General features: G+C 43.0%; 2 protein-coding genes across 8 annotated transcripts in view; both read left to right on the top strand.

The window, feature by feature from the left end:
• LOC115163325 (T-box transcription factor TBX2b) overlaps nucleotides 1-4,867 on the top strand; it is a 10,121-nt gene extending 5,254 nt beyond the window's left edge. For 3 of the 5 annotated variants that reach the window (XM_029715115.1, XM_029715116.1, XM_029715113.1), the window contains 4 exons: nucleotides 192-268; nucleotides 556-743; nucleotides 1,575-2,173; nucleotides 3,130-4,867. In XM_029715115.1, the coding sequence (XP_029570975.1) occupies nucleotides 192-268; nucleotides 556-743; nucleotides 1,575-2,173; nucleotides 3,130-3,564 (1,299 nt within the window). In that variant the 3' untranslated portion in view covers nucleotides 3,565-4,867. The remainder of the gene's footprint in view (nucleotides 1-191; nucleotides 269-555; nucleotides 744-1,574; nucleotides 2,174-3,129) is intronic. The other 2 variants (XM_029715117.1, XM_029715118.1) reach the window with 2 other exon arrangements.
• Nucleotides 4,868-20,440: 15,573 nt separating this feature from the next.
• Nucleotides 20,441-51,727, top strand: LOC115163324 (T-box transcription factor TBX4). Of its 3 annotated transcripts, none has more exons than XM_029715110.1 (9): nucleotides 20,441-20,665; nucleotides 27,669-27,814; nucleotides 28,178-28,272; nucleotides 40,399-40,518; nucleotides 44,626-44,773; nucleotides 47,910-48,062; nucleotides 48,320-48,408; nucleotides 49,186-49,424; nucleotides 49,673-51,727. In XM_029715110.1, exons 2-9 carry the CDS (start codon nucleotides 27,671-27,673, stop codon nucleotides 50,350-50,352), a joined length of 1,668 nt encoding a protein of 555 aa, XP_029570970.1. In that variant the 5' UTR covers nucleotides 20,441-20,665; nucleotides 27,669-27,670; the 3' UTR covers nucleotides 50,353-51,727. The 3 variants fall into 3 exon arrangements, with proteins under 3 accessions (XP_029570970.1, XP_029570971.1, XP_029570972.1); XM_029715111.1 differs by lacking the exon at nucleotides 20,441-20,665 and adding an exon at nucleotides 22,506-23,094; XM_029715112.1 differs by lacking the exon at nucleotides 20,441-20,665 and having other exon boundaries at nucleotides 27,638-27,814.
• Nucleotides 51,728-72,089: the final 20,362 nt, after the last annotated feature.

The raw sequence follows: 72,089 nt of genomic DNA, 5'->3' as shown, positions 1-72,089 counted from the left end.
ATAGGCCTAACTGGACCTATATGCCCATAGGCCGAGTTATGGGCCTAATACTACTACTAGTACGACTAATACTACTAATAACAATAATTAATTGTAACGTCTATGGTTAGGCCTATTTGTCATTGTTTTTATCGTGTATCTTGTGTACACCCTGCACTGTGTAATATATTTTCTCTCTCTCCTGTCTACAGATCACACAGCTGAAGATTGATAATAACCCTTTTGCCAAAGGATTCAGAGACACCGGAAATGGAAGGAGAGAGAAAAGGTAAGCATAGGTTATATCCATTCACCCATCACACTGTGCAGTCTAGCCTAGTTCTATAGACATTATATGATCATAATATGATCATATGCATTGGTCCTATGTTACGCATGTTTTAACTATGCCCCAACGTTATTCCTTCATCTGTTTATAAGTTAACAAAATGCATGCTATTCTCAACTCTGATGTAGGCTTATCATTGAATGTAGGTCGGCCTAATGCTGGCATCATGTCATGTTAATGGTGTATGGATGCCTTACTTGAATACATGTACCCACTATTATTAAAAGGGAACCGTTCAACTCTAGGAAACAGTTGACTCTTCCGTCCCTGCGGATGTATGAAGACCAATGCAAAGCAGACCGAGACGGGGGCGACTCTGATGCCTCCTCTAGCGAACCAACAACTGGCCGAGAAAGTGCGCACTCCCCAGTCGGACCTGGATCCAGCCCGCTTAGGTTCAGTCGAATCAGCCGAGGTAAAATACATTATATTAAACCTAAATCTCAGTTCGTTTGATAAGCTTAAACATAATAATGCAATTGTGGCCAATGGCATTTAGACCTATGGTGGCTGAACTATGTAGGCTATAGGCCAAATCCTCTAGTAATTTAGCCTGTTTGAGAGAATAGGCTTTAGGCCTATAACCAATAGTGTACGGTTTGTGATAACTTCATTTCATTTATTATGTCAAAGTATTAGATTTACATAATAAAATTCATGTGCAACAAAAAATGCAATTTACCAAGAAAACACAGAGTAATTGTACATTTTCTAATTACAAAATGTACTTTGATCGTTTTCAGCAGCTCATGTTCTTTAGATTTCCAATGTTCTTTCGTGACAGGCTATTTGTTCAACTCACTTATTATTGAAATATGAAATAACTGTTTCCTGCTGTAATGCATAGACTTAATCAGGCTATTTGACCATCGAAAAACACTAACTTTTGACTGCTCAACTTTCGATTCATAACTGAAGTCTATTTAGTCTTGGGTAAAAATACAACACAAAGCCACATGTTAATGGTCGGAGTAAGTCTCTTGGGCTGACATGTAGGAAGGAAACGGTTAGACAAGGCATGTTAACACTAAATCATGACTGTACACTTAAAATAATCACTTACACAGTGCGTGTGTGTGTGTGAACGTTGTAACCACTGCCGTTTCAACTGCTATTTTACTTTCCATTATTAATGATATATTTGTATTTATTTAAGTCTGAGCATGGCATGGAATTTTGTCAGTTATTTTACATTTAGGCCCACCAACATACAGCTAATTCTGACTACAACTTTTTTTTATAACAGATGATAAAACCTGTACTGACAGTGAACAAGAACTTGATCATCTGGATGAGCGTTGTACCGCATCGAACAGCCCTGGACCGGAGCCGCCCTCTCCCTTCAGCCCGTGGTGCGAGGACCGGGTGAAGGATAAGCCGAGTCTGGACAAGAAAGACGACTATCCGGGCTCAAGGAAGCCGAGCAACTCCATATTCAGGAACCTTGAGAAAGGAGACAAAACGGAGAACAGGCACAGGAAAGACAATACAGATTCGTCAAAAAAGAACACCACAGACAGCGGCGGGATAAGCGCGAGCAAGGAAAGTTTCTCCCCGCTCATGGTTCAAACAGAGAGCCCGTCACACTTTAGCGCGAGCCACCTGCAGAGTCTGGCCCTGTCTGGTTTGCACAGCCAGCAGTTTTTTAATCCCATGAACGCCGGACAAATGCTATTTCACCCTGGACAGTTCGCTATGGGCCCAGGAGCGTTTTCTGCTATGAGCATGGGACATCTATTGGCGTCAGTATCTGGAGCAAGTGGTATGGAAAACGGCAGCCTCTCCGCCCAGGGCACCGGAAACCCTTTCCCCTTCCATCTGTCGCAGCACATGCTCGCCTCTCAGGTAAGGGAGACTTTCATTCTACACAGCAACAAATTGTTTGTTTGAACTCGGAGATCACTTATAGGCCATTATATTCGTTTGACTTTAGGCCTAGAATAGGCTTTGACCAATAAAATAAAATAAAATCGTATTGATCACATACACATGGTTAGCAGATGTTATTGCCAGTGTAGCGAAATGATTGTGCTTCTAGTTCCGACAGTGCAGTAATATCTAACAAGTAATCTAACAATTCCACAACAACTACCTAATACACACCTAATATACACTAAGTTGAGGCACGAGTCATACAAGTATGTCCAAACGTAGTGCCAAAAGTCCACTGTAGACGCTATGCTTTGTACCATTTAACTGGCTAGATTCAGCAGGCCCTATTCTGGGCAGAACTCAATGTGTCAGTATGTTGTTGGGTTATCAGGTCACTGCCACTAGGCCTAGGGAAGCTTGGGTCTCTTGCACGCTTACCATAGTGAGGACGCATGCTGGCAGAATAGCGACAAAAAAGGTATAGGCCTATATATATTATTATTACCATTATTTTGAACAACAGTTTTGTTAATTGTGTTTCAAAGCAGTCTGATATTTGTTTCAAATGACATGCTTTAGAAGAGCACCCATAAATCAACCACTCAGGAAATGTGTGGGCGCAAAAACGCAAGGCCTTGCTTTTATTTACCCCCCTTTGGATTGGCAATAAGCGTTCTCCTTTTTAGCATCCAATGCGTATTGCCTTCATTATTCTAAGAGTTTCTTTAACATCGGAGAAGACGACTTCCTTGTAGGTTTAATTATTGAAGTGAACTAGCTATTCAGGCCGTGCATAATTTGGTCGTTGAGCGGGTTCCCCAAGGTTCAGTAGGCCTAGTCATTTGAGTAGGCTACATCATGGTCTGAATATATCACTATCACCAACACGGTCCCAGCACTAACTGCCATTTTCTCCTGTCTGATTTCAGGGCATTCCCATGCCGACGTTTGGAGGCCTGTTCCCATACCCATACAACTACATGGCTGCTGCTGCAGCCGCGGCCTCCGCCATGCCCGCCAGCACTACAGCCAGCTCGCTCTCGAGGAATCCCTTTCTCACCAGCTCCCGCCCTCGGCTCCGGTTTAATCCTTACCAGATCCCGGTGTCTATGGCCCAGAGCACAAGCCTACTCACCACCGGCCTGCCAGGCGGCCTAAACCCCGGCTCCGAATCCTCCAAATCGGGCAGCAGGGAGACGAGTCCCGTGCCTGATATCCACAACAACAAAGCGGGGTCGAGTCATAGGACCAGCTCTCCCAAATCGATGAAGGACTCTATCAATGAGCTCCAAAACATCCAGAGACTAGTGAGCGGCCTGGAGAGCCAGAGAGAGACGTATCCCCCCAGAGACTCCCCTAAGTGATCTCACTAATGGAATAATATATTCCACCACGACTTGGCTTGAAAATCAGAGGACTTTATTAAACATTTTGTACAGCACATTACGCGAGGAAATGGCAATACCGGCCTACCTTTTCTCGCGCCTGGACTGAGCAAGGAAGCAGGGAATGAAGGAGACAGAACCAGCGTCTACGCCTACTGTTACTGTGTGGGGTACGCTTTCAATGTTGTAGGAAACTGAAGCATCGAAATAATATGAAAACCAAAAGTGGGCACTGAATTTTTAGGCTGCTGGCTAAAACTTGAGTACACAGAGAGGATACCATACCACAAGGAGGAAAACCTACTAAGAACATTCTTCATGTTGAACATATTGATGTTAAAAGGACAGTGGAAACGTCGTGGCATTGTTTTTAGGGACTGAAGAAAGAAAGAACTTTATCGAACTATAATCAATAGACGTGCTTTTGATTTATGATGAGAGCACTGCAACAGCATAAGTACTGAATGAACATGGGTGTGCAACATGGGTGTGCAACATGGGTGTGCAACATGGGTGTGCAACCTGTAGAATGACAGGAAAACAAGCTACATCCAAAAGGTTTTCAAAACATAGGCTATTTCAAAAGGGATGGATAAAATAAACATTTCGTTAAAAATAATTGATAGAAGAAAGCTTAGGCCTATCATTTTTGCCAGAAAAAATGTTTGAACTATTTATGTAATTAAAAATTAATTATGTAAATAAGCTATAAAGGAATCCAAGAATATGCAATTGGTATTAATTTATTCAAAACTGTACATTGGCGTGTATATAATATTTAGAGTTTAACTCATTGCTTTTTATAATTTTTTATTTTACATGAACGTATGGGCCTTCTGTAAATGAAAGCTATTTAGCGCTTGTTGGTTTGAACCAGAACGTCTTTAAATGTAATGCATAGGCATAGCTGATTATCTGCTTGTGACACGTGAAGGAAACAGACATGTGTGCCATGTTTATCTGCAATCTATGTCTGCAAAAACTGATATCAGAAAAGAGAGAGAGAGAACGAGAGAGGGAGAGATAGAGGGTGAGAAAGCTGCCTATTTGTCACATTACCTGACTATTATCTGCAGGAGAGGCAGAGATATAGAAAAACCTCAGGTCATTTCACTCCACAGGAGAGGATGATAACATGTATCTTTAAATGGGGCACAATGCATATCTATATATACATATATTTAACTTGAAAGCGTATCTCGTTCATGCTGGTTGTCCGGGTAAATTCATTTTTTTGTTGAATTATCTCAAAATTTCAATAAAAAAAACAATGTGTTAAAAAGTTTTGTTCACTCATATTTTGTATCTACTGGATACAGTTAAAATACGTTTGAAATTCTTAATATTAATAATAATATTTTTAATGAATGATTAATAAAGCTGCTTACTTGGCTACCTATTACTAGTATTATTATGTTACAATTATAGCCGAATTATTATCTCCCAACATCAGATGAATGATGCCTCTAAATTAATGATAATACCGCCTTACAAAATAGAACTTAAAATGGTCAAAGACCTGAAAACACACACACACACACACACACACACACACACAGACACACAGACACACACACACACACACACACACACACACACACACACACACACACGGTTTTGTGAAACATGACCTCAGTAGTTCACTGAGTGTATGGCGCCCTCTGTTGGCAGTATATTTGAGGATAAAGTGTAAGTTCTTTATCAGTGATGATTGTTTAACAAATTCAAACGAAATATTATGTTACATTATACCATTTTGAAAAAGGCAAATCAATATATTGTAGGTTTCTGTTCATAAGAGCAATGTAGCATGTATAACTGTCATTAGTTACAAGTCAATTTATTCTTATAATAATTAGTCCTATAGGCCCATAATTGTCATATTTTCATTGCGTTGCAGTTGAATAGAGGCACGTGAGTGATGACATGCAAGGCATTTATTTTTAAACTGAGCTACTGTTAGTGTTTCTATCAGTGTTTCCTGTAGTATTGTCTGTATTCTACTATGAATAGAACCGACTAGTAATATAGGAGTATTTATAGGAGGGCGAGACACGGAAGTTCCGTCTCTCCGCTCCAACCGCACATATCCTCTGCACTTTCAATGGCACTTGGCCTATATACGCAGTTTACCGTTTGAGTGAATGAGAAAAACGGATCACCATTTGTATGACATACAAACACAGTAGCCTACCGTAGTCTATAGGTCTATTGAAATCAACAATAATTGACATATAAGGAGGGTTAAATGAAATATACTTTCCCTTAAGTAATTAGACACAAATTAAATTGAACAGCAGCGCTCAACATGCCGTAGACCTTATAAGCATTTTGTTGAAGCATTACAGAAACCGAAGGCATAACTTTCCAAAAAGTACACAAATATTGTCTTCACACGGGCTAGTAGAGATGAAAACTTCATTATTGTTTGGAAATATTTTACTCGTGAGAGAGATGCCTTGCTCGGGGAGAACTTGTCCCATATCACCGTGAAAGGGTTTTAAGCGCCACAGCACAGGCTGGGAAGTTGGGGAGGATGGGCGCTTGGACGCCTAGCCACTTTGGCAGCAGACAGCCCTTTGTCCAGCAACCGGCGCCTGTCGCCTGCCTGCCGGCCACACAGCCTCCCCACACCCGCACACAAAGGCAAGGGGAGCAGGGGGAGCGGGGGGAGCAGGGGGAGCAGGGGGAGATCCCACCAGCCACGGTTCTTCTAATTAGAGCACCCGTTCTTGTTTCTTTTCATTCTGCAGCCATAATCACAAAACTCTCATTCTATTATAGGGCCATTGTTGCCCACTCTGTTATCTTCAATTAACAGAGTGGGCTACTCGACCTCGCACTCTCGGATAACAAACTATTTGTCTAAAGCAATCAGTCAATGACTGATCAATAGGCTCGTTTAGTGGACTCATGGATGCGACTAATGATTGGTGACGGTTCGGGGTAAAAAGGCCAAGACTATTCACAACTTTGTTCAGTGATCAGTGTAGGCCGCTATTTTTCTATTGTTTCTACAACAGACATGAATAGAATCTCTACCAGGCCTGGTGGAACGAAATGAAATCAAATGTGCGCACGAGTTAATTAAAAGTGTGTGCATGACTCAAAAGAGCACGAGATAAGCCTGAACCGAGATAACTCCAATTCTCTTGCTCATCATTAACTTATATAATTAGGCTACAATTATTTATATTATTATTCAGCCACAGCAATTGAATATTCCGTTTTGACCACATTTTCACATGCATTCCCATGGGCATGAGAAAATGTCATTCTTCCTGATCTCAACCAACCAACCAACCAACCAACCCAGCATGACTCATGATGAGTGAGTAGGCTACAGACTCCTTTCACTACAATCAGGGCCAGACAATGACATGATGATGCTAATCTATTTGTCCATTACAGTTGCCTTGTGTTCTGTGTGCTTATGGAGATGATGTTTACACTTACCTGAATCTCCAAACATCTCTCAGCAAAGTGATCATAGAGGCAGGTGTTGCCTGACTGTGGCCCAATCACAACGGCACATTTTCCCGTAAAAAGCCGATATTTGAGCTCAAATTAGATAGCCTGTAAAATAGCTTTATCAGTGCAGCAAAGAGGAAATGCATTGGTCGCGTTCCCCTGCTTAGACATTGCATGCATCAACCAATGGCTGCGTGAGATTGCTATAACAAAACGATGTGGTTAGCTGATACTTAACATACCTATCCAGGCGTTGTAGATCTGGTATGTGTCAGCAACGGCTGGGCAAAGGAAAGCGTTCATTAGCTGTTGTCTGTTCCACTGAATAGCAGATCATTAGGGGAGACCGAACACAAAGTAACACTTTCAGTCTTTTGCTGATTTATGAAACTATTATTTGAGTTAGATTAATAATATGTTTATACAAACAAAATACACATATACCATTAAACACTGTAACTACGTTTCTCCCTAGGACATGGCAGAAGCAAAATATTGTCTGTTATATTGACAAGACAGTCAAGTGAACACTATAACAATGGAAATACATGCTCTTAAAGATCGAAGGCAACAGTAGCCAATAAGAGGGAAGATGCATGCATGACCAACAGGCCATGGAGTGGCGCAGCGATCTAAGGCACTGCATCCCAGTGCTAGAGGTGTCACTACAGACCCTGGTTCGATTCCAGGCTGTATCATAGCCGGCCGTGATTGGGAGTCGCATGGGGCGGCGCACAATTGGCCCAGCGTCGTCCAGATTAGGGTTTGGCCAGGGTAGGCCGTCATTGTAAATAGGAAATTGTTCTTAACTGACTTGCCTAGTTAAATAAAGTATAAATAATAAAACATTAGCGGTCTGTCACACAGACAACAGAAAAGTTATTGATTAACTTGAAGAACATTTAAAAACTTTATTTTAACAAAAACTATCGAGATTCCTGGCATGTGACAATCTGTGTAAGTTAGTTAACGAGCTGATCTTGGGGGCAGGAGTCTATCCTGCATCCTATATCACGCCCCATGCCTTCGCTATCTCAGAACGTGAGCTGGGTGAGAACACGGACAACCCACCACTGGAGGAGTAGAGACAGATCTCTTGGCGGACTAGAGACAGATCTCTTGGCGGAGATAACCAGCAAGGAAGCAGATATCAGCCCAGAATAGACCGGCAAGGAGGGTGGCGCGCGCACGGGCTGCTGTAACCTTCTAAATAAACATTTCCTTGTAAGCTCTCACCTGCTCTGCGGTCCGAAAAGACACTTGCCATGACCTGGATTTCAACATTCTTGGCAGTAGTTCATGCCTGCCTCACGGTCATTAAAGTTTGTAGAGAGGAAGAATAATTGTTTGTTGTCTCTACTAGTCAATGTTTGACAGGCACTGTTTCACAATGGAAAGGTGCCTGTCTGTGTCATTAAGTTACAGCTGTTTTATTTCTGCTTCTAGGGCTTCACAGTTGAAAAGAAAGCTATTAGGGCCCCATGGATATTGCATTTGGTTTGCATAAGGTTCATGAAATTAACCGAACCCCACAACAACGTCAAAATGGAATTGCCTATATTTTTGTCCTTTGTAGGCCCCTGTAATTCTTACACCATTACCACTATGTTTATTGACATCAAATATAATCACATCTTAATATAACCATACATATCCTATACACTTCATTATTATCACCTGCATACACATAATGTGGTCTGGAACTGCCTCTGGCTTTCTGCTTGTTCTTGCCCATCTTAGTGGACCTGCTCTAAACAGTTTTGAAGTACCAGCATTTACCACTAGATGTCACAACTACTTACTTTTGAAAAACACGATTTTGGGGGAAATATCAGTATGAGATCAACTATTTATCTCCTAGTGAAGCGTTCTTTCGTGATATGTCACAAAAGCTGAAAAAAAGGCAACAAAAGAAAGCAAAAATAAGTTAGCTATATGTTCTAAATATGAAGCAACATTTAGGAAAATAATACTTGAGTAAAAGTGTAAAAGTATCTGGTTTTAAATGTACTTAAGTACAAGGGTGGAAAAAGTACTAAATGTTTTAACTTGAGTAAAAGTACAAAGTAAAACTAAATGCTATACATAAAAATCCTTATATTAAGCAAACCAGACCCCATGATTTAAATGTATTTACAGACGGGCACACTCCAACAATCAGACATTACATTTACATTTACCTAATTTAGCAGACGCTCTTATCCAGAGCGACTTACAAATTGGTGCATTCACCTTAAGACATCATTTACAAACGCAGTACACAGACCAGAAGCAGTAAGGATGATAACGCATTATATTGATTGGTGCGTGAATTGGTCCATAATTTTGTCCTGCCTCAGCATTCAAAATGTAATGAGTACTTTTTGGTGTCAGGGAAAATGTATGGGAGTAAAAAAGTACATATTTTCTTTAGGAATGTAGTGGAGTAAAAGTAAAAGGAGTAAAAGTTGTAAAAAAATATAGAAATTGTAAACTAAAGTACAGATACCCCAAAAAACTACTTAAGTAGTACTTTAATGTACTACTGGAAAAGGATGTGTATAAACTTAAATATTACAATACGAAAACCAGTAAATCAATGATAAACCAAACAATATTATAAATGAGCTCTTGAACCCAAGATTGTGTCCCAAATGGCACCCTATTCCCTACATTGTGACTATGGGCCATGGTCAAAAGAAGTGCACTATATAGGAAATATGGTGCCATTTGGGATGCAAACAACTCTCAGAAACATGCTCCATGCATCCTGTAGGACCTGTAGAGTATATAGAGTAGATGTCCAAAGTGTCTTTTGATCTCCGGGGTCCTTGAGGACATGTTTAAGAAGACATAAAACACTGCAGAAGAGCGGTGAGGGATTTTCAGATCTGACCCGGGAGAAATCATTTGCTCCTAGCACGCAGCACCCCTGGTCCTGACACAGAGATTAACATAGCAGATTAATTTAGACTAACAGAGTTTGTCATGATGGACGGAGTGCAGGACCTAGCTGGGGCCTGAGACTAAACCAGCCAGCTCTTCTAAAAACATACAATCCTCTCACACAACCCCGGGTTAAGCACAGCGAGAAACAGTCGCAACGGCTGACAGGGAGATAGTGCACATAAAGACATAGGGCTTGATTCAGAGATAGGGCTTGGTTCAATCATATTCAAGCTAGCCGACACCTGCATAGCTGGTGTTTTGATGTGTTAGAGGTGGAACTGCGTTCGAACTGTCATAGCTATCGCGGACATTGGCTGCACGGTCACATTAATACACTCTTGTGCTATCTAGTACCTAAAAGGATTCTTTGGCTGTCCCTGTTTGAGAACCCTTTGAAGAACCCTTTTTGGTTCCAGGATAAAAACCCTTTTGGATTCCATGTAGAACACTCTGGGGAAAGGGTTCTACATGGAAACAAGTTATACCTGGAACCAAAAATAGTTATCCTATGGGGACAGCCAAATAACTCTTTTGGAAGCCTTTTTCAGTGATGGAAAAAGTACCCAATTGTCATACTTAACTACAAGTAAACATACCTTAATACAAAATTACTTAAGTAAAAGTGAAAATCAACCAGGAAAATACTGCTTGAGTAAAAGTCTAAAAGTATTTGGTTTTAAATATACTTAAGTATAAAAAATAAAATGTAATTGTTAAAATATACTTAAGTATCAAAAGTATAAATCATTTCTAATTCCTTATATTAAGCAAATGTATGGACAGCCAGGGGCACACTCCAACACTCATTTACAAACTAAGCTTTTGTGTTTAGTGAGTCCTCCAGATCAGAGGCAGTTGGGATGACCCAGGATGTTCTCTTGATAAGTGTGTGAATTGGACCATTTTCCTGTCCTTGTCACGGTTGTCGTAAGGATTGGACCAAAACGCAGCGGGAATATGTATACTCATCTTCATTTTGAAGAAGGAGAAACAACTAAATACGTATACAAAAAAAGAACAAAACGAAAACAGTCCTGTCAGGTGCAACAAACACTAAACAAGGAACAACTACCCACAAAATCCCATAGAAAAACACCCCTCTTAAATAGGACCTTCAATTAGAAGCAACGAGGAGCAGCTGCTTCCAATTGAAGGTCCACCCAATAAACATGACATAGAAATAGACACACTAGAACTAACATAGAAATAGACTAACAAAGAACATAGCCCAACAAACCCCGAAACACTCTAAACAAACACCCCTCTTAAATATGAACATAGCCCAACAAACCCCGAAACACTCTAAACAAACACCCCTCTTAAAACAGAACATAGCCCAACAAACCCCGAAACACTCTAAACAAACACCCCTTGCCACGTCCTGACCAAACTACAATAACAAATAACCCCTTATACTGGTCAGGACGTGACAGTCCTGCTAAGCATTCAACATGTAACGAGTACTTTTGGGTGTCAGGGAGTAAAAAGTACATAATTTTCTTTAGAAATGTAGTAAAGTAAAAATAAATAGTTAAGTACAGATACCTCAAAAAACGACTTAAGAAGTACTTTAAAGTATTTTTACTAAAGTACTTTACACCATTGCCTTTTTTCCAAAAGTGTTGAAATCCTTTGCAGCTGTGTTTACAATTTCAAACACTGGAATGTGTGATGTAATCTAGGCCTACACCTTGATTAGGCTGATAGAAATCCTCAATATTTTGTTTAATGATTTTCAATTTCAGTGCCATTATTTCTATATTGCCTAAGCCTACACTTTCTCGTTCTGAACTTCCAACGCGAGTGGGACGGGTGTGGCTTCGTGACAATCACAAGAGCAGCTGCTCATCGTTGTGACAGCTCCAACTCCGTTACACCTCCGACACCGCCCAAAACATCAGCTATGTGGTGTCAGATACCACCGGTTGATGCTTGATCTGATTGAATCTAGGCCATAGACAGACAGACAGATGTTTAAAACATATTTGTTCACTGGGTCATACATACACATATGCACACATTTCTATTCAAAAGCTTGCATTCAGTCATGCACTTACATGTGCCCTCACAACACATCATCCCTGCACACTGATGGGGAACTGATGTCATCAGTAGGCTTAAGTCCCATGTTGCTTCCTAATTGTCTAGTTTCTGTCTCCAATAGTCCTGGTGTTTCTGTGTTTCTACTTCTCTCAATGCTTCTCTTTCCTCGAGAACAAAGGCTGAGTACTAGGGAAGTCTTTTGAAATACATTTTAGATGACCACTTACAAGTCAATCGCTACCAATAAAAATGGAGGGAAAAACTAAGTGTTGCATGATAAATGACCTCCGTTATTCCATATATAGAGAGCAACACAAAGACGAGAGGGTTTAGGAAAGTAGTCCCATCATCCAAAGCCTCACCAGAACCAACCCATATTCAATTACTATTCTTTAAAGAAGCGCAGGGTGTGTCCCAAATCACACCCTATTCCCTATATAGCCCCCATAGGATGATATTGCCCCTATCCGCAGGACACGAGTGGTAACTGAATGGTTTTTGAGCATGAAAACGATGTAAACCATGTGCCATGGCCGTCTCAGTCACCAGATCTCAACCCAATTGAACACTGGAGCGACGCCTGACACAGCGTTTTCCACCTCCATCAACTAAACACCAAATGATGGAATTTATCTTGGAAGAATGGTGTCGCATCCCTCCAATAGAATTCCAGACACTAGTAGAGTCTATGCCAAGGCGTATTGAATCTGTTCTGGCTCGTGTTGGCCCAACTCTAGCAAGGAAGATGACAAGAAGACAAGGAAGATGTGTGTTTTAAAAAGAGACACAGGAAGGGGCCATCAAGTTAAAGGGGGATTCTGGGATGCTGGAGTCTCCCTGGGAGGTCCAAGCAGCACTACACACACACACAGCGTGTGGAGCAGGACTAGCCCCACGGCTTCTGTAATGTCAGACGGCCAAACTAGGTCCCATGTCTCCCCTTTGGGGATCAAAGAGTGGTGGACAGGAAGAGGTGACTGTGTTTGTGTGTCACAGTGTGTGTCACAGTGTGTGTGTTGTGTAAGTAAGTGTGTGTGTGTGTGTGTTGTGTTAGTGAGACTATGGGGCTTGCTTGACCGTATCCTGAACCACACAGCACATGATGCCTGCATACCGAGCGAGAGAGGAGAGAGCTACTAAACTGGACTAAACACACCAATTAACCCTGACACTAATGTTTCGTAGCACTGCTATGAACTGAACGCTAACAGTCCAAACCCCATCTCACTTCAAAGCTTGAAGGGCTTACCTCAGAAGAACAGAGTGCGTTACTTTTCTAATCATTTACGCCAGCTAAGGATTTTACGATGGTTATGGTGATGTAATGGAGTACTGATGGCAATACCACCAAATAAACATGAGAATGGGTTTACAGAGAACAGAGACATGTGAAGTAGTGCTTGTTTGTATTGTGGATGAAGAAAAGACAATTATATGAGTGGTTCTGTGGTTAAATTGAGACCCCTGACCCCTTACTGTTTTATCTCGCAGCATAGACGTAGGCCTCTTTACACCTCCCAGTGTAACTAAAATCAGCTTCAACAGTTACATGATCAGTCTGCTCACTGGGTTCACGATCAACACTGAGCATCTACAAATAGAACAAGCAAGGGATTGCAAGTAACAGGCTACCAATATATCCAATATTCTGTCTCCCTACACAGATCGGCCATGATCAGAGCCATATATTTATTATTATAAACCGGGTGGTTCGAGCCCTGAATGATGATTGGCTGAAAGCTGTGGTTTATCAAACCGTTTACTATGGGTATGAGTACGACCAAACATTTATTTTTTTCTGTTCTAATTATGTAGGTAACCAGTTTGTAATAGCAATAAGGCAGCTCTGGGGTTTGTGGTATATGGCCAATATACCAAGGCTGTCGGCTGTATCCAGGCACTCCGCGTGCGTTGTGGGTGAGAACAGTCCTTAGCCGTGGTATATTGGCCATATACCACACCCCCTCGTGCCTTAAATATATATTGAATGAAATACATGGCTCTGGTAGAGACGTAACATGGTCATTTTTACCAGTCCAGGACCTCCACACTCAGATAGGAATGTGAACCTTGCCTCTCCACTGCCTCTGCCTGAGTCTGAACCTAAACAACCTAGTGGGTCTCAACTGAGATTTGTAGCATGACACCCTCGGCTAGCTGACAGCCAGGGCTCAGTGTTTCATTCGCTTCGGACAGCTCTGAACCATGTGTATAAACTGTCCATTTTCCTTGACAGAAAGCCAGAAGATGTCAACCGCACTTGAGTTACTTTTCCCCATGTGGGGTAAGCCTCGGTTTGGGTGAGCCCCAATTTCTGCTCTTTTCCAATGTTTTCCCATGCCTTAGGGGTTAACTGGTCATCAATGGCTCTGTTTTGGTTTATAGATTTGCATGTAAGCAGGGCTATTCAGCGCCTGTGCAAACTTCAAGGCAGTAGTTTCATCATTAAATATTGTCAATGGGAATGACAACTTCTGAGAAGTATATGAAAACACAGCATATACAGTATATGATGATATATTTTACAGCAGGGATCATCAACTAGATTCAGCCGTGTGCCGTTTTTTTCTTGACTGGATGGTCGGGGGGCTGGAACACAATTACAAATCATCTGTAGACTGCAAATTGACCGCAAGAAGCTCAAACAGATCTAATATTTGACTAACACATCATCATTTCAAACCTTGCTTACATTTCTATACGATCACGTGTCTCTCTATTATGCGTGGGAATACTTGGGAACAAATTTCCAAAATTAAAATCAGTTGGAGCAGATTTTTGGGGGTTTTCAAAGTATCTGAAATGACTTCCCCTCACTAGTTGGGGAACCCTGTTATACAGTATAATCATCTGCACTGGAGACAATACTGGAGGATGTCATTTGTCACTTGACCAAATATCTATAAATGCAATCTAAGTGTATAGAATTGTCAGAAATTGGGTGAAAAGAGAAAGCCAACTTCTTATACTTGTCAACCTCATTATCTGTGATAACCTTTGACTGCATTCAAAATGTTTTTCAACAAACCACATCTTCTACATTAATTGGCCTTTGGGGATTTATACTCGATCTAATCCAACCACAGCTATTTGGACTCAACTTTACCTCCCAAATTAAGGATACTTCATTTTTGACATCATTCAAAACAACGTTATAGTGTGTGTCACTTAAAATGGAAATAAACAAAGACTTGTTTGAAAAACATAATTGGGTTAAAGCTTCTTTTGAGGCTGTTGTTTCAGAGTAGACCAGCCCACTTGTGGTTGGACTGAAACCAGAGGAGGCTGGTGGGAGGAACTATAGGAGGACGGGCTCATTGTAAAGACCGTAATGGAATAAATGGACTTGTATCAAACATATGGAAGCCACATGTTTGACTCCGTTCCATTTATACCATTCGAGCCATTACGAGGAGCCTGTCCTCCTATAGCTCCTCCCACCAGCCTCCTCTGATTGAACTACCCCAAGAGCTCCAAGAAGGATCTGAAATCCCATCCTGCCAAGAAGCCATTTAACACAAGTTCTACTGTAGGCTTGCCCTATGAATATTCATAACTAAAATCATGAGATAAGTTTTACAACGTTATCAAGGTCATTGCTCTATAGATACATTCAGATCGGGGTGGATAACTTTGATAAATATATAAGTTGTGCCTGCTTTAGAAATAAAAATGAAGGAAAAAAAAAATCTTAAATCAGAAGATTCTCCTAATATTGATTAGATGAATAATACCATTTCATACTAGTTAGTACATTACCTATCACAACTGCACACACCATTCATTATTGAAGGTCTACCAAACTGAACAGTCAACGGACACTTGAGCTGTGACAATTGGGACATGGTGTGTGTGTGCCTCTGTAACATCATTAACATTTAACAATTAACATTTCAAGTTAACCTGATGTAACACGGTCGTAATATTAGCCCCATGTACAGTTAATCTGCCCTGATGTTTGGTCAGTGTGCTGGGCCACTTCCTGTTTCCCATGATGCACCATGGCCATAGAGTAGAGCCTGGGGGAAAGATAGCCGGTCGGACCACCATTTGGTTATATAGAGAGAGAATAGTCATTTACACTTCCTGTGTGAGCAGCTAATCAGAACCATGGGTGGCTAATTTAGGCAAACCCATGTTTCTGATTGGCTGCTCACACAGGAAGTGTACATGACTATTCTCTTTCTATAGATCCAGCTGGTGCTCCGACTGGCTCTCTATCCCCCAGACTGGCTAGTGGAGGGGATAGGAACAGTCTGATTGGACTCATACAGTGTGCCCGCCACCCACCATTCGGAAAGTATTCAGACCCCTTCACTTTTTCCACATTTTGTTACATTACAGCATTATTCTAAAATGAATTAAATAAATACAAAATCTTCATCAATCTATACGCAATACCTCATAATGACAAAGTGAAAACAGGTTTGTAGAATTTTTTTCAAATGTATAAAAAAACAGAAACACATTATTTACATAAGCCAGACCCTTTGGTATGAGACTCGAAATTGAGCTCAGGTGCATCCTGTTTGAGATATTTCTACAACTTGATTGGAGTCTACCTGTGGTAAATTCAATTGATTGGTCCCACAGTTGACAGTGCATGTTAGAGCAAAAACCAAGCCATGAGATCGAAGGAATTGTCCGTAGAGCTCCAAGACAAGATTGTATCAAGGCACAGATCTGGGGAAGGGTACCAAAAAAATTCTGCAGCATTGAAGGACCCCCCCCCCCCCCCCCCCCAAAAAAAAAACAAGCCATGAGGTCATATGAATTGTCCGTAGAGCTCCAAGACAGGATTGTATAGAGGCACAGATCTGGGGAAGGGTACCAAAAAATCTCTGCAGCATTGAAAGTCCCCAAGAACACAGTGGCCTCCATCATTCTTAAATGGAAGAAGTTTGGAACCACCAAGACTCTTCCTAGACCTGGCTGCCCTGCCAAACTGAGCAATCAGGGGAGAAGGGCCTTGGTCAGGGAGGTGTAAGTGGGAGAAATAGTCTCTGTGCACTGGCTAGCACTATGCTCACTGCTAAGCTAACAGGCATCTGAGCACTGTAGGTGTAATAAGCCCAAATCCACCACTCTCTCTATCGCCGCCATTTTGACTGCACTCAAATCAGCAAGGAAAGGCACTGGCTTCTTCAAGCCACAGTCTGCATAATTGAACAGTCTGTAAGATGATTTCAACCAATGAATTATGTATTCCTTGATTTGGAAAAATATGACATACGCACACCTTACGGAGTATGGCTTTAAAGAGAAGGAAGACAGCGACGGGAGAGAGAGCGAGAGAGAGAGAGAGAGAGAGAGAGAGAGAGAGAGAGAGAGAGAGAGAGAGAGAGAGGGGGAACCACGTCGTCCCCCTCTTTTGTTTTTTATTAGCCGAGACCCCTCTCTCTCACCCACTGCCAATTACACAGGCAACTGTTTTCCCAAGGAAAGAAAAACCCTCACTCCCTCCAACATAAATCAGCCAATGGACTACTCTGTATGCTGTGACACCAATGCTCACCCTAGTTAGACAATATCACGTAGACACAACTCCAGCTAAATAAGCATTGTCCTTTATCGAACAGAATAGGACATCCCTATTTTAACCCCACACCAGAATTGAAGTCCTTGTCACAAAGCATAAAAACTATTCTGAAACCATAAAAGGCTGAGTGGTGTCAAACTTCTATATAATATAATGGTATGTATGGCAATATATCAGAGAGGGGAAATGTCAAATATATTATTGTAAACAACTGATTACAGAGCTCGGTCTACTTCCATACAGTCAGATGGAATAGATTGAGGGAACATGTACACTCATACAACATTATATAAATGTTAATAACATCAAAGAGTTTGGGGTAAAATTGGCACATACAGTGCCTTCGGAAAGTATTCAGACCCCTTGACCTTTTCCACATTTTGTTACGCTAAAGTGTAACAAAATGATAACATTTAAAAAAATGTCCTCCGCAATCTACACACAATACCCCATAATGACAAAGCAAAAAATGTTTTTTATAAATTTGTGCAGATTTATAAAAATAAAAAACAAAAATACCTTATTTACATAAGTATTCAGACCCTTTGCTATGACTCAAAATGTAGCTCAGGTGCATCCTGTTTCAATTGATCATCCTTCTACAACTTGATTGGAGTCCACCTGTAGTGAATTCAATTGTTTGGACATGATTTGGAAAGGCACACGCCTGTCTATATAAGGTCCCACAGTTGACAGTGCATATCAGAGCAAAAACCAAGCCATGAGGTCAAAGGAATTGTCCGTAGCCCTCGAGACAGGATTGTGTCGAGGCACAGATCTGGGGAAGGGTCCCAAAAAATGTCTGCAGCATTGAAGATCCCCAAGAACACAGTGGCCTCCATCATTCTTAAATCGAATAAGTTTAGCACCACCCAAGACTCTTCCAAGAGCTGGCCGCCCGGCCAAACTGAGCAATCGGGTGAGAAGGGCCTTGGTCAGGGAGGTGACCAAGAACCCGATGGTCACTCTGACAGAGCTCTAGAGTTCCTCTGTGGAGATGGGAGAACCTTCCAGAAGGACAACCATCTCTGCAGCACTCCACCAATCAGGCCTTCATGGTAGAGTGACCAGACCTCTCCTCAGTAAGACAGCCCGCTTGGAGTTTGCCAAAAGGCATCTAAAGACTCTCAGACCATTAGAAACATCATTCTCTGCTCTGATGAAACTAAAATTGAACTCTTTGGCTTGAATGCCAAGCGTCACATCTGGAGAAAACCTGGCACCATCCCTACGGTGAAGCATGGTGGTGGCAGCATCATGCTGTGGGAATGTTTTTCAGCAGCAGGGACTGGGAGACTAGTCAGGATCGAGGCAAAGATGAACGGAGCAAAAAACAGAGAGATCCTTGATAAAAACCTGCTCCAGATCGCTCAGGACCTCAGACTATAAGGTTCACCTTCCAACAGAACAAAGACCCTAAGCACACAGCCAAAACAACACAGGAGTGGCTTCGGGACAAGTCTCTGAATGCCCTTGAGTGGCCAAGCCAGAGCCCAGACTTGAACCCGATCTAACATCTCTGGAGAGACCTGAAAATAGCTCTGCAGCGACGCTCCCCATCCAACCTGACAGAGCTTGAGAGGATCTGCAGAGAGGAATGGGAGAAACTCCCCAAATACAGATGTGCCAAGCTTGTAGCGTCATACCCAAGAAGACTCAAGGCTGTAATTGTTGCCAAAGGTGCTTCAACAACATACTGAGTGAAGGGTTTGAATACTTATGTAAATGTTATATTTCCCTTCTTCTTTTTTTTAATAAATTTGCAACAATTTCTAAAAACCTGTTTTTGATTTGTCATTATGGGGTATTGTGTGTAGATTGATGAGAAGAAAAAAACAATTTAATCAATTTTAGAATAAGGCTGTAAAAAGTCAAGGGGTCTGAATACTTTCCGAATGCACTGTAAATGAAAATATCTCATTGTTATGTACAGTATTTGAAATGTCAAATTCGTTAGAGATGCGTAATTGGTTCTGAATAGGCATATACCAACAATAATACATAGAGTTAGTGTATATCATTCCAATCACGATATTGAGTAAAACATCTGCTTTTCTAATTGCTAAATTTTAAGAAAACAAAAACATATACATACAAATCAAAAACTTAAGCGTAGGATTTACAAGTGAAAAGGTCTTGTAACCTTTTTAAAATTAAACTGATATTTGCATGAAGCCTAGGTTTTTCTGCTAGAATGTTTTTAATAAATATTCATTTGTAGGTAAAATAGTGGTATACCTCCATGAAACAAACGAATATATTCTACGGACCGTTCAGAGAAATGTAATACTTACATCCTGAATTGTTTGCGACTGTACAGCACCTCGTGCTTATCTACTCAGGGCCAAAGGTCAATGACGTGTTCATTCACCATTCATGTCTTTTTAAGTTTGGAAAAAACTGTTTCTGGTTTAATTTCATACCGAAACAACGAATTAAAATGGTTCAAAATAGACTATTCAAATAAGACAATTGGTACACATTTGTTTTTCTCACTTGTGAAAACAAGCTGATGTTTGTATTGGAATTAGTGTTTTGGAAACAGATCTTTTCATTATTAATAAAACCAAAATGATCATCACATTAGCAAGGTTTATTAATGGCCCATCAAAGGTAACATATTGACACATGAATAAAAGGAACGGACTTTTCTATTTTTCTGCCTAGTATTTCTCAAAAACATAAATATAGCCTAACTACTAAACCAACGAACACTATTCGTCTCGGACCAGAGACCAAACCGCCAAGGCATCGGTATATATAATATGGCCGTTTTTAACGAGGCTTGAACATTGTCCCCTCAGCAACACCCAGCTTTGCTCCAAGTCCACTAGCCCACCACAACCCCACTGAACTCCTGTTCCTAATTTCTGCACCACGTGACTGTGGGAGTGAGTCAAGTTTAAATTCCCTTTCAGAAACCCATCTCAATTCAGCTCCTATAAAAAAAATCTACCATTTTATAGCAGAAGCATCTTCTATATCACGGCGGCTAAGGTTTGTCCTTGTGGGACTAAGATTCTCGGAAGAAAAGCACAGCTAAAGGGGAGTACAGTGCAGAGGTCAAATTCGTGTGAAGGGCTGAGCAATAACGTGGAGGTAAGAACCGCTACTTTTACATCACGTGTTATGTTTGTGAGGGCCAGTTACACAGAATTTACTATTAGCCTTTGGGCGTTTTAAATTCGGTATATTAGTTGTTGGTCAATGGTCATACCATTTTTTTTGTCTTTCATGAGGTAGGCTAATATATATGATTTAAGAGATAGAATGGCACATCTGCATTTCCTCAAGCCTTCACTATATCCTTTATTAGTGGCGCACATTAGCAATATGACAGAAACATCCTCTAAATACTCCTTTCTGTCCAACATTTACGAGGTATTTGTGTAAACACAGCCTGGCATTGTATTTATATGATGCAATGAATTTAGGGTCAATATTTACATGTATCGCTAAATATGTTCTTCCCGCGCAAATGACTGATGTTTGGAGGACCGCGTTAGATCCTGGATGGACGGTATGTTCGATGTGGAACAAAAGGCCTTCACGGGAACTCAAGAGGCTTTGGCCTTTAGGCGCCACATGACTAAAGACAGACGACTAAAAACAGATTAGAGTCCCATTTAGCGAAGGGGTTGATATAGCAATATGAGATTGAAAACCATAGAAAACGGACTATTCTGCTTGATTGTTCCCTGACAAAAAACGTCGATATTTATTTTATCATATAATAAAGATGACAGGCCTATCGAAAAAAATGCAAATGTACATTCAATTAGATTAGCCTATGATTATTACCCTATTATTAGGCTATTAGTAGTTGTAGTAGGCTATGTTTACAATGAAGAAATATTACAACTATTATTAGTAAAAAAAAATCATTCATAAGTTAAATGGACGAACATAAAACGAAAATCACCCCATCTACAAAGTAAAGAAATTAAAGGCAGCTCGTGTGTTACATTTCAGCCGAGTTACACTTTAAAAAACAGGATTTCAATAAACTGACAAATACAATCAGCCTAGATGCAATTTATTGTTCTCAAAATGATACCAAAATCAAGCCATTTGTTCATTATAATGTATATGGAAATCTATATTCTGAGCCGACAAATCATCAATAGGTCTCTAAAACCTGACATTAACCGATACAATACATCACCCATGTCCAAACATTCAACAGACTCAAACAATGACCACTGTCTGGTCATTCGATGCCTCCTCACCAGCCATATTTTGGCAGAGAAATATTGAAAGGGCTGAAAATGACAAACTGTCGCGGGAAGGACATTTAGGCTGTTCTCGTTCATTTGGTCATGTCACCAGTAGATATAAGTCAAACTCTCCCCGACCAACCCGACCCGCCAACTTCTATTGTTGATTTATTGGTCTTTCGGCCTTGTGCTTCGACCCATTTATTCCAAAACCACAACCATATTTCACCTGAAAATGTATGAGCGTTTTAGCGTCATTCTTCGACGCCTATTCCTGTTTTGAAAGGAAAACATGGCGTGCGAAATAACGGTAAAGAAATCAAATCTAGAGCCTAACTGGACCAGAGGATGGGTCGGTTATAGGCTAGTCCACTCGTCTTCACTGTGGCCCTCAGAGGTCATTTGACCTCACACTGGAACAGAGGAGACTCTGTTACCCCAACAATCCTGATTTGGACATGGTTCACCTCACAGGTAACTCGGTTCCTCACATGTCTGTTTGCACAGTGACACCTGAGTGACAAAGACCCAGAGCGGATGCTTCAATGATCAATTTGTGCTCTTCTGAGTTATATCTAGAAGAAAAGGCCTATCGGGAAAAATATTAATTATTCTCTGAATTGTTTATTAATGAAGCCTATACTATATTATGTATAATAATATCCCATAGGCCCTATCAAACTCTGCATCTATATCTATTTTTAGGCTATATAGCCTATATCATGGGATTAGTATTTTTAATGATGTAACCAATAGCCTGTGGGATGGGGGAGGAGATGAGGTTGTATTCATGTCATACACAACATTTATTAGTCCAATAGACGTTGGTGGAGAGATTCTGGCTCCAGAGGATCAGTGCATCGCGCTGTAAGGTATTCTCGTCGTTAGAGAAGCGACGTCAGGTCTGCATGGAAGAGAGGGAAGGGAGAGGGGGGAACGAGTCAAATAATTCACTCATCCCGGTGTTTTAACAATTCAAGGGATTGAGCAAATTCTTTTTTGTGTTTCCAAGAAAACATCACACACCAAGTGCGATCTCTCTAGCTCAAAGCGCACTGCACATGCGCAGAGTAGGCAACAGTCAGTTCACGAGAGTTGAATCACACCAAGTCAGGGTTAACACGGGCGCTCACGCGTGTCCGGGAGTTTACTCGAGAACCGTTATGCCGGAGAAAGATAAGCAAGTCTATTAAGATGAGATGCTGGACGACTTTCCCTAACTACGTCCCAATGGAACGTAACTTCCTGCTATTTCCTTGGTGAAGACAGAAAAGTGAAATAAATGGATTCAAGCACATAATATTTCATGAGGTAATATAATAATATTATTTCCTATCTTCGTTGTAATCTGCCTACGTGCTTTGTGCTTTGTAAACAAGCTCAGGCATGGAGTCAATCTGGAAACGGCGTAGTTCGATAGGCTCAGCTTCTTTAATGCGATTAGTGTTAGGATGGACTTTCTACTTTCTTTTGTTCACCGTTATTTGACTGCCTTGACAGTGATGGTAATGCTGTCTGTAGCCCATTTCAACAATGCAAGCTAAAGCAGAGTCCTTAACCGTTATATGACGCGGTGATATTATGGAGATATGTAACAGTCTATGGTCACACGGTCTATAAAAGATTTCATTATAACTTATATGAACATGTAGCCTATAGTACAATTTCAAAGTCACAATTTCTTTACATTTCACATATGCTCAAAGAAGTTATAGGTTATATGCTTCTAATGTTCACAATATCATTTTGAGGTTACTATAAATATGATGAAAACAGTTGTTACATAATTTACTCCATTTCTCCAAAATGTCAAGAGCCCTTGTCTGAGATTGTACGTTTCTTTATAGATCGTAGCCTAGATGCTGTGTAGAAAGGACATGAAATGTCATTTAAACACCAGAGTACCAGTCTGTTACGTTTCAGGGCCCTGTGAAGGTATTCAAAGCTTATTGACGTTAAAGCTACGAGAACTATGGATGCAAGGACTGACCATCCATTATAGTAAAATGATAGTTTTAACCATGTTTTGACGCTATACAGTATTTGTTTACATGACATTGTTTACTAACATTGGACTAAATCAAGCTTATATTTGGGTTTTGATGGGGTAAGACAGGTGAACTAAGCTCATGAGGCATTTATAAGTTATATTCTTCAAGAATCAATGGGTGTATTCATTTATAAGTCCAAAATTGGTGTAGCAACTTTCAATTCAAGCTTTAAGGTAATATAAAAAGTTAAACAAATAACAATTCTATCTGTTTTGTTTAAAATGAAAAATATTTCTTATCCTTAAATAATGGTACAAATATTATTATTAGTATCATTATTATAATAGTTAATGATGAATAATGATAACGATAATGATAAAACTATCATTATTATTCATAATAATATATTTAATTAGTTTATACAGACTGACTGCCAGATAATGATTTTAGAACATGCTTTTAGAATTATATGATCACAAATTACAACCAAATAATTTAATCTACAAATGGGAGTCTAAATAATGTCCTTTTCATTCAAGAAATACCTAAATACAAAAACTCAAACAATTATGTTGGATGTCTCTAAAATGTGGACTATAAACATTTTCACAAATTTACAATAAATAAAATCATATTTTATTTTTCATTTGACTCTAAACATTACATCCTGAGATGTTCTGATAAGTAGTATACTGACATTTGAAGCCAATCAATCCACCAAACAATTGATTAAAACATTGGCCTAATTCACTTTTGTGGAGGGAATGGAACATTCGAGAACTGCTTTGCAGGTGAGAGATTTTACAGCACCATACTCACTTACTCCTTTGGTACCACTACATTTTTGTTGTGATAGGTCAGTTTCACATCCCAAATTATTTTGCACAAATGGCGTGCTAACAAGCTCAAGGCTACGTGATGTGATTCTACTGACATCGCTGAGTTGTAGCTGCCAGAGACGTACATACAACAACAATAAAGGTGCTCTCTGTCTCTGTCTGTCTCTGTCTCTGTCTCTGTCTCTGTCTCTGTCTCTGTCTCGCTCTCTGTCTCTGTCTCTGTCTCTGTCTCTGTCTCTGTCTCTGTCTCTCTCTCTCTCTCTCTCTCTCTCTCTCTCTCTCTGCAACACATCACCAGATGCATGAGACTGGCTGCTGCACAAAATGGTAGGTCAGGTTTGAATTTATGGTAGCTGTCTCAATAACATGCATCATGCATCATGGCTATGCATTTCAGACTGGGAGGCGAAAACACACACACACACACACACACACACACACACACACACACACACACACACACACACACACACACACACACACACACACACACACACACACACACACACACACACACACACACACACACACACACACACACACACACACACACACGACAATCTGCCATGAATAGTTTAGTGGATTATATGTCTGGGAGTGACACAGATATAAACAGAGGGCTAGCTCAGCGTGTTTAGTTAAACAGGGTAAGTGAAAGGGCCCTGTTCAGGAAGGTAAAAAAGTACCAAGGCTGATTTGCAGCGCGCCTTATCTTTATTCGCTTTAGCAAATGTCTGCGTTGGTTTACAGTTGGAGCCCCTTCTCTTTCATCCTGAGAGAGAGCACTCACATTGTTTACATGCCTGAGATTAAGGGAGGGCCGGGGTGAGTGTAAAAACTATCCGAATTGTACACTGTATACCTTTATAACTGCGTCCCAAATGGCACCCTATTCCTCATATAGTGTAGTACTTTTGACAAAGGCCCATAGGACTCTGTTCAAAGGTAGTGCACTATATAGGGAATTGGGTGCTATTTGCGACGTAGACCTACAGTTTGAGTCTGTATGGTAAAATGGCTGGGGGAATGGTTGCTATGGGAGAGGAGAGGGCATTGTGAAACTGAACTGTATGGAGCAGACGAGGCTATACCAGGCTGTCTGTGTGTCTGTGTCTCTCATGAAAAGATGTTTGTCTTTGAGCTGGGTTTAGAGCTGTGAGAGAGCGAAGCTTAGCTGGTGATCTGGACTAATGGAATGAACAGTGTTTAGGAGCCGTTACATAAAAGTATCCCACCGTATGCTAGAAGAGTAAATATTTAATCCAACTCTTCTGAAGAACAAATTCATCTTGACCCCATGTGCTTAATATCGTGGTCTCCAAGCATGCAGGCTGAGTCATTAGCTTATGTCTAGAGTTTCTTATGATTTACGGTGTTAATATGCAAATATATATTAGGAATATTGTAATTTCTTTCATCAAACTAAATGTCAGAGAATCAAAATGGAGATGCTTTAACAGAAATAGAAGTATTCAATATGGCCGCTGGTGCACCCATCACAGAGCGCAGACTTGAATGGGATTGTCCATTCTAGTAATTGAAATTCTATGGCCAGTATGTTGCTTGAATATTTTTGATTACTTAGTAGTTGTGTATTTACGATGACCTAATAAGCACAACAGTGTAGTCATATGTGGGAATAACGTCACTTGAATGGGTCCGGTAATTCAAATTCTATGTGTGGAACAATCAAGTTTGCTAGCTACTATTCAATCTTTTCATATGAGGAGAGAGCAGAGCAGAGGGTACAGTAGACGATTCCTCCTTTAAACTCACATGGGACCTCACTGCAAACATAGATCGGCTCTATTTTGCGTGAATGAGGGCCCATCATCCTACAGTATTTGGGTCATTGTGACCAAATTCCCCCAATGGCACATGGCCCTTGCTGCAGTGATCCACCTTGAAATGACTTTGCCTACAGAATTCCACAGATATTTCTATTAACAACGGTTAGTAGCTTGGGGATGAAACAGTGACTTGGTTTCCAAGAACTGAAAAATTAATTCCAAGAAATGTCCCACAATGGGAGAGCATGCCTGAATGAATTAATATGCAGTTGAGTTTTTTAATTTTTTTATTCTCTCATTGCAAATATTTGTTGTTGAATACACACCTTCAAGTGTGTATTATTGCAGTGCAAGAAAGAGGCATTGACTTCTGTATCCTTGAAATTTCCTTGTAAGGTTTGATATTAAATAATTGTATCTACCAGAAATGTTAAAACATTTAAACAATTTACTTTTGATTCATCGTTCAATATAAATAGTAATTCATAAAAAAGATATACTTTTCTTGTGTAAATAACAGACACAAATTGAAGTAGACGTGTATTTTACACACAGCAGATTTTCTTTCTAAAACAGACAGGAATTCCATTGAAGAACATCATTCAAGGTGTGGGATGACAACAATTCATGATCTGATAAAACATTTTTACGGAGTCCCCTTAAGTTCCGTTTTTTTCTCCCATTGGTCATTCTGCAGATGTTCATTAGAAAAGATTGAATTAATTAGCAGCTTTCCAGTAAGATGTGTTTCATTTCCTTACAGTATTAATAGACATTATTATTGTAGAAATACAAAATGAACAGCAATTACTGTACAAGTACATTATGTAAATGCAATTCATGTCAATTAGTTGTTGAAAAAATAAACAATAGCTAAATTAAATATTAAGCTATGTTTTTAGGGGCGGGGTTCATCTTTGTATCTTGAAGGGGTGTTACATTTTGTTTGGGTACGGTGTATTTCGTTGGAACATATTTTGTCCAGTCCATTTCATGGGAATGTGTTATTTAAGTATTTTACGAGACAGTTTAGTATTGGTTTGGAGTCAGTCTGTGTATTGTAAGTCTGTTATTATCTGTAGAGATGCTCTGATTTATTTTAGTATTATAGTAATTCTATGTCACAGATATCCTATTACATTACTATTTAAGTTCTATATAAGTTCTATGTGTAATTCTATGGTCTATGTATTGTAAGTCTGTGTATTGTAAGTCTGTGTATTGTAAGTCTGTGTATTGAACTGAAGCCGTTGTTCATCTCATAGAGATGCTCCAGGAGAAGGCCTCAGCTGTGACGGATGACAGTGTGACTGGGGTCCAGCCTGGAGGGCCCCCAGACCTAAGCCCTGACTCCGCTCACCTGGGCCTGCCTACAACTCCCAGCATCCCCCAGGGCAATGAGCCAGACCAGGTAATCATGGGTATTGTAGGCTCTCAACACAGAGCCAGAACCACAACTGCAAAGGTATTATATGTTCAGAAGTTTCCTATTCTTGAAAATGACCAAATGGGTATGTTTCCTTGCTCTCAATTTCAATCATTTGAGCTATTATTAAGGAAGTCGTCGACTTGTTAACAAAATTATTGGCCATGTTAAATCGTGGGTGTTTTTATTTCTTCTCTGGGCAGAGTAGGTGGACACCCTATCAATTGTGAATGATTTATTGAGAATGAACTGGTTTAACTTAAAAATGCAGATGGCATAATGTGAGTTGTCTATAAGCCCACAACAGGTTGCCAACCCTCATGGCTGTCTCTACCTTTCTCTATTTAGAATATTGAGAACATCAAGGTTCTTCTTCATGAGAGGGAGCTGTGGAAGAAGTTCCATGAGGCGGGAACAGAGATGATCATAACGAAAGCAGGCAGGTGAGTACCTACAGTTCATATATCACAGAAAATACATGGGATATACCATATTAGTAGACTAGCACTACACATTCTATACTATACTAAACTGTACTAGACTCATCTCAGATTCCCCAGAAATATGTGTTACTTCTGCAAATTGAGTAGCTGCTTTCATTAGTGTTAAAATGTAGTCATTATGACACCTCCATTTTGAGTAGCTATGGCCATCTGTTGGAGCTAAGTCAACCAATTACACCATGCTACAGTTATGTCAAAACAAAAACAATTCAACAGTTTAATTTAACTTTGAAGGAATAAGTTGCAACTAGTATTGTTTTTTGAAGTGGTAGCTCACAAGCCAAGCTCCTAATACCTGCCCACAAGAAAATAAATTCAACAGTTTAATTTAACTTTTCTCAGGTAGAGAAAATGAAGAGACATAATTTCTGCCCCAGTGAACATCTAATTGAAAACACAAACCCACAGCTCTGCTCTGTGTTAGATTTAATGCTGCCCCGTGGATTAGACAGTCTGGCCCTTAACCTGGACTTTAACCAGAAGATGACAAGATGCTTTCTAACCAACCTCCGCCCACCCCTCATTTCTCACAGGGGATTTTATTTCCCAGTCCAAAATGTAAAAGGTCACCACAATTTTTCTTTAATGCTGCATCACTGTGAAAGATGGGCTTTACCTTGTCCAGCTGATAAAGTGCGCTGAGAATCCTTTAAAACCTTTGAAGGGCCCGGCCTCAGAGTGATGCTTAGCTACGCAGCTCCGCCAGCTGCGCTCAGCTGAAAAACCTGACTGACTGAATAGGCTTATACAGTCAGTCAGCCTGAGAAGCCAGAGAAGAGCAGGGCGGCGTCCCAAAAGGCACCCTGTTCCCTTTATAGTGCACTACTTTTGACCCGAGCCGATGGTGAGCATGTATAGGGTGCTATATGGGATGCACGCCAGGTTTATGTTGCTCCGTAATGGAGTACGAGCAGCTACAGTACGTAATTCAACAATTCTAAGAATGAACTCTGTCTGAACTGATGTGAAGATACAATGTTATTGAACATAAAAATGGATTGTAAATGAAACCAGTTGTAGGCCCCAACACTGTGGGCGAGAGTTGGCTTTGTCGAGAACGTTGTAGGTAGGATAACGAAAAACTGTAGGGGCCAAAATCGTAATCGGATTTTTTTGCAGGTATATTTCTATGTAAAAATGATGAGTAAACATAGCAAGGCTGCTTCACTGCTACACCAGCTCGAGCTAGACATTATGGACTGCATGCTCTAACAGAAATATTGTTGTTCAATTTTCAACTGAGACTGCCAAAACAATTCAATGCCAATCTATTCCAACACCAACTTTTTCAGAGAAGAATCTGGAAGGAGCATCAAGCAGTAGTGCTAGGTGCTGCTAGATGCTAAAGGATCTGACCAGATAGCAGGTTTTAATCCCTCTCACTACCTGAAGAATGAATGAATGAATAAATTAATAAATGAATGAATGAAGATTCTCAGGAACATTTTCTCTTGTAAGGGATGACAGTGAGAGGTCAACATGCTATAGAGGGTGGGCAGTGTCCGGTCAGCACTCCTTGGAAGGGGCAGAGTGAGGGGGCAGGGCTAGGAAGAAGTTATGGCTGTGTCTTTAGACTAGACCGTGGCTTGGGAAACATACTGCCAGTTCAGCCCTTCAGTCTGTTACAGTGCAGCTTGGCCCTTCAGATTCTTGCAGTGCAGCTTGGCCATTCAGCCTCTTACAGTGCTGCTTGGCCATTCAGCCTCTTACAGTGCAGCTTGGCCATTCAGCCTCTTACAGTGCAGCTTGGCCATTCAGCCTGTTACAGTGCAGCTTGGCCATTCAGGCTCTTACAGTGCAGCTTGGCCATTCAGCCTCTTACAGTGCAGTTTGGCCATTCAGCCTGTTACAGTGCAGCTTGGCCATTCAGCCTCTTACAGTGCAGCTTGGCCATTCAGCCTCTTACAGTGCAGCTTGGCCATTCAGCCTCTTACAGTGCAGCTTGGCCATTCAGCCTCTTACAGTGCAGCTTGGCCATTCAGCCTCTTACAGTGCAGCTTGGCCATTCAGCCTCGTACAGTGCAGTTTGGCCATTCAGCCTGTTACAGTGCAGCTTGGCCATTCAGCCTCTTACAGTGCAGCTTGGCCATTCAGCCTGTTACAGTGCAGCTTGGCCATTCAGGCTCTTACAGTGCTGCTTGGCCATTCAGCCTCTTACAGTGCAGTTTGGCCATTCAGCCTCTTACAGTGCAGCTTGGCCATTCAGCCTCTTACAGTGCAGCTTGGCCATTCAGCCTGTTACAGTGCAGCTTGGCCATTCAGGCTCTTACAGTGCAGCTTGGCCATTCAGCCTCTTACAGTGCAGCTTGGCCATTCAGCCTCTTACAGTGCAGCTTGGCCATTCAGCCTCTTACAGTGCAGCTTGGCCATTCAGCCTCTTACAGTACAGCTTGGCCATTCAGCCTCTTACAGTGCAGCTTGGCCATTCAGCCTCTTACAGTGCAGCTTGGCCATTCAGCCTCTTACAGTGCAGCTTGGCCATTCAGCCTCTTACAGTGCAGCTTGGCCATTCAGCCTCTTACAGTGCAGCTTGGCCATTCAGCCTCTTACAGTGCAGCTTGGCCATTCAGCCTCTTACAGTGCAGCTTGGCCATTCAGCCTGTTACAGTGCAGCTTGGCCATTCAGGCTCTTACAGTGCAGCTTGGCCATTCAGCCTCTTACAGTGCAGTTTGGCCATTCAGCCTGTTACAGTGCAGCTTGGCCATTCAGCCTCTTACAGTACAGCTTGGCCATTCAGCCTCTTACAGTGCAGCTTGGCCATTCAGCCTCTTACAGTGCAGCTTGGCCATTCAGCCTGTTACAGTGCAGTCAGTGAACTCCTGACTGAGGAATGTAGATGTAGTTTGTTATTGTGAGTGCAGCAATCCCAGTCTTAATCCTTGGTCTTCAACGTACCTAGGCAGTGCTCCAACTCTCCCCTCTCTCTCTTTCTATACACACAGTGCTCATTCTCTCCTCTCTTTCTGTCTGTACACAGCCAGTCAGTGGGAGCGGTGGCAGAGGGGTGATAAGAGGACCACGGGGCCCGCTTTCAGCGGCGTCTAGCGGTGGCCTGGAGCGCTCCATCATCCCCCTGCCGCTCCTTTTGAACTCGCTCAGTGCTGGATGTTCCCAGAGACTGGATGGGAGTCCCAAATGGCCCCCTATTCCCTGTATGGTGCACTTGATTTGACCAGAGCTCTATGGGCCTTGGTCGAAAGTAGTACATTATAAGTGGAATAGGGTGCTATTTGGGAACAGCCTGGATAGATCCCTGGACTGGAGGGCCTAGGAGGCAGGGAGGCTCATAGTGCTGGGCTGCTAGGAAAGAAACAGCTGGCACACACCACACAAACACACACCCACACACTGACACTGATATCATACACATTCTCCATCTCCATTTCTCATTCTCTCCAGTCCTCTACACACACAAACACTCTCTCAGGCACGCATGTTCACAGAAAACACATGCCTTGGGAAAATGTGGCAATCAGCTTGTCCTGACTTGTTTGACATTGTTTTGACAGGCACTCGCTCTAACAAACGCATCCCTTTCCATTGTTCATCATTGTCATATTCCGTTTTTGATGACTCAAAGGCGTGCTTTAGAGTAAAGTCCTGCACTTCAAGGGGATGGGCAGTAAAGCTTAGATATTTCATCATGGCTGTTTGGCAGCTTTGCCATGGAAACCACAGCATCTGTCATCAGGCAGGGCTGAGGTGGCTGAGCCATCGAGGTCCCCGATTAGCCATTAGCCATGTTAAGTGATTCAGTGTGGGCCCCCTCGCTGAGCTATGCTGTGGACCCCGTCGTGGAGATGAGTCTTTTGGTAATGGACTCAGATAGGGAGAGAGTAATTCTGGAGCCCAATCGAACACGGTTTCCACCATAACTATACACCACTATTTCAACTCATGAGTCATGTCTTTGTCAGAAAATGGAATCATTCTTATGGATGTGCTGAAAAACCATCAGCAATAATGTCAGGTTGGGTTACATAGAAATCGCCTTATATCCTTCTAGAGACCTCCTGATCTGTTGACACAGGCCTCAATATGGGCCTGGTTGGAGGGTGTGAGTGGGGCTGGGATGAGCCGCAGGTCTGTTTTGGATGTTTCCCTCAGATTAAAATGTCTTTCTGTGAGCATGACACCAGGACTGATCTCCACACTGATTGGATTTGGAGCCTGAGAGAGAGACAGAGGGAGATTACCTGCCTTGAATGCCCTCTACCGTACAGGATGGGTTGAGTATTTGTGATCCATGTATAAAGCTTTTGCAAGGGCCCCTGTCAGGCCAGAAAGATCTGGGATGGGACCTTTGAGGCATTGTGTGTTAGCAGCAGATAGAGGCTGGGTCCCAAATGGCACCCTGTTCCTTAAAAAGTGCACTACTTTTGATGCACCCAGAGCCTTTTGCTTGGCCTGCTTAGGGGGCCCCAGCTATCTGCTCGCTCTTACACTCATCTGTTCAGAGAGCATGTCACCGTCAGCCTTTCACAAGTGTGTCTCACACTCTTCTATTTAAACCTGTTGCCAGGAGAAGGGGAAGCAGCAGATCAACTGTACTGGTGTACAGACCCTTTGACCGACCCTACTCTCAGGGGGTGATGCGGTACGATGACAAGTCAGATGTAAAAACTGCTGTCTGATCCGAACCGCCATTAAAAAGCACTTAGGGGTTTATAAGGGGTGCTGCAGATCCCTTTGCAACTTTTTGCTTTGACGCAGATGTGATGAAAAAGAGAGCCGTTTCTCAGGGAAGAGGTCACGGAAGGTAGCGCCATTCATGTGTTTTATGGCCTTGTCTGCTATATTAGCATATTCTGTCTATCATTCCTGAGTCTCCCTCTCTCTCTGAGACGGATGAGAGCAGAGAGCTACACTCACAGCGTTCCTACACTTGTCTTTTTATGGCGCTGCTGCCGCTGCACTCTCAAAACCCATCATGTGAGTTCTAAGAACATCCTACTGGGAACACCATGTCATTTTAACCCGGAAATTTTATTGAAATGTTGATCAATGAGATTTCAACCTTTATCCCCCCACTCAAAAAGACAGCCAGAAGTCTGTTGAATAACTGATGTGTTATCACTATGCATTCAACCATCTAAAAGCACAACCAAATTCCAGTTGTCATCGAAATGGGTTATCACTGCGCTTTCAACCATTTAAAAGCACAGTAAAGTTCAAATGGGAATACAATATTGGATATTTTGTATTCATACACCAACTTAATGTGTTATCACTGTGCTTCATCTAATAGCACAACCAAATTACATGGATTGTAGTTGAGATTACACCAAAAGTACATAGTGTAGGGGATCAATGCTGTTTGAGATTCTGCACAGATTATTATAGCAATTGTGAAGAGCTCCACTGACCTGCGACCTTTGCGTGCTGTCTTGAACATGCACGCTTCTATGATGCCATAAGAAGACATTTATAATTACAGTAGGCTAACCTCAGCATGTGGCCGTAGATGTGCTCCTCATTTTAAGGTTGAATAAATAACGGGTTCAGAATATTAGGAAAGAAAGAAAAGCACAGAAAAAAATATATATATATGTATGAAATGTATGCATTCACTACTGTAAGTCGCTCTGGATAAGAGCGTCTGCTAAATGACTAAAAGGTAAATGTAAATCTAAATATATGCATATTTTTCTATGTGTCAGCACCAATTGGTAGATTTAAAAATACTCTGATCTCGTAGATTATTTTGGGTTAGGAAAGTATGTAGGAATCATAAAAAACAGATTAGGAGAGCCTTTATGGATGAAAGATAGAAAACTGTGGTTTGATTCATTCTGAAAATTGCCACATTCAGTTCTTCAACCCATGGTAATGTTGGAAGATTAGTGTACATAGAATTCTAATAGGGAGAATAGTGTACAATAGTAGGCTATACCCTGGTCTATTGCCTGCACTAACCATGGAACTGTGTGATGACATGGCCAAGTATTGCTCTATGCATCGGGTTCAAACTGTTACAGCTTGGTCTGCACTCCGCTCCATAACGATTTAATGATCTTCAGCAACAACCACATGGCGGTGATGACGTTTACAGAAGAAGCAAAGGAAGGTAAATTAAAAAAATTAATTAAATGGAATGATAATGTAGGCTATACCAACTGAAGGGAACTAACAGTACATTGGCAGTTAAATATGTGTTGTTATTAGGCCTACTGATGGTCGATACTGATAGTGGCTTAATATGTAACATGATAGACAGAGAAAGTTGAGGTAGTCTATAATTAAGATATTCAAGAGTGGCTATCCCTGCAAGTTAAAAGGCTGTTCAATTAAAATTCTGCATAATGGCACAGCGTTTCATAAACTTTACTGTGGGAACGTTATGTTGATATGCTTCAGTTTGCTGCCATAAGACTGGTTTCACATTTTTCTCCAAAGATTATAAGGTAAAATATATCTAAAACAAGTGTATTTTATATTTTTCAATTCCCTTATCCAAACAGATCAATAATTTACCTAGCTCTTATCAATAGCTCTTGTCAAGTTGTAAATTACAGTCCATGGAGAATGGTGTTATTTATATCGGGAAAAAAAATTATGTTGATGCTTTTTTTCTCTTGGAACCAGGATGTTCACCAGACTTTTTTTAATGGTTTCCTTGTGCGCAAAGGTGGTGGATTTATGAGGGAATTAAGTAAAGGTCAGAATACAGCATATCTGTAGACACACCTCAACCACACCTTCATTTACTCAATCTCCACCCAAAACGAATAGCAGGTGAAAAGCTTGCTATTCTCATGCTTAAGATCAAGGTCAGTATATGCGTAGTTGGAATCAGCTCCCTATTGAATTGTGTTTGGTTGTCAACGCAACCAGATATCAACATTTGAAGGAGATGTATCTTTTGTGCCACTGACTTTAATTCCAGTTTGTCTAGAAATTAATAATTGATGTAGAATTCACGTCTCCATCTCAACCAAGAATCAAAGTTAAAGAATAGGACTAAATCATATCAAACTTTATGTAAAGTGCATTTAAAGTTTGATTTAGTCCTAGTCTTTAATTTAGATTTTTGGTTGAGATGGAGACGTGAATCCAACATATCAATGATTCATTTGTAGACAAACTGGAATTAAAGCCAGACTAAGTCAGTGGCACAGATGGAACTATCCAAGTGAAAGTATGTGGACACCTGCTCGTCGAACATTTCATTCCAAAATCCTGGGCATTAATATGGAATTGGTCCCCCTTTGCTGCTAAAAAAGCCTCCACTATTCTGGGAAGGCTTTCCACTAGATTTTGGAACATTGCTGCGTGGACTTGATTCCACTCAGCCACAAGAGCATTGGTGAGGTCGGGCACTGATGTTGGGCGATTAGGCCTGGCTCGTAATCGGTGTTCTAACTCATCCAAAAGGTGTTCAATGGTGTTGATGTCAGGGCTCTGTGCAGGCCAGTCAAGTCCTTCCACACCGATCTCTACAAACCATTTCTGTATGGACCTCGCTTTGTACACGGGGGCATTGTCATGCTGAAAGAGGAAAGGGCCTTCCCAAAACTATTGCCGCAAAGTTGGAAGCACATAATTGTCTAAAATGTAATTGTATGCTGTAGCATTAAGATTTCCCTTCACTGGATCTAGCCCGAACCATGAAAACAGCCCCAGACCATTATTCCTCCTCCACCAAACTTTACAGTTGGCACTATGCACTCAGGCAGGTAGCGTTCTCCTGTCATCAGCTGGGCCTAAAATAGTATTATAGATCATACAAAATATTTTGCTGTGACTCTCATATGGATGATGTTAAAAATATTTGTTGGTTTGATGTGATTAATAAGGAGCATCCAGATGCTGCACTTGATGAATTTATAAAATTGCGTCTTCCAATTATTGATAAACATGCACCTGTTAAGAAACTGACTGTTAGAACTGTTAAGGCTCCATGGATTGATGAGGAATTGAAAAACTGTATGGCTGAAAGAGATGGGGCAAAAGGAGTGGCTGATACATCTGGCTGCACATCTGACTGGCTGACTTACTGCAAATTGAGAAATGATGTGACTAAACTCAATAAAAGAAGAAGAAACTGTATTATGAAGCCAAGATCAATGATATAAAGAATGATGGAAAAAAAACTTTGGAGTACTTTAAATTAAGTTATGGGAAGAAAGACAAATTCAACTTCATCTTTCATCGAATCAGATGGCTTATTCATCACAAAACCATTTGATGTTACCAATTATTTCATGATTACTTCATTGGCAACGTGGGAAAACTTAAGGAGGAAATTCCAACAATGAACAGTGTGCCATCATATTCATGTATAAAAAAATTATAATAATGAAAGAAAAGCATTGCAAGTTAGAATTTTGTAAAGTTAATGTGGGAGAGGTGGACAAACCTCCTGGCGTTGACAACTTAGATGGAAAGCTACTGAAGATGGTAGTTGACTCTATAGCCACTCCTATCTGTCATATCTTTATTCTGAGCCTAGAGGAAAGTCTTTGTCCTCAGGCCTGGAGGGAAGCCAAAGTAATTCCCATACCCAAGAGTGGTAAAGCAGCCTTTACTGGTTCTAACAGCAGCCCTATCAGCTTGCTGCCAGCTCTTAGCAAACTGTTGAAAAAATTGTGTTTGACCAAATACAATGCTATTTCTCTGTAAACAAATGAACAACAGACTTCCATCATGCTTATAGAGAAGGGCACTCAACACTGACACAAATGACTGATGATTGGTTGAAAGAAATTGATAATACAAAGATTGTGGGAGCTGTACTGTTAGATTTCAGTGCAGCCTTTAATATTATTGACCATAACCTTTTGTTGAAAAAAACGTATGTTATGGCTTTTCAACCTCTGCCATATTGTGGATTCATAGCTATCAATCTAATAGAACTCAAAGGGTTTTCTTTAATGGAAGCTTCTCTCATGTCACACATGTAATGTGTGGTGTACCGCAGGGCAGCTCTCTAGGCCCTCTACTCTTTTCTATTTTTACCAATGACCTACCACTGGCATTAAAAAAAACATGTGTGTCCATGTATGCTGATGATTCAACGATATATGAATCAGCAACCACAGCTAATGAAGTCACTGAAACCCTTAACAAAGAGTTGCAGTCTGTTTTGGAAAGGGTGGCCAGTAATAAACTGGTCCTGAAACTAAGAGCATTGTATTTGGTACAAATCATTTCCTAAGTTCTAGACCTCAGCTGAATCTGGTTATGAATGGTGTGGCTGTTGAACAAGTTGAGGAGACTAAATTACTTGGCTTTACCTTAGATTGTAAACTGTCATGGTCAAAACATATAGATTCAATGGTTGTAAAGATGGGGAGACGTCTGTCCATAATAAAGAGAAGCTCTTCTTTTTAGACACCACACTCCAAAAAGCAAGTTCTGCAGGCTCTAGTTTTGTCTAATCTTGATTATTGTCCAGTTGTGTGGTCCTAAGTAAAGACCTAGTTAAGTTGCAGCTGGCCCAGAACAGAACAGCTTGCTCTTTAATTTTTTAATTTACTTTTACCCCAATTTCATGGTATCCAATTGGTAGTAGTTACAGTCTTGTCTCATCGCTGCAACTCCCATACGGACTCAGGAGAGGCAAAGATCAAGAGCCATGCGTCCTCCGAAAAAAAACCCCAACCTAGCCCCACTGCTTCTTGACACAATGCACATCCAACCCAGAAGCCAGCTGCACCAATGTGTCGGAAGAAACACCATACACCTGGCGACCTGGTCAGTGTGCACTGCACCCGGCCCACCACAGGTGTCACTAATGTGCAATGAGACAAGGATATCCCTGACAAACCCTCCCGAACCCAGACGACACTTGGCCAACTGTGCGTCGCCGGCTGCGACAGAGCCTGGGCTTGAACCCAGAATCTCTGGTGGCAGAGCTAGCACTGTGATGCAGTGCCTTAGACCACTGCACCACCTGGACATTTCCGGGTGTCTTGCTCTTAATTGTAATCAGAGTGCTGATATAAATACTATGCATGCTAGTCTCTCTTGGCAAAGAGTTGAGGAGAGAGTGACTGCATCACATCTTTTTTTAATAAGAAACAGTAATGAATTGAAAATCCCAAATTGTTTGCATAGTCAATTTACACACAGCTCTGACACACACACACACTTACCCCACTTACCCCCCAACAGGGGTCTTTTCACAGTCCCCAAATCCAGAACAAATTCAAGAAAGTGTACAGTATTATATAGAGCCATTATTGCATGTAACTAAATTCCATCTCATATTGCTCAAATTAACAGCAAACTTGGTTTCAAAAAACAGATAAAGCAACACCTCACGGCACAATGCCTCTCTCCTATTTGACTTAGATAGTTTGTGTGTATGTATTGATATGTAGGCTATGTGTGCCTTTACATTTTTTTTATGTTGTTCTGTCCTGTCCTGATCTTGTCTATTAATGTTCTGTATTTTGCCATGTTTCTGTGGACCCCAGGAAGAGTAGCTGCTGCTTCTGCAACAGCTAATGGGGATCCTAATAAAATACCAAAATACCAAACCAAGATTAGTCTGTTGGAGTGCCAGCTGGTGAATCGTGATTCATCATTCCAGAGAACACGTTTCCACTGCTCCAGAGTCCAATGGCGTCGAGCTTTGGTGATCTTAGGTGTGTGTGCGGCTGCTCGGCCATGGAAACCCATTTCATGAAGCTTCCGAAGAACAGTTCTTGTGCTGAAGTTGCTTCCAGTGGCAGTTTGGAACTCGGTATTGAGTGTTGCAACTGAGGACAGACGATTTTCAGCACTCAGAGGTCCCGTTTTGTGAGCTTGTGTGTCCTACCACTTCGTGGCTGAGCCGTTGTTGCTCCTAGACATTTCCATATCACAATAACAGCACTTACAGTTGACCGGGGTAGCTCTAACAAGGCAGAAATTTGACAAACTGACTTGTTGGAAAGATAGAATCCTATGACGGTGCCATGTTGAAAGTCACTGAGCTCTACAGTAAGTCCATTCCTCTGCCAATGTTTGTCTATGGAGATTGCTTGGCTGTGTGCTCGATTTTATACCCCTGTCAGCAACAGGTGTGGCTGAAATAGCCAAATCCACTAATTTGAAGGTGTGTCCACATATTTTTGTATATATAGTGTACATCTTTAAATATTGATATTTGGTTGCATTGACAATTCAATATCCATTTTTTCTACAAATGAATCATTTATATTTTGGATTCACTTCTCCATCTCTACCAAAAATCTCAGTTAAAGAATCTAGTCTAATCAAACTTAAATGCATTATAAATAAAGTACGTTTTGATTTAGTCCGATTCTTTAGCTTTTATTTTTGGTTGAGGTGGAGACGTGAATCCAACATGTACTTTACACGTAGATTCCACGTCACAATACGTTGACAAATTACATGGAAATAACGTTGCTTCAACCAGTTTGTGCCCAGTGGGATTGTACTTTACATATGTCCCTCAACTCTGAGATCCCCTGTGACCTCTCTAGCTCATCCCAATCAGTCTTTAAGCTTGATATGCTTTCTGAGCGCTAATCGTCCGCTCACCTGCCGGGGAGAACACTTTCCGTGCTGATGCCACACTCAGGGCTGGCTAAAACCCTCCTGCAAAGCCTGAGAAGAGCCTCTTATGCATGCTTACCGTGTGCCCTCAGCCCCACGGAGAGACACCTTGGGGCTAAAGCAGATTTTCATTAGCTCATCTGAAGAGGCAAATCTTTTCCAGTGTAAGGTAGCTAGGTGAGGGAAGGTTCTTCTTAGGTGCTCAAAAAGCTTGGGTGACATCACTGCCTAAAGCGCCTTATCAACTCGCCTTATCCCGTTCAACATCCCTCAAAGCTCTAAGGTGTGAGGGCAGCACGGTGACAAAAAGCATTATATAAACCTCTGTATTTACGGGTCTTACGATACAAAAGGTGCTTAGAAGCTAATGGCAAGTCTTTCCAAATTGGATCAGGATGAGGTGACTTCGTCACCAATAACGAAACACCTGCTGACCCAATTCGTGTTTGAGTGAGTTGGGGAGCGAGCATTATTTCTAGTGGGTATAATGGTGGGTGATATCATCGTCATTAGGGAATGTCTAATTTAATGTAAGACCCTTCTCGTGTCCTTCACAGGAGGATGTTCCCCAGCTACAAGGTGAAAGTGACAGGTATGAACCCCAAAACCAAGTACATCCTCCTCACAGACATCGTCCCTGCCGACGACCATCGCTACAAGTTCTGCGACAACAAGTGGTGAGTTAAGTCAGAGACACCTTTTAAAAAATGTGATTCTTTATTTAACCTGGAAGACCGTTGATAAGGAATCTCCTTTACAAGGGAAACCTGGTCACCAACACAGCAGCTATTTGTTATGTATTTATTTGAACTAGGCAAGTCAGTTAAGAACAAATTCTTATTTACAATGACAGCCTACCTCAACCAAACCCGGACGACGCTGGACCAATTGTGCATCGCCCTATGGGACTCCCAATCATGGCCGGTTGTGATACAGCCTGGAATCAAACCAGGGTCTGTAGTGACACCTCTAGCACTGAGATGCAGTGCCTTAGACCGCTGCACCACTCGGGAGCTCCTATACAGTCAATACAAAAATCTACATATTAAGAACAGACAATACAGCAATACATACAACACAACAGTATACAAAACATAGAAAGACAATTATAAAATCCTGCCAAAAACCTTGTCAGGGTGGTTCTTCCAGCTTGCAGTATTGCTCAAGTTCTTCTCTAAGCTCAGGGTTTAGATGAGTAACATCCTTAATGGTTGTTATGAGACATCTACCCATTCTACCCTGTCTCAGATGCTGCTTGGCTTTAGAAAGGGGGGTCAAGAAATGGGGTGGTGAGGGAGAGTGGGGAGGGAGTGGTGAGCTTAAGGAAGGTGAAAATAGCTCTCATCTTCTCAGCTCCACAGATCCAGCCCCACCGCTCTGTAGAGGCCTTCCTCTCACCTTAGGAAAACAACCCCCAATGCTGTAGAGTAGACAATAATGGTGGGTGCAAATGAGAGAGACATTTAACACTCTCAGACAGTTTTATATGCTTGAGGTGATGCTGCCTCCCACATTCAGTATACACACAGACAAGCAGTACACACGCACACACACATCCCTGGCGGAGGGCACTGTTCCCGGCAGGCTCTGGAACAAACACTTTACATGCTGTGACATCATTATGCAAACCAAATAAATGGAAGGGTACAAATTAACATGTTTTCTGCATTATATTCTTTATTTACACCTCCCTCTCTTCCTCGCCTTTCACAAATGTCATGTTGGATAATGTAACGTTGTTACATGTGTAACCATACAGCAGCAAAAAGGATGGTAACCATAGCGGATCCCTTTTTGGTGCTGTATAGAACCCTTTTTTGAAGGTTCTATTGTCACACCCTGACCATAGAGAGCCCTCGGTTCTCTATGGTGTTTAGGTCAGACCGTGACTAGGGGGGGTGTTCTAGTCATTGATTTTCTATGTGGCTGGGTTGTATGGTTCCCAATTAGAGACAGCTGGTAATCGTTGCCTCTAATTGGGGATCATATTTAGGAAGCCCTTTCTCCCACCTGCTTTGTGGGATATTGTTTTGAGTTAGTGCATGTAGCACTACGGTACTTCACGGTCATTGGTTGTTTCTTGTTTCTTGGTTTGTTTAAGTTTCACAAAAATAAAGATGTGGAACTCCAATCACGCTGCGCCTTGGTCCGTCTCTCCTCACGACCGTGACATCTATAAAGAACTATGCTCATATGATTCTAAATGGAACCTTTATGGTGTGTTAAAGAACCCTTTCCTATAAAGAACTATAAAAAAAGGTTCTCTATGGTTACAACCCTTTTTGGTGCTTTATACAGTACAACACTTTGTAATGGTTCTTTATAGAACCTTTATGGAGAATGGTTCTATAAAAAAACTTTTTCAATCTCAAAAGTTCTACAAAGAACCTTTTTGAAGAACCATACAGGGTTCTATTTTTCTGGTTAGCCATATTATATTGTTAAAATTCCATAGGTTATATTATTTTATAAACTGTGTGGTTCGAGCCCTGAATGCTGATTGGCTGACAGCCGTGCTATATCAGACCGTATACGACAGGTATGAGACAACATTTATTGTTACTGCTCTAATTACGTTGGTAACTAGTTTATAATAGCAATAAGGCACATCAGGGTGCGTTGTGCCTAAGAACAGCCCTTAGCCGTGGTATATTGGCTTTATACCACACCCCCTCGGGCCTTATGGCTTAAGTGTTTGTTGACAAGTTGAATCAAGTGTGCTAGCTCTGGAACAGCTGGGCGTCCTTAAGGAGAGAATTGAGAACCACTGACTTACACAACAGTTCTCAATTGACACAAGGCCATATGTTAGTCTTTCACAAAACACCGTCACTGGCCATAGTAATTTTCAACATGGCATAACAAAAAAGATTAGATAAACTGGAATGACACTCACTCACTGTTGTACAAAAAGAGCAAACCACCCCCCAAAATATTATAATGAGTTATTATTTTAATTATCATTGAAATTGGAAATAACCCTTTTTGACTCCGCAAACTGCAAAGAACTATTGAAGGGCTCAAAGGGTTCTTTGGGTCAGTATGGTTCCACATAGAACCATCACCCTTCACAAATAACCCTTGAGGAATCCTCATGTTTTGTGTGTATTGGTTAACAACATTTGCTTTGTGTTCAAGACCAACATGTGTGATGTTCATCTCCCACTCATCTGTTCATTCATTCAGCTCTATCCGTTCATTGATGGAATGGAGAGATGGAGCGTGAGTCCAGGCACTTGCTGCCTCCAGTCATGGATGTCTAAATTTAGTCTGTTGTGGTTGAATAATGAGGAAAACCAACTGGTTTCTGTCAATTTAATCATTGCTCTTGTGAAAAGGAGCGCCCTATTCCCCTCTTCCCACAAAAACGGGATCGTTTACATAAAAAAATACATTCTTCCAACCATGTTCAAACATCATGGCTGCAGAGAAAAATCACCACTTCTCAGAACGAGAGGACGCAAATACAGTATGATGATCATCAAAATCTCTAGTAGTGTAATATTTTAAGTGACAAGGCTGTCCACAGGCAACTTTGTTGTTATTGAGGTCATATTACAATAGTATGCCATGCCATGCATGCTCCTTTGTTCTTTCAGAGCACACCAAGACCAGAACCTCATGTCTCAGTCACTGCTCAAACTTAACTGTAGCTACGGATTGTCATTAGCACACAGTTCATTACCGCAGGGCACTGGCAAGCCGCCTGTCAAAACCTACGGGATAAAAACAGCTTGGCTGTACCCACTGACCTTCCAGTGACCCTTTACTTTGGGTGATGCCTAGAGAGGAAACAACTTATGTTAGAATTGACCAGAAAGAATTGACTTTTCAAAACGCGTTTGGAGAATTAACGCAGCAGGTTATAAGAGTTAGGTTAAGGTTAGGAAACGGGTTAGGTTTAGCTAAAATGCAAAAAAATGCAACTTTTGACATCAATTTGATATAAACTGTATCCCTCTGGCCATGACCGGTGATGCCACCACAGCCTGCTTCTGCCACTGCCCACTGGGGCAGCATCAACCGTCTCCAGGGTAGGGCGTACTGAAACCACAACCCGACGTCACGCCAAGAAAAGAAAAGTCTGCATCCTAAATGGCACCCTAATCCCAGGGCCCGTAGTCAAAAGTAGTGCACAATGCAGGGTACCATTTGAGACCCAAACAAAGCCCCCATAAAATGCACAACTGTGCTTTGCTTTCTCCAGCAGAAACCCAGCCATTTCTTGTTTTACAGCCATTTGTTCCCGATCTTTGTGGGATGGCCTGGGAGGGCCTGGAATCCCAGCGTTTGCCAGCGTGGGGTTCTGGAGTTTCTCAGCAACACCTTGGAGGAGCGTAATTAGCAGTGATGTTACGGTTGAAGCAGCCACCACCAACCACCACCTCCAGTCTGGAGGAATGGTTCCTATAGCCCATAGTGTGACGGCTGAAACCGCTGCCATTACTGACTGGAGCTACATGTGTTTGTTATAAAAAAGGGATTCTTCGGTCTCAGAGGACAATCAGTGAGCCTGAATGGAGTTGTGTGGCTGCTGGAAGATTTAGCCATGCCGTGACAAGAGGTTGACAATAGGGTTTGCTAGATCACTGGGCTGCTGGGTTGCATATGGTTGCTGGATTGCCACAATGGCTGAGACATCTTGGCAGAATAATGGTCGTTGGTTGCTAGTAGCCAAGGGGTCCTTATGACGAACACGACGTTGCACCTTCATTTTTCTCTTCATCTCCCTCTCTTTCCTTCCCACTCTCGTTCTTCTCTCTTCTCCTTCTCTTTCTACTCAGGATGGTGGCAGGCAAGGCAGAGCCGGCCATGCCAGGGAGGCTCTATGTCCACCCAGACTCCCCGGCTACAGGAGCCCACTGGATGAGGCAGATGGTGTCCTTCCAGAAGCTAAAGCTCACCAACAACCACCTGGACCCCTTTGGGCATGTGAGTGATCCTCAGTCTACAAACTAATGTCAATGTTTATAATCTTTAAGCTAAATTAACTGTAAAGGGGTAGAGAGAGAGAGAGAGATGATTAGCTGGGCGGCAGGTAACGAAACCCCGAGCTGACTAGGTAAAAATCTGTCGTTCTGACCATGAGCATGGCAGTTAACCTACTGTTCCCCGGGTGCTGATGATGTGGATGTCGATTAAGGCAGCCCCACTGCACCTCTCTGATTCAGAGGGGTTGGGTTAAATGCAGAAGATGCATTCAGTTATACAACTGACTAGCTATCCCTCTTTCCCTTTACTGATGCCTCACAATTTAGGTGAATTCACAGCCCAGGAAGGCACTGGGTCATTTCACACAATAGAGCTTATCACTTCTCCTGGTCATGTAAAACAAGAGAGGTGATTGGACACAGCTCATTTTGTCAAAACTACACAGTAGATGAGACTTAAATAGACTAGGGTTAAAACAACAGCCGAATAGATGTGTTTTTTAACAAGAGACAGAGTCATAAAGCTGTCTTCATGGAATGAGAGGGAGAGAGGGGAGAGGGGGAAGGACTCGAGGAAGGATGGCCAGAGAGGAAAAGGAAGAGAGCAGGAGAGAGGGTGAAAGATGGACTGAAGTGGAGGGAGTGACGGTGAGAGAAGAGAGGAAGCGAGAGAAAGCATACGAGAGAAAGTGAGCATCTTGCCACAGAGGGAGTGAGAAGTGTGACTGCGGCAGCAGTGCTGCCCAGAGGAACTCTGGGAAGGCTTGTCCAAAGCCATCCCGTCAGAAGGCGAGCTCATTAGGTTCATAACCCCTGGGATCAGTGGCGGGGCTCGCTGTCAGGTTGAGTCCGCCGCCTGGATAGTGATAAGGGCGAGTAATGAGGACAAAGAGAGAGAGAGGGGCCAGGTCTTACTAAGCCCTGCTGATAGAACAGCCCACGCCAGCAGGGGAGCCAGAGAGCCTCTCCCTCCCTCTGGCCTGCATAGCACTGGATCCACCACCCACCTGACCCACTAAACCAGGGGTGTCAAACATATGGCATACGGCCCATGGGGGTGGGGGGGATAAAATCTAGCTCACTAATAATCACTGAAATGAAAGCTAGACAGTCAGGGAGCACAGAAAACACTAGAAATGATGGATAGAGGACTATTTTTTTCATATTTTGACTCCTAGGAAATATGACCAATTTTTAACTGCCAAGACCGAGAGGCAAAATGAGTTTGACACCCCTGCTATAAACTGACCCACAGTTGAAATAAAACAGCTTGTGAAGTGAGCTTATGACAGTCAATGACAGACTCTGTTGTTTGTGCATTTGAGAGTGTGTCTTTTCAAGAGTGTTTGTTTATGTATATGTGAGTATGCGGTCTGCATGACTGTGTGTTCAAGTATGTGGGTCAGCATGGCTGCTAGTCCACAGTCCAGAGCAGGATGGCCATCAGCTTGATTCAACCCAGGGGTATCTCAGATCTATGACAACCCTTCCCCTTCCTGACCATCCCCCACAAACTCTGCCCTTCCCTTCCCTTTGCTGCTGACCTGCTCAGCATCAGCAGTAAAAACACTATCACTGATCTGGGATCTGACCTGTCAGCATCAGCAGTAAAAACACTATCACTGATCTGGGATCTCACCTCTCAGCATCAGCAGTAAAAACACTATCACTGATCTGGGATCTGACCTGTCAGCATCAGCAGTAAAAACACTATCACTGATCTGGGATCTGACCTGTCAGCATTAGCTGTAAAAACACTATCACTGATCTGGGATCTGACCTGTCAGCATCAGCAGTAAAAACACTATCACTGATCTGGGATCTGACCAAGAGATGGTCCAAGGAATCACTCCTGAAATGCTGTCACTTCCCAGCTGTCACTGCGTGTCTTGGTTTATAAACCAGTTAGCAGACTGTCTGGGGCTGGCTTTTTTACCCAAAAGATGAAAGAGAGAATGCATGATTTGGTTCTGGATTGATCAATGCAACCAGACAGCACAGAGAGAGTCAGACTCCTTCCTGCACTGCCTCCAGACAGACCCCGGCCAGACTAGCAGACTAGACAAAGGTCGTGACCATAGTCTCCAGTCAACCAACCACTAGCTTATTTCTATCAGTTCCGTCACTACAGGGTCTGTAGTCAGCCAATGAACCAATTGATTATCTCTGTCTGAACCTTGCCCCAACAAAAAGGGGGAAGGGGCATGTGAGCATTGGGCTGTTCAGGGTGCAACTATGACCCCGGCCGCCTGTGCCCTGATAGCACAGGAGGCTGCTGAGGGGAGGATGGCTCATAATAATGGCTGGAATGGAGTGGTATCAAACACATGGAAACCGTGCATTTGATGTGTTCGATACCATTCAATTTATTCCGTTCTAGCCATTACTATGAGCCCGTCCTCCCAAATTAGTCTTAACCTCTTCCTGTGGTAGCCTCCTGGAGGGGCTGGCCTCTTAAGTCAAGGCTCTAGTACCAGCGGGCTGTGAGTCTAGAAGGTAGGAGAGGTGGGAGAGCTTGATGCTCATCGGTCCTGACAGAGTTACGCTGGAGATGACCCTGCTCCAGTCCTGCTGACGCTCCAGTGAACATGTTCCTAGGCTACTGGGCTACTCTGAGCAGACTGGTGCCGATGTGCTGACCTAGCCCCCCCCCAACCCAAACATTGAGCACACTCCACACGTGCTGATTAATGCACTATACAGTTGCAACTCAAGTGTGACAAAGGGGTGCCCACTTCTCAGTATCAACACATTGAACTACAGTACATTGACAAATGTCCACATTGTATGGACAAAGTTGGACATTGTATGCACACTAACGCCGACTCCAGGAGCATTAAAATAGGCCTACCTCCAAAAAAGGCTAGCCATGGAAAACCTGAGCATCTTAAGCACGCCATTCACACTATGAGTCTATTCAAGTCAATACAATTACATCACTTGGCCAGGGACAATCATTCATTTAAAGGGGGGAAAACTAACCTCTTAAACAAACATCTGAAAAAGTCTCAAGACTGTGGTGGTGGCCGGTCATTCACTGGTGCCTCTAAGAGGACTGTGTGCTGTGAACAACTTCGTTGGTCTGACCTTGTACTGGTTTTTCTTTTCTTCTACATTTCCTTCCTTCCCACTGATAGATCATCCTGAACTCGATGCACAAGTACCAGCCTCGGCTTCACATCGTCAAGGCCGACGAGAACAACGCCTTTGGGTCTAAGAACACAGCCTACTGCACTCACGTGTTTCATGAGACAGCCTTCATCTCCGTCACCTCCTACCAGAACCATAAGGTACAGTATGTGTGCCAAGCATGTAGTTGTCCACCTGATGTCTGATGTTCAACGTCTTCTGCACATAGTCTGACACGTTTCTAATGTCAGTAATACGAGAGCGTGTCTTCAAAACACTATCTGCAGGAGAAAGGTTCCAAATCCAAAATGGACAGTTATAGATCAAGTCAAGTTTTCATAGTCAAGTTTTGACTGAACCTAGCTGCACATTTCATGATGAGTCAGTGCAGTGACAAGATATGTTGCTGTCTTCCCAGATAACTCAGCTAAAGATCGAGAACAACCCGTTTGCCAAGGGTTTCCGTGGCAGCGACGAAGGGGACCTGCGTGTCTCCAGACTCCAGGGGTATGTTCCGTATGTTTATGGGAATGTGCCACTCAATAAAAGTATATGGAATATTTACTTTATCATGGAAACAATTCTTCTTTTGACACAGTACATCATTCATTGGAACCATTTTTTCCTTTTGGAACTTGTTCCATTTCTTCCTTAAGCAGATTTTTTCCCCACCTGTGAATGGATTAACTGTGCTTGCTTCCATTAATACATCGTTCTCTCTCTGCAAAGTAGAATCTATTAACGCAAGTGTTGGGGAGTAGTGAACTACATTTAGTAATTTAATTACATTTTGCAGTAGCTTGGTGGTAGTTGAACTAAATTCAAATCTTGGTAGTGTTTTCAGTAGTTGCCATGTAGTGGTGTAGCTAACTAGCTAACTAGCAAAAATAACATATGTGTGTAGGCAAGAATGTACCTTCTTTTTTACATCAGACCTGCCCAATTCTCACTTGAAACACTTTTTTTTGTGTGCATAATCACTTTTTGTGTTTAAACTACACATTCTGTTAACATCTGACTCCAGAGTGATCTGTTCTTGCAATTTGTAGTCTATGACATTTCAGATTTAGATATGATAATTTTTCACTAATTAGTTTGGATGTAGTGAACTACTTTTTCAAAGTAACTAAAGTAAGTAAACTATATTTTTCTTAAGGGTAGCTTTGGTGTAGCTTAACTTCTTCCAGTGTGAAGTAATTGGCTTGTTAAACTATATTTTCAGACTAGCTTCCCCCACACTGTAACGCTAATCCTTCCATTCTTGTTTCTCCTTCCTGTCCGTAGAAAAGACTACCCAGTGATTTCTAAGAACATGGTTCGCCAGAGGCTCCTATCCTCACACGGTCACCTGACGGGGAAGCTGGGAGCTGGGGTACACCTGTCGGGGCACCCCCAGGTCCTGTCCCACTACCAGTATGAGGGTGGGGTGCCCCTGGGGAACTCAGACCACCAGGAACACATCTCCAATTCATTCCCTTCCAGCCGAGAGCCCAGCCTGCTCTACCACTGCTTTAAACACAGAGGTGGGTTAGCTACAGACCTACCTGAAAATCTCCACACCTGTCAATCACAGAAAATGGGCAGTCCTCATTAGTCTTTCAGAAAACTTTTTTGTTTGCAACACATCTTTTGGTGCTACACATCAATATCACCCAATATAAATGGATTGGTACACAGTTCCGAACAGTATGAAGAAGCATCATAGGAAAGCAGGGTGATACATTGAGTTTTTGCATTCAGTTACGATGATTCAATCTTCATTTCTTTACAGATAACACCAGGCACTTGGAACTGGGTTGTAAACGGCCGTATCTGGACACGGCTCCTCCAGCAGTCTCGGAGGAACACTACTTCCGTTCTCCTCCCTCCTATGAGCCTCCACTGTTGTCCCACCCCTACTGCGGTGAGGCCATAAGCTCCAGGGAGGCCTGTATGTACGGAGGGATGGAAGGAGAGAACGGCCACGGGGCTGTGGGTGCTGACGACCTGGTTCCCCCCTCTCTGAACTGCAACGTGTGGGCGTCGGTGCAGCCTTACCCGCGCTACAGCGTGCAGACAGTGGAGGCCGTCCCCTACCAGCCCTTCACTGCTCACTTCACCAGTACTGCCACCGCCACCTCCGTGGTGCCCCACCACACCCCCTCCGGTCCCTCACGCCCCCAACCCGACATAGGAGTCTACAGTCCAGCCACGGCACAGCGAGGCCTGGCCGTCATCCCCTCGTCATCCTCCGCCTCGTCTTCTTCTCCACCGGTTCCTGGTTCCAGGGATAGTAGGCAGCTGGTCTATCCTCCTCTGTACCACAGGAAGCCTGGGCCTGGGTCTCCTCTCCTGCCTCACAGGGAGTTCTCGGCCTTCCCAACACAGAGCGCCCCCTCATCCATCCGGGACCCGTCCTACCAGTACCAGATGGGGCAGAGCAGTGTAGGGGCCCACTGGAATGATAGCTAGGGCTATGGGGTGCTGTGTGGCTCCTGAGGCAGCAGCGATGTCCACCCACCCGTTTGGTCCAGAATCAACCAGACTCCCCCTAGCCAGCCAACTTTGAACTGCCTGTGAGGCATCTGAAGTGAGATTATGTTGAAATACAGCCATGATGACCTTGCCAAGTTGCACAGTGGAAGCTATAGTAGTTTAGCATGAGGAGAAGCAAATCAGAGTGGCCAAACTCCAATAGAAGCCTACATCTGCCCAAAAGCTCTGCACCTTCAGACCCATGTTATCCTGACTGGAGGAGCATCAGGACTGTGATGATGATGATGAGTATTCCAGAGGAAGAACCGCTCCTATAGCGTGCCATATAATGGCTTTAAAAAATGATCAATATCAAACAGTGTCAAAAGGAGATGTGTTCAGCAAAGTGAAGAGTATCCATTATGCCTTTGATGTGTTTGAAGTAGTGTGTTTAGGATTAAGATGGACACGTATGTACCAGTAATGAATTGATTAACCTTTCTAAGAAAAACATTTAAATGCAAATCTTTATCATATTATTATCAGCAAACGACGCAGTGGGACATGGATGTGTATGTGCGAAGAGATTGAAGTAACAGTCCAAATGTTTTGTTGAGACCTTGAGTAAAGCCTTCATTTAATTTGCCTTGTCTGCTTGTGTTGAGAAACTTTGCCAGTTAGAAATCTATTGAACTTTTAAACATGGGCTGCAGGTCAACTACACAACAAGCCCACACATGCAGTCCATTTGAGCAGAGCTCAAGTGTTTGTAGGTCTAGATCTCACCTTCAGCCATAAGCCTCTGCTAGCTATGTTGTAAGCTAGCGTGACACCACTTAGCATGAAGCCAAACATCCGCTAGGCTAACGGCCCTTAGTTAGCGTTAGCCCATGTCTTTGAACCACAATAGGGTAGTAAACGCTTAGCACTTTGGCTACAAACCCGAGGTCCGTTCCAAAGCAGCGTTCCCGCCTGTTGAAGTGGGACTTCGGAGAAGGTCCCTGGCCAACCAGATGGGAGCTTAAGGAATCGCTGTTAAGCCAACACTAGTGTAGAACACAGAGCTCCGCACAAATCCCAGCCCCAAATGTTGGAAAAATCCTTACAAGACTGCAAATGTAAAACAGCCCGAGCGGGGCGGGCGAGGAGCCACATTGTGAAGTCAAGCTGAGCTGAACTGAAGCAGGGACGACCGTGTAACATTCGGCAAGGCCTGGCCTGTCTGACCTTGACAAGTAGGAATGGATAATAATAGAACAATATGGTGGTCTATTACCTAGCAGACCCACGTTATCCCTTAATTTCTTTTTGATATTCAATATAACTTCTTTTTTTTGCACACCTGATGAAATAAATATTTGTATGCCTCCCATTGTTGCTTAGCGTTATGTTTACTCCAAAAAGTTGAAGAGGTCAGATAGAGCTGAAAAGATCAACAGAGTAGCTTTGCGGATGTATTATATTGGTAATAATAATGGTAATGGATTCAGTCTGAAATGAATTTATGTCGATCCTCCACTAGCACTTACCTGTCATTGGTGATCTAAGACACATAAGCTCACATCAATCATTACGGGCGGCAGGTAGTCTAGCACGTTAGAGCTTTGGGCCCACAGAAATATAAATTATATTTCTATTTCCCTTGAGCAAGGCTCCAGGGTCGCCGATTATAATGGCAGACCCCGGCTATGACCCCACTCTCAGAGGGTGTCTCAGGGAGAGGTTGGATATGCAAAAATCACATTTCCAATTCACACCTGCGTATTAACACACACTTGTATGAAATAGGACAAATATAAGCACCCACCAAATTATTATTATTATTAAAAACCAATCAAGCTATCAAAGACATTAAACATAAACAACAACTACACCCACCTAAATGACATCATACCATGAACATTGATTGGGTTAGTTATCTATCAAATGAAATCTTTTGTGTCTGTCATATGTCAGTGTGTGTGTCAGGGCAGCGTGGCTGTACAGTAAAATATGTAGGTGAATGGTAGAGGTAAAGGAGGTCAGATCTCCCAGGGCATACATACATACCGGTCCTGTAGCCCTCTGCTTTCTCTCACACACAGCAATCATTAGGGTCCTGAGTTATGGTCATGGTTCCGCCCTGGCTCTTGTCAGCACCTCCTTTCTCTCTCTACCTCGTTCGCTCTCTATTTCTCTTCCTTGTTCTTCTCTCTCTCTCTCATTATCTCTCTCCCTCGTTCTCTTTCTCTCTATCTGGGAGGAGAACTTCCCACTCCAACTAATCAATGGCCAGAGATCTAGGGTCCTCAGACAGGATGAAATGTCTACCATGTCAAACGGTGGGTGAGAACTTGGTGCACTGATAATGGCGATTGAACCTGACTGATAATGGCGACTAAACCTTTCTTTGCCTGATAAGAGGGGTGCTGATATTTTCAACAGAGATCATGTTAGTATCTTGAACATGAATAACATTTGTACTTAAAATGACAGTGACAATGCATGTATTTTCCCATATACTGTATGAGCAACTTAGGTTATGTATACACCTTTACTGGTATGACAAATACCCCACAATACATACACCAAAGATACGAGAAATATAGATAATTTCCTCTCTGAAATGGATGTAGAAATTATTGGATGTGGGGCCTTGCAGTGTGTCTACACAAGAGAACCTAACTATTGTGGGTACAAATCATAATTTTACCATAATAAATCTTTACAGTTATATACAAAATAAAATATCTGGTCAAATTCATTAAGAGACATATTTATTACATAGAGCTTCATACAAATCACAAGTATGACAATAATGAGATACAGGATATTAGTAATAAACCATGTGTATTGTAATATACACAAATGTGTTATTCTCACATGTGCACACCAGGAGGAAGTATGGTTAGGATGGCTGTGTATGTGGGGCGGATATGGTGGTTGTGAGGCTGAATAGTTAGACTGGCCTCCATGTTTCTTTGGAGGATGTTCAACTCAGTGCAGGTGGTTCTACTGGGCTGGGCCGTAGGTCTGGAGGAGTGAGCAGAATCGGACTGCAGCTGGGGCCAACCAGATCTAAGAGCAGGAAGGAAACATAACAGAGAAAAAGAGGGAATATTGGACCATTCAGTCAAGAGTCATTTGACTACAAAATAATCTCTATTGATTTGATTGTCCAATGATGGATGAGAGGCCAAGGATGGCTAACAGAAACAATGCTATGGTGTGAGAGGTGAGGACAGATAAATAAAAGCATCATGTGGTTTGAACAACCTGCCTGTAAAACAGGAGACACCCAAAAGATACTATTAAGAACCTACTGGGAAAAAAACTAAAGTTAATTCTCATCGTTCAATTTATGATGACCTTTTTCTGGCTATATCTAGCTTGAATAGAGCATAAAAAGACAGATGTAGCAGTAGTCGTTAATTTATGCAAACTTTCCACATAAAATGCAGTCTATCTCTGTTATAAAAAAGCCAAGTTTAAGCCCCATGCAGAGCACAGTATCCCCACTCTAGAGCTGCGGAGGTATGGCAGTGCATCATCATATGCTTCCAAAATGGAATCCTATTCCCTTTATAGTGCACTACCTTTCAAAAGTCAAAAGCCATTTGGGATGCAGCCTATCTGTGAGAACCTGACTGGGGGCCTAGGGTTCCATCTGGAACTCATTGGTGATGAGATCTGGCTGTGCCGGTGCCTCTCTCCCCTGCCTCTCTCCAGTCCACGCTGCCCTTTCTTTCCCTTACCGCTGTCATCCCATAATCCCGTCTGAGAGCCGCCTGGGCGTGCGTCCCAAATGGCACAAATTCCCTATATAGTGCCCTAATTTTGACCAGAGCCCTATGGGCCCAGGGGTAGGGTACCTCATAGGGACTAGGGTGCTATTTGGAACACGGACCCGGGCTGGGCGGTACCCACTCTGATGACTCTGACCCACTCCGATGGGCTTAACTGGGCTGCCTTGTAAAAAAACCCGGCCCTCTCTGACTCCTTCTCTCCTACAGCCCAGCCGAGGCACTCTGAAAACACGCTTTAAATAGTGGAAGGGGGATTTAATATCAAGTCCATTACGGCCTTTCTGGAGCCCTGTAAATAGTCAATTAGTGGACGATTCTGATTTGATCCACATGCGGAGAGATCCGCTGTGGGGGAGGAGGGGAGGGAGGGAGGGAGGAGAGAATCTAGCTACCCATCTTGAGGTCAACCTAATACGTAATGCCAGGCTGCTGCACGGACTGAAAAGGTTTCTGGGAGATGTTTCCCCACCAGCTACCACAGGAAGTGCAGCAGAGGGAGCAGAGAGAACCCTGGGAACTCTGAATTCTTCCTTCTGAAGGTTATGTGTAAGTGTGTTGGGAGTGAATGTATGTGTGTATGTGTGTGCTTATGGGGGGCTGCGGCGGGTTCAACTCTCTGGTGGTGGGACACAACTGTGGCGGTGTCCCTTGATCAAAGGTAGGGCCTACATCTGGTGGGCTCCACTAAAGCCCTCTGTATAAAACTGGGCTCACACTTTAATAAGTGGCTTTGGATAAAAGCATCAGTAAAAAAATTAATAATTATATTGTGAGAGCTTCCTGGATTAAGCTGTTAGGGAGGAAATGGGGGGGGATGGATTAAGTGTTTTATCCAGCAGATTAAGTTAGAGTTCTACGAGCCTTGTTGAGATCGCGGAGTCGTCGCTGTGCAATGTGAGTAGAATGATGGTGATGGCAGTGGAACACAGAACAAACAAGCTCTAGAACTTTGAAGAACTCTTAAGATCGAAACCCTCTGCTTTAGCATTACGTCTCAGCCTAATTGGCCCTGAAACCAATCAATGCATAGCACTTATAACGTGGTAGAAGCGGGTTGCCATCCAAATCCATAGTTACCTCAGCTCAGTGAAATATGCACATGTTATTGGAGGGAGCAAACAGAACAGAACAGGATCTCATTATCGACTGTTGTGGTGGAGGGAGGCTCTAAACTGCTTTGATGATGCAGATGCATGGTCTGAAAATTACCTCATCTTTCTCTGCATAGCTCTGATTAAAGCCAGTGTTTATCGAAGTGAATGTATTGTGTGTGTGTTGGAATATGTGTGTGATGTTGCACGAGTATACACTGTGTGGGTGAGACATTCATTTTCAGAGGTTTGCGTGTCCAGCATTCTTCTCCTCCTCCCTCCTCCAATTGATGCCAAGGCTGATTCTCCTTAGCCAATCAGCACCTCTCTTATTGTCTCCCGACCCTCTCCTCCCTCCTCCTCTCTCTGCTCCCTCTTTGCTCCTGCCACGAAAACAACAGTGTCCCTTAGCCTGAGCAGTGGGCACAAGGAACACAACAAACAACAAATGTCCAATGACAGTGTCCGAGTCTATAGTTCTCTCTCTCTCACACACGCGCACATACACACACACACACACACACACACACACACACACACACACACACAACTAGGGCTGGGAATTGCCAGGGACCTCACGATATGAAATTATTCCTATACTTAGGTGCCGATACGATATGTATTGCGATTCTCACGATTCTATATGTACTGTGCCTTCCCTGTGGCTCAGTTGGTAGAGCATGGTGTTTGCAACGCCAGCATGGTGTGTGCAACGCCAGGGTTGTGGGTTCGATTCCCACAGTACAAATGAAATGTATGTATTCACTACTGAAAGTGGCTCTGGATAAGAGCGTCTGCTAAATGACTAAAATGTAAAATGTTGTGATTCGATACTGCAAATTAACTGCGATTTGATGTTCCAAACATAGTGCTCAATATATGTCTGCTGAAAAGAGAACATGAGAATGAGGTTTTGGACAGTCAAGGAAATAAAAGTGCAGATATCCTGTTGGCTCACTATTTAAAAAATATTTTACAAAGCAATATATCAAATATCAATATAATATTGTCCCAAAATAATATTGTGATATGCAACTGTATCGATTTTTGCCCCCATCACCACACAAAACAATAATAATTCCCATAACAAAACATGCACAAGTAGGCCCAACTTGAGGCCCTTAGGACTGTCACATAGGATGTTCCTAATTGGTGTAGAAGAGGTTAAAAGTAACAAAACAATGATGATTAGAATAGAGATGAAAAATAGGATGTTTTATACGGATAAGCCAATGACTGTATATATGAATGGACAAAGCCATCGATCACGTGACACCATTAATTCCTATGTGAAGACTCAATAGCTCACTGAAGCCACATTTTGTCAGTTAAGATGGTGTCTCATGGACAGGGCTGGATTAATGCAGGGGTTACCGGGGCTGAAGCCCCTGGGCCCATGCCTGTGGGGGGCCCAAGAGGCAGCAAAAAATGTAAAGAAAAAAATAATTTTAAAAACGTGGGTGGAACAGAGCAAACGGAATGGCATCAAACACAGACATTACGGCATCAAACACAGCCATTACCACGAGCCTGTCCTCCCTAATTAAGGTGCCAGCAACCTCCTGTGGTGTAGACAGCCTGCTGCCACTCTGCTAAACATCAGATGGGGGGAGGAGAGGAGGTAGGGGGCCCTCGTGGGTAACTGGGGGGGCCCTGTCTTGATTGGGTAACTGATTCATATATTTATTAAATAAACTGCATAATAAATAAATGTGACTGGTCAATTGTGTGAGTCAGGGGCCCAAGCCCATAGGGGGCCCAAATGTATTATAATAAATGTATTATTATACTTTTTTATCCAACCACAGGAGCCCACTCTCGATGTTCAAAACACACCTGAGAGTATCATTTAGCCTCAGAAAATCAATAGTTTATAAAAAATCTGCCAAAATTAAAGAAATATAAAGTGTCTTAAAAGGGACAGCTTCAATGCGCCTTGACATAGATTCTACAAGTAGACCTAAACCATGCCAGGAAAATGCACCCTACACCATAACATATACTTTGTATCCCTTGTTTACTCAAGTGTTTCATTTATTTTGGCAGTTACCGGTATGCCTACAGTCGGGTAGGCCGCAGTTTGGGCAGCATGCCAAATATAGGCTACAGCTTGTTGCATTGTGGCCATAGACATATAATACACATAAGGGTTTTGTAACCTTTATCCTGACAATTTGACTGTTAAACTCATGGGTACTCCAGCAATGGATGCTAGTCCTGGCTTTAATGGGAACTGCCATATATGGATTATATTTCTATGGTTGGTTGCAGCCCACAGTTTGTCTTTTGCAGATTTCAAAATACAATCGCAGGAAAAACGTACAGTTTGTAAAGCAAATTCCTACTGCTGAAAAGAGAAGACTAATCTGTCTGTAGAACCAATCGAAACATGATTTCCTAATCCGGTCCTGCTCATGGAGAAGTAGCAGTTTGTGCTACTCCAGGAAGTGACGTTGCAGGCTAGCTCAGTGCTGCCCCCTCTGAGTAACTCAAATTGAAGGCCGACTGGGGTACTGCAGGCTGCCATTAGCAACTAAATTATCCTTATAACTTCTTCTTAGTGTGCGATTTTTAAATAAATTGGTTGTAGGACATACATCTGGTGTATCAGAAGCAATTATTGGTAACATGATTGATAAGCAAACTAGGTGCCATATATTCAATGAATGCCAATAACTTTTGCTTTAATTTCACAGTGACACAGATAGCCCATTTGTGTTCTAAGCCACACTAGTCAAGCATATAAACACGGGGGTTACTCTCGTCACTGATGACAGAGGTCTGGTAAGGGCAGGGCCAGCCACCTTACCCCGCCCTGCCTCTCCACTATCCACAACCTACAACTAGCCACCCGCATCACCCCCCATACCCCCTACTGTCGACCAGCCCCCACCAGCTAAGCCCTTTGCCACCTCTAGCCAGAGCCTATGTGATGTCTGGCTGGCCAAGGCAAGCACCAGGGCTCCAGCCATCCTCCCGCCTCCTTCCCCCCTCCTTCGCATCCACCTTTCCCCTCTTCAGGTTCAATGCAGTTTGGTGACAGGATTTCCATTATGTGCTCCGCTATGTGTGTAAGCCACTGGGAGCCAATGAGGAAATTCCTCCCGACAGACTCCCTAGTAGTCTGTGGCTGAGTCCCAAATGGCACAAAGGGCCAATAGGGCTCTGGCCAAAAGTAGTGCACTATATAGGGAATAGGGTGCCCTTTGGGACAAAGCCTGTGGAACAATTACAGCCACCAACACCACCCCTTTAAAGGGATTATACTTCTCTGGTTTCCCTGTGGGTCTCTGTTGATGCTGACCCGCGAGCAGGGAGACAGATCCATCTCAAATACTGCCAGGTTTCTGTTTATCTAATTCAGAGACAAATGAACTGCACCAGCTGACAGAGACACACTGGAGGGAGAAGAAGGCTGGTTCGGTTCAAAATGGCCAACTCCTCTCCTCTCCTGCTGCTGTGTTGTGATGAGGTGCGACATCAGATCCCATACAGATGGGCTGTTAGATATGGGGAGGAAGAAAACAATGACAACCTTGCGCAGTGAGACAATGAGCTGAGCAGCCTGGACAGCTCCACTTGGAGTGCCTATCCCCTCTACTGGTCAGGGGGCATAACTGAACGATCACAGTAGTTTCCATCCTCTGACATTCTCCAAGGTGGGAAACATGCTTTGCTCTTTAAAATGACTCTAAAACTGTTGATAAAGACTGGAGTTCAGGACATCCTTGGGAAAAAAATGCCATGTGTAGGCAGTAATAGACAATGCCAGAGAGCAGCTGATGACCCAGAAAACTGGGAACTTTCCCAGAACATTAGCCAAGATTCCGTTTTATCTAACATCAGGATGATAACATCCCCAAAACATTCAGAGATTGTTTTTGATAACAAAATGTATACAGTACCAGTCAAACGTTTGGACACACCTACTCATTGAAGGGTTTTTCTTTATTTTTACTATTTTCTACATTGTAGAATAATAGTGAAGACATCAAAACTATGAAATAACACTTATGGAATCATGTAGTAACCAAAAAAGTGTTCAACAAATCAAAATATATTTTATATTTGAGATTCTTCATAGTAGCCACCCTTTGGCTTGAGGACAGCTTTGCACACTCTTGGCATTCTCTCAACCAGCTTCATGAGGTAGTCACCTGGAACGCATTTCAATGAACAGGAATGCCTTGTTAAAAGTTAATTTGGTGGATTTTTTTTCCTTCTTAATGCGTTTGAGCCAATCAGTTGTGTTGTGACAAGGTAGGGTTGGTATACAGAAGATAGCCCTATTTGGTAAAAGACCAAGTTCATATTATGGTAAGAACAGCTCAAATAAGCAAAGAGAATGACAGTCCATTATTATTTTAAGACATGAAGGTATGTATGTATACATACACTACCATTCAAAAGTTTGGGGTCTCTTTTTAGAAATGTCCTTGTTTTCCATGAAAACATACATGAAATGAGTTGCAAAATGAATAGGAAATATAGTCAAGATGTTGACAAGGTTATAAATAATATTTTTTTATTTAAATAATAATTGTGTCCTTCAAACTTTGGTTTTGTCAAAGAATCCTCCATTTGCAGCAATTACAGCCTTGCAGACCTTTTGGCATTCTAGTTGTCAATTTGCTGAGGTAATCTGAAGAGATTTCACCCCATGCTTCCTGAAGCACCCCCCACAAGTTGGATTGGCTTGATGGGCACTTCTTATGTACCATACGGTCAAGCTGCTCCCACAACAACTCAATAAGGTTGAGATCCAGTGACTGTGCTGGCCACTCCATTATAGACAGAATACCAGCTGACTGCTTCTTCCATAAATAGTTATTTCATAGTCTGGAGCTGTGTTTTGGGTCATTGTCCTGTTGTAGGAGGAAATTGGCTCCAATTAAGCACTGTCCACAGGGTATGGCATGGCGTTGCAAAATAGAATGATAACCTTCCTTTTTCAAGATCCCTTTTACCCTGTACAAATCTCTCACTTTACCACCACCAAAGCACCCCCAGACCATCACATTGCCTCCCCCATGCTTGACAGATGGCGTCAAGCACTCCTCCAGCATCTTTTCATTTTGTCTGTATCTCACAAATGTTCTTCTTTGTGATCCGAACACCTCAAACTTAGAATAGTCTGTACAAAACTTTTTTTCCAATCTTCCTCTGTCCAGTGTCTGTGTTCTTTTGTCCATCTTTTCTTTTTATTGGCCAGTCTAAGATATGGTTTTTTCTTTGCAACTCTGCCTAGAAGGCCAGCATCCCGGAGTCGCCTCTTCACTCTTGATGTTGAGACTGGTGTTTTGCTGGTACTATTTAATGAAGCTGCCAGTTGAGGACTTGTGAGGCGTCTGTTTCTCAAACTAGACACTCTAATGTACTTGTCCTCTTGCTCAGTTGTGCACCGGGGCCTCCCACTCCTCTTTCTATTCTGGTTAGAGCCAGTTTGCGCTGTTCTGTGAAGGGAGTAGTAAACAGCGTTGTACGAGATCTTCAGTTTCTTGCCAATTTCTCGCATGGAATAGCCTTAATTTCTCAGAACAATAATAGACTGATGAGTTTCAGAAGAAAGGTCTTTGTTTCTGGCCATTTTGAGCCTGTAATCGAACCCACAAATGCTGATGCTCCAGATACTCATCTAGACTAAAGAAGGCCAGCTTTATTGCTTCTTTGATCAGCACCACAGTTTACAGCTGTGCAAACATAATTGCAAAAGGGTTTTCTAATGATCAATTAGCCATTTAAAATGATAAACTTGGATTAGCTAACACAACGTGCCATTGGAACACAGGAGTGATGGTTGCTGATAATGGGCCTATATACGCCTACATAGATATTCCATAAAAAAATCTGCCGTTTCCAGCTACAATAGTCATTTACAACATTAACAATGTCTACACTGTATTTCTGATCAATTTTATGTTATTTTAATGGACAAAAAATTAGCTTTTCTTCAAAAAAATAAGGACATTTCTAAGTGACCCCAACCTTTTGAACGATAGTATATGTGTATATGTATGAATGTTTAAATATACATGTATAAACTCAGCAAAAAAAGAAATGTCCTCTCACTGTCAACTGCATTTATTTTCAGCAAACTTAACTTGTAAATATGTGTATGAACACAAGATTCAACAACTGAGACATAAACTGAACAAGTTCCACAGACATGTGACTAACAGAAATGGAATAATGTGTCCCTGAACAAAGGGGGGGTCAAAATCAAAAGTAACAGTCAGTATCTGGTGTGGCCACCAGCTGCATTAAGTACTGCAGTGCATCTCCTCCTCATGGAGTGCAGCAGATTTGCCAGTTCTTGCTGTGAGATGTTACCCCAATCTTCCACCAAGGCACCTGCAAGTTCCCAGACATTTCTGGGGGGAATGGCCCTAGCCCTCACCCTCCGATCCAACAGGTCCCAGACGTGTTCAATGGGATTGAGATTTGTGCTCTTCGTTGCCATGGCAGAACACTGACATTCCTGTTTTGCAGGAAATCATGCACAGAACGAGCAGTATGGCTGGTGGCATTGTCATGCTGGAGGGTCATGTCAGGATAAGCCTGCAGGAAGGGTACCACATGAGGGAGGAGGATGTCTTCCCTGTAACGCACAGTCTGATGATGCTGTGACACACTGCTCCAGACCATGACGGACCCTCCACCTCCAAATCATTCCCGCTTCAGAGTACAGGCCTCGATGTAACGCTCATTCCTTCGATGATAAACGCAAATCCGACCATCACCCCTGGTGAGACAAAACCGCAACTCGTCAGTGAAGAGCACTTTTTGCCAGTCCTGTCTGGTCCAGCGACGGTGGGTTTGTGCCCATAGGCGACGTTGTTGCCGGTGATGTCTGATGAGGACCTGCCTTACAACAGGCCTACAAGCCCTCAGTCCAGCCTCTCTCAACCTATTGCGGACAGTCTGAGCACTGATGGAGGGATTGTGTGTTCCTGGTGTAACTTGGGCAGTTGTTGTTGCCATCCTGTACCTGTCCCGGAGGTGTGATGTTCGGATGTACCGATCCTGTGCAGGTGTTGTTACACGTGGTCTGCCACTCCCTGTAGCACTGTCTTAGGTGTCGCACAGTACGGACGTTGCAATTTATTGCCCTGGCCACATCTGCAGTCCTCATGCTTCCTTGCAGCATGCCAAAGGCACGTTCACGCAGATGAGCAGGGACCCTGGGTATCTTTCTTTTGGTGTTTTTCAGAGTCAGTAGAAAAGCCTCTTTAGTGTCCTAAGTTTTCATAACTGTGACCTTAATTGCCTACCGTCTGTAAGCTGTTAGTGTCTTAACGACCGTTCCACAGGTGCATGTTCATTAATTGTTTATGGTTCATTGAACAAGCATGGGAAACAGTGTTTAAACCCTTTACAATGAAGATCTGTGATGTTTGGATTTTTACGAATTATCTTTGAAAGACAGGGTCCTGAAAAAGGGACGTTTCTTTTTTTGCTGAGTTTATATATATATATATATATATATATATATATGTGGGTATGTGTATATATGTATATATATAGATATATTTACCCCCAAAATATATGGGGGATTGGAAATGATGCAGACAAGTACATTGATGGAAGCAACAATCTATCTGCAATATTAAAGCTGATCCACCCCCTAAATTTTTGTATATATAAAATAAAAGACATGAAGGTCATTCAATGCGGAAAAATGTCAAGAACTTTGAATGTTTCTTCAAGTGCAGTAGCAAAAACCATCAAGTGATATGATGAAACTGGCTCTCATGAGGACCGCCACAGGAAAGGAAGACCCAGAGTTACCTCTGCTGCAGAGGATAAGTTCATTACAGTTACCAGCCTCAGAAAATGCAGCCCAAATAAATGCTTCACACAGTTCAAGAAACAGACACATCTCAACATTAACTGTTCAGAGGAGACTGCATGAATCAGGCCTTCATGGTCGAATTGCTGCAAAGAAACCATTACTAAAGGACACTAATAAGAAGAAGAGCTGTGTGCAAAGCTGTCATCAAAGCAAAGGGTGGCCACTTTGAAGAATCTAAAATGTATTTTGATTTGTTTAACACTTTTTGGGTTTTTACATGATTCCATATACAGTTCAAGTCGGAAGTTTACATACACCTTAGCCAAATACATTTAAACTCAGTTTTTCACCATTCATGACATTTAATCCTCGTAAAAATTCCATGTCTTAGGTCAGTTAGGATCACCACTTTATTTTAATAATGTGAAATGTCAGAATAATAGTAGAGAGAATGATTTATTTCAGCTTTTATTTCCTTCATCACATTCCCAGTCGGTCAGAGGTTTACATACACTCAATTAGTATTCGGTAGCATTGCCTTTAAATTGTTTAACTTGGGTCAAATGTTTCGGGTAGCCTTCCACAAGCTTCCTACAATAGATTGGGTGAATTTTGGCCCATTCCCCCTGACAGAGCTGGTGGAACTGAGTCAGGTTTGTAGGCCTCCTTGCTCGCACACGCTTTTTCAGTTCTGCACACACATTTTTATTAGGATTGAGGTCAGGGCTTTGTGATGGCCACTCCAATACCTCGACTTTGATGTCCTTAAGCCATTTTGCCACAACTTTGGAAGTATGCTTGGTGTCATTGTCCATTTGGAAGACCCATTTGCGACCAAGCTTTAGCTTCCTGACTGATGTCTTGAGATGTTCCTTCAATATATCCACATCATTTTCCTTCCTCATGATGCCATCTATTTTGTGAAGTGCACCAGTCCCTCCTGCAGCAAAGCACACCCACAACATGATGCTTGCTCCCCCGTGCTTCACGGTTGGGATGGTGTTCTTCGGCTTGAAAGCCTCCCCCTTTTTCCTCCAAACATAATGATGGTCATTATGGCCAAACAGTTCTATTTTTGTTTCATCAGACCAGAGGACATTTCTCCAAAAAGTACAATCTTTGTCCCGATGTGCAGCTGCAAACAGTAGTCTGGCTTTTTTAAGGCGGTTTGGAGCAGTGGCTTCTTCCTTGCTGCGTAGCCTTTCAGGTTATGTCGATATAGGACTCGTTTAACTGTGGATATAGATACTTTTGTACCTGTTTCCTCCAGCATCTTCACAAGGTCCTTTGCTGTTGTTCTGGGACTGATTTGCACTTTTCGCACCAAAGTACGTTCATCTCTAGGAGACAGAATGCGTCTCCTTACTGAGTGGTATGACGGCTGTGTGGTCCCATGGTGTTAATACTTGCGTACTATTGTTTGCACAGATGAACATGGTACCTTCAGGCGTTTGGATGAACCAGACAAGGATGAACCAGACTTGTGGAGGTCTACAATTTTTTTCTGAGTTCTTGGCTGATTTCTTTTGATTTTCCCATGACGTCAAGCAAAGAGACACTGAGTTTGAAGGTAGACCTTAAAATACATCCACAGGTACACCTCCAATTGACTCAAATTATGTCAATTAGCCTATCAGAAGCTTCTAAAGCCATGACATCATTTTCTGGAATTTTCCAAGCTGTTTAAAGGCACAGCCAACTTAGTGTATGTAAACTTCTGACACACTGGAATTGTGATACAGTGAATTATAAGTGAAATAATCTGTCTGTAAACAATTGTTGGAAAAATGACTTGTGTCATGCACAAAGTAGATGCCCTAACCGACTTGCCAAAACTATAGTTTGTTAACAAGAAATTTGTGGAGTGGTTGAAAAACGAGTTTTAATGACTCCAAGCTAAGTGTATGTAAACTTCCGACTTCAACTGATTCAGGAAACTAGGTGCATGTTGCAAGTCACGACTTCACAGGAGAACAGTTTGGATGTAATTTTTATTTTTAATCAAAATGTTTTTTGACAGAAATGCCTTCTTGAACATGTGAACTTTCATGTGCCTTAATAACAAACTTGTATGCCATCTGTAAATACGAATAAAATTGTTAAATTACGAGACTTTGTTGATTAAGCCACAGAAAAATGTATCAACCTTCCCACTAGCCATGATTGGCTGAGATAATGAGTGGGCTTGACATGCCGAGAGAGGAGTTCGGATTGGTCTGCCATGTCGAACTCGGCTTTTAAAAAAATGTCTTGTGTAGTGCAGCTGCATAAGTGTGGCTCTCCACTTTCTGGAGGATCAAGTTTTGAAATCAGTGGAATTAGAGTATGATAGCTAAAGAGATGGAGGAAACACCTGTCTCCAGATTGCATCTTCAAACTAAGGGCAACTGTGGTATGGCATTCCTGACAGGGAGATGCGTCCATGCACGATGATGTATACAGTAAGATAGTCTAGCGATAGCTAGCTATATTTTCAGATATTACACGTTTTCTAATTTTGACCGAAAGTGGTTTCATTTCAAGCTAAAGTGTACTGTTAGCTAGCTAACGTTAGCTGGCTGGCTCCCTATCTGATGTTATCATTCATTTCCCAGAGCCGTTTTCTGTTCTAGTTAGCTAACATTGAACATGGTTGGTTAGATCCAGCACTGTGGCATTGTTTGCACTGTTCATTGTTGTTTAACTAGCTAACGTTAGCTGGCTGGCTCGTTAGCTAACGTTATGTGACGTGTGTGAACATACACTTTGTTTACCTAGCTAGGTACATTGTTTACCTAGCTAGCTATATGTCTTAAGCTAAAGTGTACTGTTAGCTAGCTAGTTAGCTGGTTGGCTCCCTAGCTGACGTTATTATTAGTTTCCCAGAGCCGTGTGCTGTTCTAGTTAGAGCCTAATGTTAGCTAGCTAACATTGAACATGGTTGTAATAAAACTGTTGCCAGCAGAGCTGGTTAGGCTGCTTTCATGCTATCCAGAGGTAAACAAATCATATGCCAGAGCGTCAAGTGTGCGCTTCGAGAGCGAAACGAGATGGGTGAGGGTGTGAACGATGCTGAATGGGTGTAGACAAAGAAGAGCTCTTTACGAGATAGCAAAACATTCAAAGGCGATTTTCTCAAAAGTGAGTTTACAAGTTGATAAACTTTTAAAGCAGAATTACTTTCCCATTGTTCCTCAAATGCAGTGTATGATATACCATTTTGCAGCTCTGAGTCTCTACTTTTATCTAATGTAAAAAACACAATTTCAAATTTTGCTACATAAGACCGAATCCAGGTGGTGAGTTATTTCATAGTTTTGATGTCTTCACTATTATTCTACAACGTAGAAAATAGTAAAAGTAAAGATAAACACTTTGAATGAGTAGCTGTGTACAAACTTTTGACTGATAGTGTATATATATATTTTTAAATGAAATATCCTTGGAATGTTCCCCTAACATTCACTAAAACGTTGTGCACAACATCTGTAACAACCACTGGGAACATTTAAAGAACAGATTAAATGTGTTCTAGGTATAGTCGTGGCCAAAAGTTTTGAGAATGACACAAATATTAATTTTCACAAAGTCTGCTGCCTCAGTTTGTATGATGGCAATTTGCATATACTCCAGAATGTTATGAAGAGTGATCAGATGAATTGCAATTAATTGCAAAGTCCCTCTTTGCCATGCAAATGAACTGAATCCCCCAAAAACATTTCCACTGCATTTCAGCCCTGCCACAAAAGGACCAGCTGACATCATGTCAGTGATACTCTTGTTAACACAGGTGTGAGTGTTGACGAGGACAAGGCTGGAGATCACTCTGTCATGCTGATTGAGTTCGAATAACAGACTGGAAGCTTCAAAAGGAGGGTGGTGCTTGGAATCATTGTTCTTCCTCTGTCAACCATGGTTACCTGCAAGGAAACACGTGTCGTCATCATTGCTTTGCACAAAAAGGGCTTCACAGGCAAGGATATTGCTGCCAGTAAGATTGCACCTAAATCAACCATTTATCGGATCATCAAGAACTTCAAGGAGAGCGGTTCAATTGTTGTGAAGAAGACTTCAGGGCGCCCAAGAAAGTCCAGCAAGCGCCAGGACTGTCTCCTAAAGTTGATTCAGCTGCGGGATCGGGGCACCACCAGTACAGAGCTTGCTCAGGAATGGCAGCAGGCAGTTGTGAGTGCATCTGCACGCACAATGAGGCGAAGACTTTTGGAGGATGGCCTGGTGTCAAGAAGGGCAGCAAAGAAGCCACTCCTCTCCAGGAAAAACATCAGGGACAGACTGATATTCTGCAAAAGGTACAGGGATTGGACTGCTGAGGACTGGGGTAAAGTAATTTTCTCTGATGAATCCCCTTTCCGATTGTTTGGGGCATCTGGAAAAAAGCTTGTCCGGAGAAGACAAGGTGAGCTCTACCATCAGTCCTGTGTCATGCCAACAGTAAAGCATCCTGAGACCATTCATGTGTAGGGTTGCTTCTCAGCCAAGGGAGTGGGCTCACTCACAATTTTGCCTAAGAACACAGCCATGAATAAAGAATGGTTCCAACACATCCTCCGAGAGCAACTTCTCCCAACCATTCAGGAACAGTTTGGTGACGAACAATGATGGAGCTCCAGCATGATGGAGCACCTTGCCATAAGGCAAAAGTGATAACTAAGTGTTAAGCGGGTATTGTGTAAAGAAGCAGTGCGGTTGGGTTGTGTTTTGGAGGATGCACGGCTCTCGACCTTCGCCTCTCCCGAGTCCGTACTGGAGTTGTAACTACCAATTGGATACCACGAAAAAGGGAAAAAAATAAACAAAGAAAAAAAAGAAAGGAATTTAATTGCATGTGACATTAAAAATTGTAACTCCCATGTGGTGTCACAATTGGTTTGCAGGTGTTTTCAGGACAGGTGTGACAGGATCTGGCTTTTCCAGGTATCCTCTTAGCCCCTGTGCCCTGACAAACAGTCCTGTAGCCTGCCAAGCCCAGCCAACCGGCCACACACTAAGTCCCCTAAACCCAGGTAGGAAAGCAAACCATCCTACCTGGGATCTAAAGGCCTCAGCTTGGACTCCAAAGACGTTTAGCAGGAGGGTTGCAGGTCATCACCTCTGGGTTTAGGCCAGGAGGACCTGAATTGACATGACTTTGTGGTGGCCTCTCGATCAAAGCAGCCATCTGCTTAACACTGCCCAGCTAGGAAGCCTAAGGTCAGGCCAGGATACACTGGATGGGTGGGTGGGTGTGTCGCAGTCCATGTATGGGTCAAAACACAGTCTTTGTCGTTGTGATGAGAATTCTCATCAGAATCTAATCAAATGTAATGTGAGGGAATGCTGATTTATTCAGTGCATTGAGGAAGCATGTCTTTCAGCAGTTACAGTATTAACTGAAAAAAAGTATTGCTGTAGAATCTGATTAGCTACCTAGTTACAAGCTTATCCTCCGGGGAGAAAAACATGGGGAGTGATCCACTGATACGCTCAAGATGAAGATCAAGATGAGTGTGTTAATCTGGTGGTGGACGCATGAAAGTCCCCACCTTTGACACACGCTGAATGATGAGCCACAGATGAAGCAGAGATAGAGTCAGTCAGTCATACCAAGCTCTGAGTAGTACAGAGGTGAACAGGTCTCTTATCTGTGTGACGCTCTGAATGAATGACAGCTATGCCAATGAGGTCAAGTAGGGCATGTGTGTGGGTGTGTGCTGGCAGACAAACAGATATTGCTGGGAAGACAAGATAACGTTCCCAGTGGTTGTCGCTTCAGGCTGACATGTCGACACGTGTCTGCTTAAGGGTCTTTAAAAGCTCAATGTTGTCTCTCAGGCTGTGGGAGATAGCTGTCACTGACTGGCTGTACATGTGTGTGTGTGTGCCTTTGTGTATCTGAGTCTTTGTGGTACCGGTCTGTGTGTGGTCAGTACATGTGTGTCTTGTAGATGTGTGTGTCTGTTTGAGTAGACTTGTGTGTTTGTGCCTTTCTTTTCCTTTTGTGTGTGTGTGTGTGTGTGTGTGTATGTGTGTGTGTGTGTGTGTGGGGGGGGGTCTCAACTCTAAGCCACTATGTGACGGGCCCTTCCAAAAGCCTCACTGACCCACTTGAGTGTCCCAGTCACCTCAGTCGCCTGCCTTTTATCATGTCAAGTGTTTGTTTAGAGTCTGTCGTTTAGCCCTGGACAAATCAGAGGATTACCATCGTCAGGCAGGCAGGCCCAGGAAGGGAAGGGTGTGCCAGGGTAACACCGCTCATCATCTCAATCATATGACATAAGCCCGCCTCCATGCCCTCTCCCCCTCACAGATCCTTCGCCCCAATCCAACTCGCCTCTCTCACCCCCCCCACCCAAACGACTCACCCATTCCCCAACCAAACTCACCCCCCCCTCTACTTCCTCCTTACAGATGAATCACTCCTCACCACAACTCTCCCGCCACACCTCCTCCACTCCCCTCACAGCCCCCCATCTCTGATGTGAGAGGATGACACCTCCCCTTCTGCTGCCTTCTTCCTGTCGACCCCACTCCTCCCCAAACGAGCACTATTACCGTAATGGGCAGGATAGCATCTCTGTCCTCTCTCTGGCTTTGGAAAACATCCGCCCGCTCCGCAATAACATCGCTTCCGCCCAGATTACACGAGAGACAACAACCTAAGCAACAACGTTAACATGCCTACCACACTAACAGACGCTTATCTGAATTCAGGGCCACAAACGTTCTGAGGAGGAAAGGTACTATGCAACTGTGAAAGGAGACAGATCTATTCAAAGGCTTTGGGTGCAGTCTAAGAGTGTGCAGTCTAAGAGTGTGCAGTCTAAGAGTGTGCAGTCTAAGAGTGTGCAGTCTAAGAGTGTGCAGTGTGTGTGTTTTTTCAGTGGATGTGATTGGGAGGGTGTTTATCCTCTTGTGTGTGAGTGTGTGTTCAGCAAGGCTCTAACCCCTGATGGTTGAGAGAGGGCCATCGGCACGGAGTCGGGGACTGTTTGTGTTCAGCAAGGCTCTAACCCCTGATGGTTGAGAGAGGGCCATCGGCACGGAGTCGGGGACTGTTTGTGTTCAGCAAGGCTCTAACCCCTGATGGTTGAGAGAGGGCCATCGGCACGGAGTCGGGGACTGTTTGTGTTCAGCAAGGCTCTAACCCCTGATGGTTGAGAGAGGGCCATCGGCACGGAGTCGGGGACTGTTTGTGTTCAGCAAGGCTCTAACCCCTGATGGTTGAGAGAGGGCCATCGGCACGGAGCCGGGGACTGTTTGTGTTCAGCAAGGCTCTAACCCCTGATGGTTGAGAGAGGGCCATCGGCACGGAGTCGGGGACTGTTTGTGTTCAGCAAGGCTCTAACCCCTGATGGTTGAGAGAGGGCCATATGCACGGAGTCGAGGACTGTTTGTGTTCAGCAAGGCTCTAACCCCTGATGGTTGAGAGAGGGCCATCTGCACGGAGTCGGGGACTGTTTGTGTTCAGCAAGGCTCTAACCCCTGATGGTTGAGAGAGGGCCATCGGCACGGAGCCGGGGACTGTTTGTGTTCAGCAAGGCTCTAACCCCTGATGGTTGAGAGAGGGCCATCGGCACGGAGCTGTGGACTGTTTGTGTTCAGCAAGGCTCTAACCCCTGATGGTTGAGAGAGGGCCATCGGCACGGAGTCGGGGACTGTTTGTGTTCAGCAAGGCTCTAACCCCTGATGGTTGAGAGAGGGCCATATGCACGGAGTCGAGGACTGTTTGTGTTCAGCAAGGCTCTAACCCCTGATGGTTGAGAGAGGGCCATCTGCACGGAGTCGGGGACTGTTTGTGTTCAGCAAGGCTCTAACCCCTGATGGTTGAGAGAGGGCCATCGGCACGGAGCCGGGGACTGTTTGTGTTCAGCAAGGCTCTAACCCCTGATGGTTGAGAGAGGGCCATCGGCACGGAGCTGTGGACTGTTTGTGTTCAGCAAGGCTCTAACCCCTGATGGTTGAGAGAGGGCCATATGCACGGAGTCGAGGACTGTTTGTGTTCAGCAAGGCTCTAACCCCTGATGGTTGAGAGAGGGCCATCTGCACGGAGTCGGGGACTGTTTGTGTTCAGCAAGGCTCTAACCCCTGATGGTTGAGAGAGGGCCATCGGCACGGAGCCGGGGACTGTTTGTGTTCAGCAAGGCTCTAACCCCTGATGGTTGAGAGAGGGCCATCGGCACGGAGCCGGGGACTGTTTGTGTTCAGCAAGGCTCTAACCCCTGATGGTTGAGAGAGGGCCATCGGCACGGAGTCGGGGACTGTTTGTGTTCAGCAAGGCTCTAACCCCTGATGGTTGAGAGAGGGCCATATGCACGGAGTCGAGGACTGTTTGTGTTCAGCAAGGCTCTAACCCCTGATGGTTGAGAGAGGGCCATCTGCACGGAGTCGGGGACTGTTTGTGTTCAGCAAGGCTCTAACCCCTGATGGTTGAGAGAGGGCCATCGGCACGGAGCCGGGGACTGTTTGTGTTCAGCAAGGCTCTAACCCCTGATGGTTGAGAGAGGGCCATCGGCACGGAGCTGTGGACTGTTTGTGTTCAGCAAGGCTCTAACCCCTGATGGTTGAGAGAGGGCCATCTGCATGGAGTCGGGGACTGTTTGTGTTCAGCAAGGCTCTAACCCCTGATGGTTGAGAGAGGGCCATCGGCACGGAGTCGGGGACTGTTTGTGTTCAGCAAGGCTCTAACCCCTGATGGTTGAGAGAGGGCCATCTGCATGGAGTCGAGGACTGTTTGTGTTCAGCAAGGCTCTAACCCCTGATGGTTGAGAGAGGGCCATCGGCACGGAGCCGGGGACTGTTTGTGTTCAGCAAGGCTCTAACCCCTGATGGTTGAGAGAGGGCCATCGGCACGGAGCTGTGGACTGTTTGTGTTCAGCAAGGCTCTAGCCCCTGATGGTTGAGAGAGGGCCATCGGCACGGCGCTGTGGACTGTTTGTGTTCAGCAAGGCTCTAACCCCTGATGGTTGAGAGAGGGCCATCGGCACGGAGTCGGGGACTGTTTGTGTTCAGCAAGGCTCTAACCCCTGATGGTTGAGAGAGGGCCATCGGCACGGAGCTGTGGACTGTTTGTGTTCAGCAAGGCTCTAA

The sequence above is a fragment of the Salmo trutta genome, chromosome 26 (assembly GCF_901001165.1).
Source record: "Salmo trutta chromosome 26, fSalTru1.1, whole genome shotgun sequence".
Lineage (NCBI taxonomy): Eukaryota > Metazoa > Chordata > Actinopteri > Salmoniformes > Salmonidae > Salmo > Salmo trutta.
The sequence above is the reverse complement of the archived record's forward strand: the minus strand, read 5'-3'. Positions and strand labels throughout refer to the sequence as shown.

What these genes read in the sequence shown, in the direction of transcription:
- LOC115163324 (XM_029715110.1), top strand. Translation starts at nt 27,671, where the DNA reads ATGCTCCAGGAGAAGGCCTCAGCTGTGACGGATGACAGTGTGACTGGG. An exon ending in ACCTGGACCCCTTTGGGCAT is followed by an intron (nt 44,774 to 47,909) that starts GTGAGTGATCCT and finishes TCCCACTGATAG; the next exon opens with ATCATCCTGAACTCGATGCA. An exon ending in CCTCCTACCAGAACCATAAG is followed by an intron (nt 48,063 to 48,319) that starts GTACAGTATGTG and finishes CTGTCTTCCCAG; the next exon opens with ATAACTCAGCTAAAGATCGA.